Source organism: Neoarius graeffei, chromosome 3 (assembly GCF_027579695.1).
Source record: "Neoarius graeffei isolate fNeoGra1 chromosome 3, fNeoGra1.pri, whole genome shotgun sequence".
In the NCBI taxonomy this organism is placed as follows: Eukaryota; Metazoa; Chordata; class Actinopteri; order Siluriformes; family Ariidae; genus Neoarius; species Neoarius graeffei.
In genome coordinates, this window is record NC_083571.1 from 109,376,774 (window position 1) to 109,448,862 (window position 72,089).

General features: G+C 42.8%; 1 protein-coding gene across 1 annotated transcript; it reads right to left on the bottom strand.

The window, feature by feature from the left end:
• Window positions 1–11,545: 11,545 nt before the first annotated feature.
• Window positions 11,546–56,961, bottom strand: nfkbie (nuclear factor of kappa light polypeptide gene enhancer in B-cells inhibitor, epsilon). Its single transcript, XM_060916137.1, has 6 exons — window positions 56,325–56,961; window positions 43,951–44,053; window positions 30,977–31,187; window positions 23,845–23,933; window positions 21,965–22,213; window positions 11,546–12,289 (listed from the first exon to the last, which is right to left on the bottom strand). Exons 1-6 carry the CDS (start codon window positions 56,651–56,653, stop codon window positions 12,224–12,226), a joined length of 1,047 nt encoding a protein of 348 aa, XP_060772120.1. The 5' UTR covers window positions 56,654–56,961; the 3' UTR covers window positions 11,546–12,223.
• Between the last annotated feature and the right edge of the window lie 15,128 nt (window positions 56,962–72,089).

The window sequence follows — 72,089 nt, forward strand, 5'->3', positions numbered from 1 at the left end:
CCAAAAATATAGAATCTATTTAAAATGTTTATGCTGAGTATATTATATTGGAAAATATATTTTTCTGGATATGAATTAAACACAGCTACAATTTGGAAAACATTTTTAAACAAAAACACAGCCGAGAACATTTCACACTACAGACCTGGATTAAAAGTGAAGGGTTATCAAAATTGTCAATAAAACATTTCTCAGTCAAAATAAGTAAAATATAGGGAAAGTGTCATTGAATGAAATGTGTGGCACCCAGCTCTATGTTTGGCTCCCCAAGGTCCGTGCTTGTGCCTATTCCAGAACACTCTGCTGTTACTGCTGAGGTTCCTGACAAAGAGCTGCTTTCAATAATGATCAATTTTTAAACCACATGCCACAATTTTAAAATATAAAATGTTAAAATATAACCCCCCCAACACCACCATCATGTATATTGGACAGTAGGCTAATGGGCCAAAAGAACCTGTTATTTCACAGTTTGTGAACCTGCCAACAATCAGCCAGATCAGAGGCAAGAGTATGGGCAAAACTGATGTGTTTTTTCTTTTTTCTTTTAAAATCTGGAAATATCGTAATCGACCAGCCTCCCCTGTTTGAAAGACTACCAGTCGCCACTGCACTGGACCAACACAAAACTGGGTTATCCTAACACAGTGAAATGGGTTATGCACTGGGCTGGGTTACATTAACAAGACAAAGTTAATTTCATTATTCTGACCTTGCCTCACATTTGTAAATAGCATGCTTATGAAATCAACCTTCCTGCACTTGCATCTGTCACAACACCACATTCCTGACAGAAAGCTTCGCCTAACAAATGATGTAGCAGGAAGATGCAGGCATGCTGCGTAGTCCCATGCTAAAGTCAAATTGCTGAAACCAGGATCCATTGTTTGTCTCCAGCAGCCGGGGCTGGACATACCAGCTGGGGTGGAGCAGCCACCCAATGGATTTTTGCTGAAGTGCTGCTTCTTTCACAAGGACTTGGTAAAGCCTAAACCTCTGGAGTGCTTGTGGGTTAGCAGCATAACTTTTTGGCTCACTAGACCAGCACGCTGGTGGGTCAAAGGCCTAGTTAAAATGCAGCAGCCATGCTTCTAGAGCGCCCAGTCATTCAGGTTTAAGTCCAGGAAGGAGGACCCCCATAAATTTTTTTGGGGGGAGGGGGGGACTGAGACTTGGGAGGTGGACAGGGTGGCCTCCAGTCCAGAGCCAGCTCCAGAGCCATGCCAGAACCTGCGGCAGTAGCTGACAGGGCGGCCTACGCCCCACTGCCCGCTCCAGAGCCTGCACCAGAGGCCAACAGGGCGGCCTCTGCTCCACTGCTTGCTCCAGAGCCGGTGCCAGAGGTCAATGGGGCAGCTTCTGCTCCACTGCCCCTTCCAGAGCCTGCACCAGAGGTCGACTGGGCGGCCTCTACTCAACTGTCCCCTCCAGAGCCTGCGTCAGAGCCAGCACCAGAGGCTGACAGGGTGGTCTCCACTCCACTGCTAGGTCTGCTGCCTGGATTTGAAGATGTCGTTGCTCTGCTGCCAGGCTTCAACAGGGACGAGCTCTTCACTCTACCACCAGGCTTCAGGGAGGACGTCGTCACTCTGGTGCCCATGCCAAGATCCAAACCCATGTTCCAGTCCATGCCCATGCTAACTCCGGTGCCCATGCCAAGATCCAAGCCCATGTCCAAGTCCATGCCTGTGTTAACACCAGTACCTATGACAAGATCTAAGTCTGTGTCCATGCCAAGGTCAGAGTTTAAGCCAGAGTACATGCTTGAGTCCATGCTCATGTTCAAATTCAGGCCCATGTTCAAATTTATGTCCATGCTGATGCCAGGGCTCATCCCCATGCTCCAGCCCAGAGTCATGCCAGAGTCCATGCCCATGCTAATGCCTGAATCCATGCCCATATTTGAATTCTTGCCCATGCCAACACCAGGGTCCATGCCCATGCTCAAGCCCATGTCAATGCCTGAAACCATGGCTATGCCCAAGTCCTGTCTGGAGCCCAAGCCCAAGTCCATATCCTGTCTGGAGCCCGAGCCCATGTCCATGCCTGAGCCCAAGTCTATGTCTGAACTCACTTTCATGCCTGAATCCATACCCAAACCAGTGTCTATGCCTGAGCCACCACCCATCGTGCCCTGGTTCAAGGCCCAACCCAAGCCAAAGCCCCCACCTAAGCCCAGGTTCCGGTGCCATGTCTGCCCAGAGCCAGAGTGGAGCTCTGAGTGGACATTTTCTCATGGCAGGCTTTTTTCCCCAAGGCAGCCCAAAGAGGGCTTTGGAGCTCTTTTTTTTTTTTTTGGGGGGGGGGGGGGGTATGTCGTGCCTTTGCACGCTCTATCCTGGTGCTGCTCAAGCAGCTGCATGTGTCCACGTGCATGGAGCACGTTGCATGTGCCCTTGGGACAATTGAATCATTGCACACACCTGTTGCTGATTTGGAATGCTATTAGTGTGTGCTTAAAAGGATGCTGTCTGCACTAACAGTTTGCAAAGTGTTTACAGTGTTTCTATGTTCACGTTTGTTCCTTGCTATGTTTAAGGACTCTGTTTAATGACTGTGTGTTATGACTCTGCTTTCTGTTTATTTCATTTCAGTTTTGTTTTTCATTTCTCTGACCTTGCCTCACATTTGTAAATAGGATACCTGTTAAATAAACCTTCCTGCACTTACATTCATCTCAGTGCCACATTCCTGACACTTAATTGTATTTTGTAAATCTAAATGGAGTTTGAATTTGATGCCTGTAACACACTCAAAAAAGTTGGGACAGAGGTATTATTACCATTGTATCACCTTTCCTTTGAATGACACTTTTTAATTGTATGGGATCTGAGGATACTAATTGTTGCAGTAATGCAATTCAAATTCTTGTCCATTCTTGTTTGATACAAGACTTCAGCTGCTCAACAGTCCGTGGTCACTGTTGTCTAATTCTCCTTTTCATGACGCACCATACATTTTCAATAGGGGACAGATCTGGACTAGCAGCAGGCCAGTCAAGCACACTCACTCTGTGTCTACAAAATCCGTGCAGAATGAGGCCTGACATTGTCCTGCTGAAATATGCATGGATTTCTTGGGAAGAGACATCACCTTGATGAATATGTCTCTCTAAAATCCCAACATATGCCCTAAAATACATCAATGGTACCTTCACACACATGCAACTCACCAGTGCCGTGGGCACTGATGTCTTCACCATACCATCACAGGTGTTGGCTTTTGCACCTCTTTTCTGATAACAAACTGGATGGTCGTATTCATCCTTGGCACTGAGAACTTGATGTCTGGTTTTCCCGAAACAAACTGAAATGTAGACAGCACATGTTTCCACTGTCTTTCATGCCATCTGAGATGAGTTCAGGCCCTGAGAAATCGGTGGCATTACTGCATAGAATTGATGAATGGCTTCCTCCTTGTGTAGTACAGTTTCAAGTTGCATTTCTGGATGCAGTGGTAGACTGTGTTAAGTGACAACGGTTTTCCAAAATACTCCTGAACCCATGTAGCTATATTTGTCATGATGGTTTCTCAGGCAGTGCTGCCTGACGGCCTGATAGTCACACACACTCAACAGTGGTTTCTGACCTCGCCCTTTATGCACTGAGATGCTTTTGAGTTTCCTGGATCTTTTCACAATATAATGTAATGTAGATTTTGAAAGACTTAAAATCTTGCGTTGAGAAATGTTCTTTTTAAGTTGACTAACAATTCTCTCACAAATTTTGGCACAACATCCTTGCTTGCAAAGACTGAACCTTTGGTGCATGCTCCTTTTATACTCAATCACATTTCCAGTTAACCTGCTTATTGTAGAATCTTCCAAAATGGTGTTATTTGAATATCCTGTAAACTTTTCAGTCTTATTTTGCCTTTGTCCCAACTGTTTTTGAGTGTATTGCAGGCATCAAATTCTAACTTTGTTTATATTTACAAAATGCAATTCAGTTGGTCAATAAAACTACTGAAAATCTTTTCTTTGTACTTTTGTCGGTTAAATAAAGGTTCACGCGAGTTAACAAATCACAGATTTTTGTTTTGATTGCATTTTGAGAAATATCCCAACTTTTCTGGAAATGGGGTTAGTATTACCACTCAGTATTTTGGTTATATTGACTGCAGTGCTGGGTTAAATTTACCTCAGTTGAGTTATTATTGGGGGCGGCACAGTGGTGTAGTGGTTAGCACTGTCGTCTCACAGCAAGAAGGTTCTGGGTTCGAGCCCAGTGGCTAGCGAGGGCCTTTCTGTGTGGAGTTTGCATGTTCTCCTCGTGTCTGCGTGGGTTTCCTCTGGGTGCTCTGGTTTCCCCCACAGTCCAAAGACATGCAGGTTAGGTTAACTGGTGACTCTAAATTGACCGTAGGTGTGAATGTGAGTGTGAATGGTTGTCTGTGTCTATGTGTCAGCCCTGCGATGATCTGGCAACTTGTCCAGGGTGTACCCCGCCTTTCGCCCGTAGTCAGCTGGGATAGGCTCCAGCTTCCCTGCAGAACAGGATAAGCGGTTACAGATAATGGATGGATGGAGTTATTATTGGCCCCTCATGATAAAATATTTATTATACACCCTAATGATTTGACCAAAGATGTGCAAGAAATTCATTTTATTGTACCAGATATCTCATTCTCATCTCATTATCTTTAGCCGCTTTATCCTGTTCTCCAGGGTCGCAGGCAAGCTGGAGCCTATCCCAGCTGACTACGGGCGAAAGGCGGGGTACACCCTGGACAAGTCGCCAGGTCATCACAGGGCTGACACATAGACACAGACTACTGACACATATTCACACCTACTGTCAATTTAGAGTCACCAGTTAACCTAACCTGCATGTCTTTGGACTGTGGGGGAAACCGGAGCACCCGGAGGAAACCCACGCGGACACGGGGAGAACATGCAAACTCCGCACAGAAAGGCCCTCGCCGGCCACGGGGCTCGAACCCAGGACCTTCTTGCTGTGAGGCGACAGCGCTAACCACTACACCACCGTGCCGCCTGTACCAGATATTTTTTTTGTAAATTCGTGCACTATACGATATAAACAGTATATTAAAAACGGTATATAACATTATGAACAGTTTCAACTGTCAGTAAAACAGGCATGAATAGACATGGGAATTCTACTGTTCCATCCATTTTTTTTTAGTAAGTAACATTAGACCTGTGACTCAAACCCAGAATAGATTGCTTTGGACTAATATGACACTTTAAAAATAGACTTTGTATCATGATGATACACTAATACAGTGTTTAACAAGTTTAACTTGGCTCTGTTCAAGATTTCTTCTTCTTCTTCCAGCTGTTCCCGTTAGGGGGTCGCCACAGCAGATGACGTCCCTCCATCTCCTCCTGTCCTCAGTATCTTTTTCTGTCACACCGACCATCCTCATATCCTCCTTCACATCCATAAATCTCATCTTTGGTCTTCCTCTTTTCCTTCTACTTGGCAACTCCTCCAACTCCAGCATTCTTTTCCCAATATATACCCTGGACCTTTTCTCTCTACGTGTCCAAACGATCTCAAGCTTGTCTCTCTGACCTTGTCTCCAAGACATCCTCCATGTGCTGTCCCTCTAATGTTCTCGTTTCTAATCCTGTCCAACTTGTTCAAGGCTCTGTTCAAAGCTAAACATTATCAAACATAAACATTAACTTACTAATATATTAAATTAGTTAACGTACTGTAAGCTATTAACACAGTTAGCTAGTAAGCTGCAATAATAGTAATCGTTTTATGAAGGGGATGTATCTGTGTTGAATTAAAAAAAAGGGTTAAAATTAGATGCAAACTTTTATTTTACTCTGCCAGTTTGTTTTTTTCAGTGCATGTTGAAAACTGCTGCAGAGGACGGTTGGAAAAATAGTGCTTTTTTTTTTAAACTTGTTACATACAGTAGCTCAAATAATGAAACAACTGCGGTAAATTGACCCAGATGCTGAGTAGATTACGGTCACATATGGTGGAAGAGGAGCGGCACGGTGGTGTAGTGGTTAGCGCTGTCGCCTCACAGCAAGAAGGTCTGGGTTTGAGCCCCGTGGCCGGCGAGGGTCTTTCTGTGCGGAGTTTGCATGTTCTCCCCGTGTCCGCGTGGGTTTCCTCCGGGTGCTCCGGTTTCCCCCGCAGTCCAAAGACATGCAGGTTAGGTTAACTGGTGACTCTAAATTGACCGTAGGTGTGAATGTGAGTGTGAATGGTTGTCTGTGTCTATGTGTCAGCCCTGTGATGACCTGGCGACTTGTCCAGGGTGTACCCCGCCTTTCGCCCGTAGTCAGCTGGGATAGGCTCCAGCTTGCCTGCGACCCTGTAGAACAGGATAAAGCGGCTAGAGATAATGAGATGAGATGGTGGAAGAGGGGAGGGGCACTGTCTTTAACCACTAACCCTGGGTTTCACAAAACCCTCCAGAATAGATTGGAATAATCCCCCCAAAATTGTCAAAGAGCATCAAAACAGCAGGTGGGTTGAAAAAAAAAAACATCTTTTTGAGTGTAGTCTTGAAGTCTTTTTTACAGTCGTAATTTTCAAAGAATTTGGCTTTTCTAGAAAGAATAACCTTATAAGAACTGATACTTTACAATCACACTGGTGCAGTGAGAAAAATACCATCATGCTTCTGAATACACACACAATTTATATTACAATCTTTTTTCAGAATATATACAGTGGTGTGAACCCTTTAGAATTTTCTACATTTCTGCATAAATATGATCTAAAACATCATCAGAGTTTCACACAAGTCCTAAAAGTAGATAAAGAGAACCCAGTTAAACAAAGGAGACAAAAATATTATACTTGGTCATTTATTTATTGAGGAAAATGATCCAATATTACGTATCTCTGAGTGGCAAAAGTATGTGAACCTTTGCTTTCAGTATCTGGTGTGACCCCCTTGTGCAGCAATAACTGCAACTAAACGTTTGCGGTAACTGTTGATCAGTCCTGCACACCGACTTGGAGGAATTTTAGCCCGTTCCTCCGTACAGAACAGCATCAACTCTGGGATGTTGGTGGGTTTCCTCACATGAACTGCTCGCTTCAGGTCCTTCCACAACATTTCAATTGGATTAAGGTCAGGACTTTGACTTGGCCATTCCAAAACATTCACTTTATTCTTCTTTAACCATTTTTTGGTAGAATGATTTGTGTGCTTAGGGTCGTTGTCTTGCTGCATGACCCACCTTCTCTTGAGATTCAGTTCATGGACAGATGTCCTGACATTTTCCTTTAGAATTTGCCGGTATAATTCAGAATTCATTGTTCCATCAATGATGGCAAGCCGTCCTGGTCCAGATGCAGTGAAACAGGCCCAAACCATGATACTACCACCACCATGTTTCACAGATGGGATAAGGTTCTTATGCTGGAATGCAGTGTTTTCCTTTCTCCAAATATAACGCTTCTAATTTAAACCAAAAAGTTCTATTTTGGTCTCATCCGTCCACAAAACTTTTTTCCCCAATAGCCTTCTGACTTGCCGATGTGATCTTTAGCAAACTGCAGATGAGCAGCAATGTTCTTTTTGGAGAGCAGTGGCTTTCTCCTTGCAACCCTGCCATGCACACCATTGTTGTTCAGTGTTCTCCTGATGGTGGACTCATGAACATTAACTAATGTGAGAGAGGCCTTCAGTTGCTTAGAAGTTACCCTGGGGTCCTTTGTAACCTTGCCGACTATTACACGCCTTGTTCTTGGAGTGATCTTTGTTGGTCGACCACTCCTGGGGAGGGTAACAATGGTCTTGAATTTCCTCCATTTGTACACAATCTGTCTGACTGTGGATTGGTGGAGTCCAAACTCTTTTCCAGGCTGATGAGCATCAACAACGCTTTTTCTGAGGTCCTCAGAAATCTCCTTTGTTCGTGTCATGATATACTTCCACAAACATGTGTTGTGAAGATCAGACTTTGATAGCTCCCTGTTCTTTAAATAAAACAGGGTGCCCACTCACACCTGATCATCATCCCATTGATTGAAAACACCTGACTCTAATTTCACCTTCAAATTAACTGCTAATCCTAGAGGTTCACATACTTTTGCCACTCAGAGAGATGTAATATTGGATCATTTTCTTCAATAAATAAATGACCAAGTATAATATTTTTGTCTCATTTGTTTAACTGGGTTCTCTTTATCTACTTTTAGGACTTGTGTGAAAATCTGATGATGTTTTAGGTCATATTTATGCAGAAATATAGAAAATTCTAAAGGGTTCACAAACTTTCAAGCACCACTGTAGATATTTTGTGGCAAACCCAGTCCCATACTGTCACAGGTGGTCAGCTTTGCAAACCTTAATCAAATTTTTTATTTTTTATCTACAAATGAATGGTTAAAAAAAAAAAAAATCACTTGATACAGAAGGGATTTTCAAATGAAAACACTCATATATAACAAATTAGCTTTAGGTAATGCACGTTAATACAAAATCCTTTACTGCGTCATGTCAAAATGAACCATGTATAAAGTTCTAACTGTACATTTTGAAAGTTTGGATTAAATGACATTTAAAAAAAAAAAAGTTGATGTGAATATTAAACATGCTTTTGAAATCCTTGGTTAAACCATTAAAAATCCATGAACTATTTCCTGGTTAATTATTGTGAATTGGCCAGAAACAAAGGTTGCTCAAACCTTTTCCGAAGGCAATATTACGCGGTCATAAAAAAACCCCCCAAATTATGCAGAAAAACAAACAAACAAACCCAAAAACCTCTTGGCTGCACAAGCTTAAACGTAGATGTTCGATTCTTCTGCATATTAATTCACTCTCTAATAAATTTACATTTATATCACAAAATATTAAAATATATTAAATATTTGCAGGCAATGATTGGTGTGATGGATCAAATATTTATCCGAGATCATCCTTCCTCCCAGCGTTTTTACTGCGGACATTGATAATTGATTTAGCAACAAATTTTTGCTTTATAAAAAAAAAAAAGTGTGTATGCATCATCAGCAGTAGCAGATATACACTGAATCAAGTACAAAGCACACTTTACAGCAGTGGTGCAAAAATTACGCTGACGTTCAATAGCTCAAGAGTTTCCGCTAGGAACTGAATGTCAGCAGTTGCGCAGAGCGTTGAGCAAAAGCCCGAGACTCTCAGGTGATAAACTGAAAGATTAAGTTCGGGTTTTTTCCAACTGTTTACAGCAGGAGTTGGTTTTAATCTACATTTGGCATTGGCATGCAATTTTTTTTCCCAAATTTGAAGCCACATATTGCAAAACTAATCACTTGTGCAGGTAATATTGATTGTGATAATTCAGTGAAAAGTCAAATTTACACACCTTCGATGAAAACATGGTTGACGTTGGACACTTTTTTTTTAATTAAAAAAAAAAGTTTTGCCCCAAGTGGTTAATATTGCTTATGAAGAAGAGGAGGGAAGCAAGCATCTCAGCCAAGAACCTTTATGTAAATATGACAAATATTGAGGTTTTTCACCCACGTGACCAAGTCATGTGATGCATCGTTAGGCTGCCATTTTGGACGTCACGGCTCGAATCAGTTTGAATGCGAGGAAGGCGACAAACGAAAAACATAAAAGAAAAAGGAGCGAGATGCAGAAAACACCTTCACTATCCAGCGACGTAGGGCATTTACAGGGCGAACAGAGGGAGAGGTATTTGCAAAAATTGAGGTTAGCAGGCTTAGAGAACGACGTTTACCTGCTTCCACCAGGATTGTTCACTGACGTACGGAAGTACACGAAGCCCTCGTCTTTACCTGACTTCGGCCCACATGATCTGTATACCTATGTCGTTAAAAACCCATCGCCATACACAGGTATTGATCTGAAAGCGTATAAGAGTTTGGATGCCTACAAATATTTTGTGTCAGGCTGGGTAACATGCCTACATCAGCGGGTCGTCCCTGGAGCCGGTGGTCGCCATCTTATTACAGCTAAGGTTTGTTCACATTTTCATTTTCTTTCGGTCCTCAGGATAAACAAAATGTTATTAAATGTCATTGAAATAACTTCTTAGTCTGTAGAGACATGGCCCGTTATAAATTTGCTGTTACCAGGCAATGACCAAGAACTGTATTATTAGGGTCGGTGTCTGTGTTGTAGCAGTGTACTAGCAGCTAGCTGTTAGCACTAGCTAATGTCAACAACATACTAGCTAGTATGTTACTGTAGCAAAATTGAGGTTAGCAGGCTTAGAGAACGACGTTTACCTGCTTCCACCAGGATTGTTCACTGACGTACGGAAGTACACGAAGCCCTCGTCTTTACCTGACTTCGGCCCACATGATCTGTATACCTATGTCGTTAAAAACCTATCGCCATACATTCAGTCATACATACAGTCATTTGGATGACTGTTAAAACCTTTCAGTCTCAAGTTTTTCCTTTACTGTATTTACTAGTTTACTGTAATTATGATCCGGCAGCTATTTACACCGGATCCAGTGTAAATAGCTGCCAGAGCGAACTCCGGTTTGCTCCCCCTCAAATTAAGCAGCGTGCTCCGGCTTGCTCCCGGAGTGCTCTGGGAGCAAGCCGGAGCGCGCTGCTTAATTTGAGGGGGAGCAAGCCGGAGCGCGCTCCGGAACCTCGGCCGGAGCACTCCGGGAGCAAGCCGGAGCGCGCTGCTTAATTTGAGGGGGAGCAAGCCGGAGTGCGCTCCAGCAGCTATTTACACTGGATCCGGTGTAAATAGCTGCCGGATCATAATTACAGTAAACTAGTAAATCCAGTAAAGGAAAAACTTGAGACTGAAAGGTTTTAACAGTCATCCAAATGACTGAACGTAAACATTGCTACAGTAACATACTAGCTACTGTGTTGTTGACATTAGCTAGCTTGACCTTCAAAATGGCGGACACCGGGGCGTCACGTGACCCTGTGACGTCAGGTGAAATACCTCAATATCCCTGTTATTTTACAAGTTGTTTAATGATGTACACTACCGTTCAAAAGTTTGGGGTCACCCAGACAATTTTGTGTTTTCCATGAAAAGTCACACTTTTATTTCCCACCATAAGTTGTAAAATGAATAGAAAATATAGTCAAGACATTTTTCTGGCCATTTTGAGCATTTAATCGACCCCACAAATGTGATGCTCCAGAAACTCAATCTGCTCAAAGGAAGGTCAGTTTCATAGCTTCTCTAAAGAGCTCAACTGTTTTCAGCTGTGCTAACATGATTGTACAAGGGTTTTCTAATCATCCATTAGCCTTCTGAGGCAATGAGCAAACACATTGTACCATTAGAACACTGGAGTGAGAGTTGCTGGAAATGGGCCTCTATACACCTATGGAGATATTGCACCAAAAACCAGACATTTGCAGCTAGAATAGTCATTTACCACATTAGCAATGTATAGAGTGGATTTCTGATTAGTTTAAAGTGATCTTCATTGAAAAGAAGAGTGCTTTTCTTTCAAAAATAAGGACATTTCAAAGTGACCCCAAACTTTTGAACGGTAGTGTATTTAAAAGAAAACTGCAGCATCGTTATTAGATGTTTGCTTCATTAGCCTTGTAGCTCGTAATCTTGGCTGATAGCTAATGAACGAACTTGACGTAAATCTAATTTTCAGCAGAAGCAGGCTTTTATTAAAGTGAGTAAATCCACAATGTGTAGCCAGTGAAATTGTTATTGAGCAAAAAAATACTGTCATTTACAACAAACGCAAAGGCACATGTAACCACACTATGGTTCATTCCTGCTGGTTCACTATCAGTTATGTGCATAAGGAAAATTGGCGTTTAACATAGTTGATTCAGAAAATGAAAAAGCATTCGACAAAAAAAAAAAAAATTACATGAAGTCAGTTTAAAACTCAAAAGGAACATCTCCCCAAGCCGGAAAAGATGAGATGCTGTAAACCCTGATGTATTATTACTCCTCATCTGAACCTCCTTGTCCTATTATATGCAATATTGTCACTTTCATCACCTTACATTTATGTCCGTTTCCATACTTGAGGTATTTTACAGTTCAAGCAATATGTTCATACACATTTCAGCATGATAATATATATAAACACAGAGGATGTTTGTTTGATTATTACTACAGATCAGTTTGGAACAGATGTGGAACGAACTTCACCTCAATCTTGCGTATAAATTAAACAGCTCTAACATACGTCAACATTCAAAATAAACAAGGCTATAGAAAGTAAAGGCATTTAAAAAAAAAAAAAAAAAAAATAACTGAAGTCCCCAGAGTTCACAGACAGAGGGACGCTGAACAGAACGATTTTCACGCTCAGAATTTCAAGTTGACAGTTCTGCCCATGATCTGGATGTCATCGAAAGGCAGTAGTGCGAGGATCTGAAAGGCAAGAACAGACATTTTTACTGATACTGCGTCCATTTTTTTTCTTAAGGTGAAAATGAAACGTGTTCATCCAAGCTGCACATAAACAAACCTGACATTTTTATACAAGTGTTTTGCTGGGAAATACACCGCAAGTATTTCATCTCATCTCATCTCATTATCTCTAGCCGCTTTATCCTGTTCTACAGGGTCGCAGGCAAGCTGGAGCCTATCCCAGCTGACTACGGGCGAAAGGCGGGGTACACCCTGGACAAGTCGCCAGGTCATCACAGGGCTGACACATAGACACAGACAACCATTCACACTCACATTCACACCTACGGTCAATTTAGGTGGGGTTTACATTAGACCGTATCAGCGGATCATCAGATTAACGTTTTTAAAACGATTTGCGTGCACACAGCTACACGGATACGCTCGGCTCCGCAGGCATCCTGCGCTCCAAATCACTCCGCCCTGAACAGCGAGTGCCCTCTGGAGGGTGCGCACTCTGGCCCTGCGCAGCTCACAGAGCGCGCGAGTGAAGCGCACGAGCAGTGATTCGGGATAGCAGGAAGTGAAAGTCCGCGCCGTTTTTCAGCAGTCGCGTCACATGACCAACGTGGCATGACCAACGCCAGCGAATCAGGAAGGTGGATGTCACAGTGACGTTGTCCAATGACGACGTCAGCTAGAGCTCAGCACAGCGTATCCGCGTTCCTCAATGTTTACACAGCACCGGATCAGATACGTAATGGATTGAATACGTGGGCCCTGGCGGATTCAAGTTGTTCCGCCTGTGGAGTCGTTTCCCGATGTTTTAATGTGACCGGACAGTGCATCCACGACGAAAACGAGACGGATACGGTCTAATGTAAACACCACCTTAGAGTCACCAGTTAACCTAACCTGCATGTCTTTGGACTGTGGGGGAAACCGGAGCACCCGGAGGAAACCCACGCGGACACGGGGAGAACATGCAAACTCCGCACAGAAAGGCCCTCGCCGACCACGGGGCTCGAACCCGGACCTTCTTGCTGTGAGGAGACATCGCTAACCACTACACCACCGTGCCACCCCACCGCAAGTATTTATTTTTTTAAATACGAACTTCATTTGGGACATGGAGATCCAAAACCATGACAAATCTGTCACTCATGAGGAAATTGATAAATTGTTTCTATAAACTCAGGTACTTTGTGAATGTGTCTATATAAGAAAATGAAAATTACACATTGGGGCTTGAAGATATGAAGTTTATCTTCTTGTGTTGAAAACCCTCACATTTTTCATACAAAAAAACCAAAAACAAACCCACGTCGCTGAGCTGACGGAGATATTTCCTGTTATTTCACGCTGATGACGCCACTCGCAGTGTTTTCCTGCTGACTAGATGTGCATTATCCAAATGAACTGGTTTAAAATTAAAATTCTTTTGATTAACTTGCATTTTTTGGTAGAGATGTCTATAAAGAACATTGCATGGTGGCACAAAGACATGAAGTTTATCTTCGTGTTGAAAAGTATTTCACTCATTCGCTTCACTCACTCGTGATACATCCATTTACCACTCGAAGATAAACTTCATAAACTTCATATCTTTGTGCAACCGTGTTCTATAAATTTTTTAAAGATATATATATATATATATATATATATATATATATATATATATATATATATATATATATATATATATATATATTTGCGTGCACACACGCACACAAAATGAAAACTGAAAAACAAATATGGAACCCAGTCATAAATCTCTGGTAAGCAGAAATTTAAATTTCACCAACTTTGGGTTGATCTCGTCTTTCCTCTCGATTCATTTTAAAGATCTGCTTTTATTAGCTTAATAAATTTGGCTTCTCATTTACAGAACGCCCACCTTATGATAAAATAGGGTGTGTTTTAAATCAATCAATGATGTACCTTTGCACCATAACGAGAAGTCGATATTTGATGCACCCTGTGTCCGAAATCACTCCCTATAGTGAGTTCTCCATTCCGTAGCGCTGTCCGAATGTATAGAGTATTATTTACACCCTATATAGTGCACTCAAAGTATCCCACAATGCATCATGAAAAGTAGTATCCAACCGATGGTCACTAACCAAAGCAATATATCCCATCATGCATTGCGGTCACACTGAAAAAAAATCAAATCAAAAGCCTCAAATTTGATTTAATAAAAGGCAGCAGCAAAGAAGAAAGAAAGGATTCAGCCTTGATTTAAAAGAACTGAAAGCTGCAGGTACTTTGTGTTGATTAATGTGGGAAATACGATCAGTATAATCTGGATTTATCACAAAAATACTGTACATGCATGTATTTATTATTTTGAAAACTCACCAGCCGACTGATCTGGCACGTTTTAATTGTGCGACAGTAATGACGTAAATGCCAGCGGGTTGGACTGGTGTCCGAAAGTGTTTCCCCCCCCCCCTTCATTTTATCAATGAGCTCACTATACAGTAATTCACTATATAGTGAGTAGTGAACGAGTGAGCGATTTCAGACACTGGGATAATCTACCTACAGTCATGTAAAAAATAAAAATAAAGTACATCCCACAGAAATTGTAGACTTTCAGGAAGAAACCCAAAACTCACAGGTCTTATAAAACCACCATAATTTGCTTTTGTACTGCAAGTTCAATTTATAGACCGCCTTTCTCACACCCAAGGTAGGAATGGTGGGGAATTCCACCAAAAGGAGGAGGTCAGGATGTAATTCCAACGGCGTTGCTACCCACAGTCCCACCAAAATGCGCACGAAGAAATCCCACACCGCCTGCACAGCCGCCACCGGGCAACATCGCTTGGAACACCGCACCAAGCACAGAAGCACCGCCGCATATGCCACTTTTCCACTACCAACGCGGCTGAGTTGGGCTGAGCCGTGCCGTGCTGAGTTGGGCTGAGTTGAGCTGAGCGGGGCTGTTGGAGTTGCATTTCGACTACAACCGCGCTGAACCGTGCTGGCTGGAAGTGGGTGGACACATTGGGTGGAGTTAGCAAAAGTGGGTGGACGTCACGTGATGTCGTTAGGCAGCGCAAACAGTGACATCAGTGAACTTTTAAGCGGTAGTCTCACGACCCGGATAGTAAACAATAAACATGGAGGACATGGAGTCGTTAGTGTTGCTGGTCTTGGTGCTGTGGCTTGTTGTCACCAACAACGCCAACAGATACTGGCAAGAGCGTATAGATGAGGCGAGGCGCATAAGGCTTCAGAAATTCTCATAATTCGTAATTCTTCTTCTTCCGGGTTTACAGTGTTTACAGATCCCAGCGTGCTCGCGGGGTGTGTGGGCGTGTGAGGACACTCCTCCTCACCAATCAGTGCACAGGGGAGTGTCTCCTCATGCCCCTAGCCCCACTCGGCTCGGTTTGGCTCGCTTCAGCCCCACTCCAAAACCGTGCGAGTTTTGGGTGCTAAGCAGGGCTGAAGCGAGCCGAGTCGCGCCGCTCTGAGGTAGTCGAAACACGAGCCGTGTTGGGCTGAAGTGAGCTAAAGCGAGCTGAAAAAGGGTAGTGGAAAAGGGCCAATAGAGCGCTAGACAATTCTGATGTTAAAAAGAGTGACGAGCTCACTGCAGTCCACAGCGAGGAGCACCGGCATCACCCATGGCACAACAAGGCCTGAAGGGAACCGACGCCCAAAACTGGGTCTGGAGCTACACCACAACCGGCAGACAAAACGTTCAAAACAACAAAAAAAAAACCAAAAAGAAAAAGCTCCGGTGAGAAGTGGCAGGCAAAACGCGCACAGCGTACAGTCGTGGCCAAACATTGAGACGGACACAAATGTTGGTTTTCACAAAGTTTACTGCGCCAGTGTTTTTAGATCTTTCTGTCAGATGTTTCAAATGGTATACTGAAGTACAATTATAAGCATTTCATACATTTCAAAAGGCTTTTATTGACAAATACAGTCAATATTTACAGTGTTGACCCCTGACCCCCACCAAGAGTCCTGCAATTGGCCCTGGCATGGCTTCTGGGCCAAATCCTGACCGATGGCAACTCATTCTTGCATAAATCAGTGCTTGGAGTTTATCATAATTCTTGGGTTGTTTGTCTGTCCACTCGCTTTTTAAGGATTGACCACAGGTTCTCAATGGGATTAAGATCTGGGAAGTTTTCTGGCCATGGACCCAAAATTTCACTGTTTTGTTCCCCGAGCCACTTAATTATCACTTTTGCCTTGACACGGTGCTCCATCATGCTGGGAAAAAAAAAGCATTGTTCATCACCAAATTGCTCCTGGATTGTTGGGAGAAGTTGCTCTTGGAGGATGTTCTGATACCATTCTTTATTCATGGCAGTGTTCTTAGGCAAAATTGAGAGCGAGTCCACTCCCTTGGATGAGAAACAACTCCACACAGGAAGCGGCTCAGGATGCTTCACTGTTGGCATGGCACAGGACTCACGATGGTGCTCACCTTTTCTTCTCTGGACAATCATTTCTACAGATGTCCCAAACAGTCTGAAGGGGGCTTCATCAGAGAAAATAACTTTACCTCAGTCTTCTGCAGTTCAACCCCTGTACTTCCTGCAGAATGTCAGTCTGTCCTTGAGGTTTTTCTTGGAAAGAAGTGGCTTCTTTGCTGCCCTTCTTGACACCAGGCCATCCTCAAAGTCTTCGCCTCACTGTGCACGCAGATGCGTTCACACTGAGCAAGCTCTGCACTGGTGGTGACCCGATCCCGTAGCTGAATCCTCTTTTGGAGATGGTCCTAGCGCTTGCTAGACTTTCTTGGGTGCCCTGAAGCCTTCTTCACAGCAACTGAACCTCTTTCCTTAAAGTTCTTGATGAGCCAATAAATGGTCAATTTAGGTGCAGTCTTCAATCAAATCAAAGTCCTTCCCACGCCATGTGGCGCATAGGGCGGCACCAATCTCCATTTCCGTAGACCTCGGCCTCTCGCCTTGAGACAATATCAACAGCTAGTGTTACAGTGGGGGGGGGGGGGGGGGGCTAGTCCTCTGGTAACCATGAGAGTTTGACTCCCCACTTGCATCTGTATTGCCAGATGGCAGTAGGTACCATTTTTATGATGGTCTTTGGTATGACCCAACCGTGAGTAAAACTTGCGATCTCCCAATCGAGAGGTGGACGCACTAACCACTAGGCCAACTCGCGATTAGGTGCAATCTTACAAGCAGCAATCTCCTTGCCTGTGAATCCCTTTTGATGCAAAGCAATGATGACTGCACGCGTTTCCTTGGAGGTAACCACGGTTAACAGAAGACGACAACGATTTCAAGCACCACCCCCTTTTAAAGCAACCAGTCTGCTGTTCAAATTCAATCTGCACGACAGGGTGATCTCAGCTGCCTTGTCCACATCAACACTTTCTCCCGAGCTCACGAGATCGTCACTGAAACGATGTTAGCAGGTCGTTTTGTGGCTGGCTGAAATGCAGTGAAAATGGGGTTTTTGTGAAAACCAAAATATGTGTCACTCTCAAAACTTTTGGCCATGACTGTACACTCAACCGGAAACAGAAATGACTCGCTGGGTCCAACATTGGGTATTGGGTCCAACATTAATCTTATCTGAAACCAAGCAGTGATTCGGGTTCACTAGGGATTTAAAGCAGAAGGCGAGAAATGAGCAGATATTTTCAAATGACTCATACTTATAAAAAAGTAGAGCTCTTCAAGGAATTCAGATGATCGCTGTCGTGCTGCTGAGCTGTTCCAAAAGTGACCTCTTTCAGAATTTGAAGGAAACATTCAAAACAAAAAGCAAAACTAGTAACGATTTAGATTTGCATCATGCCAATTAGAAGAAGTAGCAGCACATCTGCCTTTTCATAGGCATTGCCCGGTAGAGGCCATGTGACTTAGCAGCTTTGGCATGAGGAAGTGAAAATCATCCTGAGTACAAATGATACCGAGACAATGGTAACTCAATATGCTAGTAACCAGCAGGCTGAAATCTCCGTACTCGGGTACTTCTACACAGGGACGTGCACAGGATTATAGAGAGGCAGGGGCTAAAAGTCAGAAAAAGGGCAGCAAGTGCATGTTTTTTTTCCCCGGTCCTTTCCAAAATATGGAAATGTAGAATTAAAATTAACGTACTAATAGGAAGGTAAGTACTTAGCCATGTGTCCTGTGTTGGTGAAAGTGATGTGCAATTGCCATTTCTTTTGTGTCAGCAAAATTGTCACTCACATTATCATCGGCGTGGAAGACATGCGAAGCGATAAAACACTGGTGCATTATTAGGCTTTTTTATTGTTAAAGATTTAACATTGAACAGTGAAACCTGAACTTTGAACAAATAAGTAAATAGCCTAATGGACAAAATGATAAAAATCAGTGCTTCCTCTCAAAGGTAGAAGCCTAACATTCCAGGGGCCTTAAAGTGCCATTCCACCATTGGATGTATTCTTTGGCATAAAATACAATATATTTTGACAACATATATAAATGGTATCACTAGATAGAGAAATCTTTTAGCTTCAAAAATATATCAAACATAATTTTTTGACAACGACAAGTATATTAATTTTGCGACCAAAGTCACCTACCCTTTAAATTTCCGCGCGTGATGTCATCGGCAGGTTCCCCTTCTTGTGTACCACGTGACGTGTGACGTGGCACATATCATCAGCAATGGCGGATAGAACGCGATAAAAATAATACCAATAAATCTAGCTAATACCAATAAATCTAGCTAACTGAAAGATTAACTCAATTTTTCGCAATTTTTTTGGCCCCCATATACGAGGAGAAATGACTCTCTCACTTTGGGGGTTTCCTGGTCTAAAAATAGACCAACACGTGATACACAAGAAGGGGAACCTGCCGATGACATCACGTTTCACTACCGTGCGGAAATTAAAAGGGTAGGTGACTTTGGTCGCAAAATTAATATACTTGTTGTCAAAAAATTGTGTTTGATATATCATTTTGAAGCTAAAAGATTTCTTGGTCTAGTCATGTTGTCATAAAATATATTGTATTTTATGCCAAAGAATACATCCAATGGTGGAATGGCACTTTAAAGCAGTAACCTTCTGGGGGCCATGTCCTTGTAGATATTAATGACCTCACTGTGATTTATGGGTATGTCTTTTTCAATCGAGAGGAGAAGGAGATCAGAGAGCCTCTCTTAGGCTTCTGGCCATACTGTGAAAATAGAAACTGACACATAACATTGTTTTTTTCTGAAACATAACCCACATTTGATTTGAGCACGTTGTGGAAGAGGTCGACGACTAGTTATATATACACAAGAGGAGAATGTAAGCTTCCCGACGATATAGGATACTTGCATGTACACCGAAGCACGGCCGAGGCAATCGATTGCGAACAGTAACCGGTCAGGTCACGTCAGTTAACAAGCAGATTATTAAACTACAGAGACTTAGGGTGTATTCAGACCAGGATAGTTCGATAGTTCACTTGCTTTGGTCCGAACCAAATGTTTTTTTTATTTTTTCATTTTGGTGCGGTTTGCTTTCACACTGTACATTTTAGTAAGCGGACCAAAACCCGTCAACAAAGCCACGCGCACAAAGCGTTAAGTTCAAAAGTAGTCATGGAGGCTTTCCGTGCTGTTATTCTTTTTAAATGTCAAAGCTATATGTTTTTTCCAGTTTTTACTGTTTTCTCAATTGTGCGATTACTATGCTGTTATACAAGTAATTTATCAACAACGATGACAAAGGGCAAGGCGGCTACGGAGGATAGCGCTGATGAGCGCACATCATGTTGTGACAGTTCTGGCTCTTCACGCAATAGATGAATTTCTTTTTTGCGTCGCTAGTACCGCCACTTTTTGAAAGAATGTCCCTGATTTTAATGTAGGTCTGACGGAGTTTCTTCACTTTTAGCAGACATTGTTCTGGGGAGCGCGTGAACCCCTTCTCCTTCATTTTCTCACTGAATACAGCAAACACGTCGGCATTTTTGTGTGTTCTCTCCAAAAGCTCAGATATGTGGACATCTGCCCAGATATCCACAAGGGTACGCGTTTCTTCCTCGGCCCACGTTTGCCCCCTACTCATTTTTTGTACTCGCCTACCACTGGTGACTGAACGACCCTTGACAACCGAAACAGTGTTTGCGCTTTGCGGTGGAGTGTCAAGACTCTGTTTCCCATAATGCTCGACAAACGACGGAAGCTCCCGAGGTACAAAAAAGCAAAACTGTCAGATTAGGTCCGATCTGCTTTCACACCTCCAAAAGATCCGCACCAGAGTTCCTTTGGTCCGGACCGAGTCCGACCTTGCAGCTCGGTCTCGGTCCGCTTGTTTGGTCCGGACCAGAGTTCGGTGGTTTGTATTCCGACCAGCCCAAAAGGTCCGGACCAAAGGAAATTTGGTTCGTTTGGTCCGGACCAAACAGCGTAGGTGTGAATACGCCCTCAAATTACTTGCACAAATGTCAGTAGCCCTACAAACGCCCAAATGTCACGTACATATAGTTTGAAAGGGCTAACTGTTAGACCATAACTCACATGTTCAAGCTGCCTCACTGTCGCGTCTCCTCTGTTATCATTCAGTACGTTTACATGCACATCCAAATCGAGCTACTGTCGGTAATCGAGCTAAGGGTCCCAGCAGGGGTGCCAGAGAAATCCAATCCTACATGCACACAAGGAAATCGAGCTATTGTGTGAGGCACATTGTGCACCCGAGCCACAGGTGGCGCTACACGCCCCATCGTGTTGGTACACTTCCGGTTGTCGTCATGAAGAAGAGGAGTGATTTCCACTTTACATTCACACCACATGTCATTGCCACCTGTTAGCTACAAACTGTCCTGCGCAGACCACTGTTTTGTAAGACAACTTATTTTGCACAATTGTATATTTTTCTAAAGTCCATTTTTTTGCGTACAATTTAACTTATGTCTTAATAAACACACAAAAAGTTCAATTGTTTTTTGTCTCCTTGTTCCTCCTGACCTCTTCTGCTGCTCGCTACTACTACTGTTGTCATGCCGACCGAGGCTGTTGTGTTTCCCGCTTGTGGTCTCGTCACTTCCAGAAGGGAAGTAAGTAGCTCGACTACGTAGCTCGATAGGTTTTACATGCACTGAGTAGCTCGGCTACAATCGCATAATCTAGGTCGTGTAGCTCGATTACGAGAAATCCAGTTCGTTTCGATTTCAGCCGAGCTAAGGTGTTTCCATGGCATTTAGAACTTCGATTCCAGTCGAGCTACGGCAGAAATTCGATTTTCTCTATGTGCATGTAAACGCACTGAGTGTGGCAGCGCGCGCAGCGGCTTCTTCCCCCTCACTCAGTCCGCGCACCCTCTCTCTGGCCGCACTCGAGCGGAGCAGCAACGGACAGAGAAGCGGCGGCTCAACGCACACAACGACCCCGTATTACAAGAAAATTGGTAGATTGCCGTGGAGTTTTTGTTTTAAACTTCTAACAGGACTGTATTATTTATTAGGCTATTAGGATTATTATTTTAAAAGGGCAACATTTAATTCGAGGCAGAAACGGCAGGGGCTCAAGCACCCCTAAAGCCCCATGTGTGCACGTGCCTGCTTCTACAGCACCCTGAGCGACTCAGCTGAATGCTCCTCACTTAAGTGGACTTGAATTATTTAATGCAAGTACAAAATGTATACAAAAGGGCTTTATCTGCGCCTATGGAGTTGTATCTAAGGTGGTTTGCTGTCTCGGTGTCTAAAATCAATAATTCCTTACGTCATCATTGCCGTCGGCGAGGTCCAACGCGGTCTCGTCCTCCATGTTGCGAATCATTTTGTCAGCTCCTGCCTGGCACAGGTGGCCGGTGATGGCGGTGTCTTGACGCCCGACTGCCAGATGGAGCGCTGTGCAACCATTTAGCATCGCAGCATCGACGTTGGCGCCTTTGGTTAGCAGCAGAGTCACGGCATCCACGTCATGCAGCTCCACGGCCATGTGTAACGCAGTTTTCCCACTCGTTCCCTCCTGAGGGCAGACATGTAGCAGGATCAGCAAGTGTCAAAAAGCAGCGTCAAAGCTTGAGACGTGAATATATGAGAGTTGTGACTATTTGTCAGATCGAAAGGGGGAAGAAAAAAAAAAAAAAAAAAAAAACTTAAATTGGGTAGACAACAATATAAAAAAAGGTAAGTAAAATCAGAGGTTTGATATTCTAATGCTTTCTAGAATATGCAACTGCACCGTTATCAGGGTTCTAACTCGGGCTTTTCAGCGTATCGGGTCGATACGCAATGTTTCCTTTGTGCTACGCCCACAATATTGCTGACACGCCTGTAAAAGATAAATATATTATTTATACGGACCGACCTTAAGCTGGTAAATAATATATTTATTTTTTCTTTACCAAATTCTAACAGAAAACGAGAGTGCCCGAAAGGGAAAACTGAACCGAGCCGCCATTTTGAATCCTCATTCACGGCTGTAATGCAAATGGCTTCCTCCTCGGTATACAAGTGCACTTCTATGGCAGGGAAAACACTACATTTTGCTGCCTATGTAGTCCCCTATTTATACAAATAGGAGTCATTCAGGATTCAGCCATGTTTTTGCTCAGCGTTAGCAACAGTTAGAGGTTTTTAGCTTTCTCCTGAAATGTTTAATTTTATTTCTTCTTCCTCAGGGTAGTAAAACTCGCTTTCGCTGTGAACACTGTCGTTGCCGCTATCCATGCTGTAAAATTAATGCTATTCTCCTGAAAAATCTCATCTCATCTCATTATCTCTAGCCGCTTTATCCTTCTACAGGGTCGCAGGCAAGCTGGAGCCTATCCCAGCTGACTACAGGCGAAAGGTGGGGTACACCCTGGACAAGTCGCCAGGTCATCACAGGGCTGACACAGACAACCATTCACACTCACATTCACACCTACGCTCAATTTAGAGTCACCAGTTAACCTAACCTGCATGTCTTTGGACTGTGGAGGAAACCGGAGCACCCGGAGGAAACCCACGCGGACACGGGGAGAACATGCAAACTCCACACAGAAAGGCCCTCGCCGGCCCCGGGGCTCGAACCCAGGACCTTCTTGCTGTGAGGCGACAGCGCTAACCACTACACCACCGTGCCGCCCTCTCCTGAAAAACGCGAAAATAAATGTTGAAAAAAATTGCTACTATGTTTGTTGTTGTGAATGAGCGAGTCGCCAGAGGTTCGTAACCGGGGTCCGTACCGTAGGATACGGACCCGCTCGCCAGCCAATCAGAGCGCAGGATTTGATGGAAACCAGACTGCGAAAAAAATAAAGTTGAATATTAATTATAATAAGTGCATGCAAGTGCCAGGAAATACACTAGAAGGCATCTCCGAGCATGTAGAACCCGCAAGCTTTCGGGGACCCAAGGCGGCCCCTGAACCCCCGGCCACTATGCTGATATTTTGGTCTAGTTAGAACCCTGTGTTATATGGGATGTAATAAATACCATCCTGTTTGAAAGAAGGCAAGCTGCAAGCAGATACTGTAATGTCAGACATCCAGCAATGAGATATGATCAGGTGCTGCAGCTTAGGGACAGCTTTGTATTTTTAAGGGATACTTCAATGAATAAGTTTATTATTATTATTACTACAACTACTATAACTCTGTAAAAGCTTCTCACCTGGAGGTTCAGATCCACGCCTTTCTTGATCAGCAATTTCATGATTCGGTGATGTTTGTGCAGTGTGGCAACATGTAGGCAAGTCAGACCTGGTTGGGGGAGGGAAAAAAAAAAAAAAAAAAATTAAGAAAACTGAAAACGTCCATCATGAAATCTTGCACAAAAATTTGTGGTATAACTGGCTGAAATTTGTTAAAATATCCCAGAGACGCAGCGACACCTCAATAAGACAGTTTATTTTTATATAAACCAAGATTAATACCCAAAAATCTTAAAGGGGAACTGAAGTCATTTTAAAACCTGCTTTAATTCTAATTAATGTTTTATTCAATTACATTTTCATTTTATTAACCTTATATCGTGACTCGTATTGGCATATTACATCACACTTATCAGCCTTTTCAGGTTTTTAGCCACGCTGAATGTAGTTCGTTTGGTCCACGGCAGGCGTCGCTTATCCGCGCGGTCTTCACGAGACTTGTGCGAGACTTCAAACGTGAAAACTGTTAAACTTTTTTACACAGCGGCCAGATCGCCATATCATTCCAATTTAGATTCATTTCGAGCTTTGCCAGCTTCATCAGTGACTGAGATTATTCCATACGACTTCGAACCAACGTGGAGTAGAGAAGAGTTGGAAAGACGACAGGATAAGGACTAGTCCGTCGCGCTGGTATTTACGTTGTTCCTGTCGCACAATTAAAACGTGCCAGATCAGGCAACTGGTGGGTTTTCAAAATAATAAATACATGCTTGTATTTTTGTCATAAATCCATATTATACTGAGCGCATTTCCCACACAATCCTCACTAAGGTTTCGGACAGCACTACAAAACGGCGTCCACACTTCCGGCTTGATTACGTCAGCATTCGAAAGAGGGCGCGGGCGTCTTTTGACAACGTTGGCAGACGTCGGTCACTTTGATTTCCGCCGTACGTTTTACTTCCGTCCTACGATGTCTCGTCCAGGTCTCAACGAATCTCGTTTACGGCCATCGCTTTGACATATGGACTGATATATTACAGAGCATATTTCAAACACTTCTAACTTGCTATAGCGGCAAGGCAAGGCAAGTTTATTTATACAGCACATTTCATACACAATGGCAGTTCAATGTGCTTTACAGAAGCAAAAACAAAAACAGTAAACAATAGAGAAATAAAATTACATAAAATAATTTTATTTTTAATCTAAAACAATTAAAAGAATTAAAAGAAAATAATAAGAATTAAACAATAGTAGAAATAAAATAATAAAATGCCAAAAAGAAAAAAGGAGAAAAAGAAAAAGAAACCAGCGGAATAAAATAGAATAAAATTAAAGTAAATTTAAAACATGCAGAGAAAGTAAAGATTATAAAAATGTAAAAATATTAATTATTTAACAGAAAGCATCTGAAAACAGCTTGGTCTTTAACCTAGATTTGAAGCTGCCAACAGCAGGAGCATTTTTAATGTCCTCTAATGTCCGCGGCGTGTCCCGAAATGTTTTACAATTTATCTAAAAGAACCACAAAAGTACTTTTAGTGTGCAATTGTTATGAACATGGGACAAGCGGGTCTCTCTTGTCATGTCCGTTATAACACTCAAACAGTTGCTTCCTCACAAGCCTGACTCCCCCCCCCCCCCCCCTTTAAGTTTATAAGAAACAGCTCGTTAGGTTACTGAGAAACCGCAACGTGCAAACGCCTTTATCCTGATGACTTCCCTGTGGCAGAAAACTTACTAACCATTACAAAGCACTGACACCTGAGACTTCCCGTAAAGGTTAGAAAAACCAAGTCCTAACGGAAAGCAAAAAAAAAAAATACAATGATTACACGTCTGTATCAAATAACACGTTTAAAAGTCATTTTGAGGCGTGTCTGCAGGCTGTTACTATAGAAACGAGCACATTAATGTAGAATAACGCAAGCCTGTGATTTGAATTATTGCCAGAACTATAGGCCGTTTTCTAGAACTGCAGTTCTATCAACAACTAACTAATCAGGTTAGAGGATTCAACAATGCTGGATCAGAACATCTATGACGTCAATTTAAAAAAAATAAAATAAAAAAAATGATTAAATGCTTGCGTTCATCACTAAACTTTAACTTCAGTAAAAGGAAAGAAGTGTCAAAGCGGACGTTAATTCCAAAACCTTTACAGACTTCCCTCTTCCATTACTGCAGAGTTTCTGTTCGCTAAAGGCCAAAATAAACAGATTCCTCCCTCATCACAACGCCAGCACTTAATGTCCTCCTTTCAGTGCAAGTTGCACTGATCGACCAAAAACCTGAAAGCAAGCAGGCAGCATTAAATAAAACCTTTATATATAAGGATATCGGATTGTGCGGTCATGCTGCTTAGAGGGAAGTGACTCAGCCCTTATCTACCCCCCCAACACGCACGTCAGTTTATCAGGTACATCCATCACATGGATGGATCACTTTTAAGTGTTAAAAAAGAAATTAATAAATAAAATCAATAACTGAAGCTCGTCTGTCGCTCTGTGAAGTTTAACCATTAAAGGAAACCGCGCTCTATTGGGCCACTAATGAGCGGAACCATATTATTTACGAGTCGGACCTTTTTTCAGAACAGCAGCAATGATGACACGGCAGTGTGTTATGATGTCAGAACTGTTATTGGGATTTTTAACAGATAAGAAAAAAGGAAAAAAAACACTAGCTCATAACGATAAGACACTGAAACTGAAAGGACAGACACTTGGGATGCTTAAAGAAAAAGAGCTCTTCTTTCTCCAAGTCGAAATGGGCAACAAACCTTTCAGAGCAACAGACTCTAAAGTGGCCTGCATTGCAGGTGGACCTCACTAGGTGGCCAATAAGCAAGCGAAAATCAGTGAAAGTATACACTAAAGCTAAATTATACGCATGCGAGAGCATGAGTTACAATGATTTTATCACGGGTTAGGGGGTTTTAGGCGTTCCGCTTAGTGTCATATCTAAAAGTGATAAAACCACGGTGACCAAGACCGCTACAAAATTCATGTGATAAAATCCAAATGTTCACTCGAAATTTCATTAGTCGTAATATTCACCATCAGTAATTCGTCTGCCATAAAATATAGCCTGTTAATAGTAACCTCTGGTTGCCAGGCAACACAACAAGCAGAAATTAGGGTATTCAAATGGACAGGACAAAATCATCTCATTATCTGTAGCCGCTTTATCCTGTTCTACAGGGTCGCAGGCAAGCTGGAGCCTATCCCAGCTGACTACGGGCGAAAGGCGGGGTACACCCTGGACAAGTCACCAGGTCATCACAGGGCTGACACATAGACACAGACAACCATTCACACTCACATTCACACCTACGCTCAATTTAGAGTCACCAGTTAACCTAACCTGCATGTCTTTGGACTGTGGGGGAAACCGGAGCACCCGGAGGAAACCCACGCGGACACGGGGAGAACATGCAAACTCCGCACAGAAAGGCCCTCGCCGGCCACGGGGCTCGAACCCGGACCTTCTTGCTGTGAGGCGACAGTGCTAACCACTACACCACCGTGCCACCCCGACAGAACAAAATAATAATAATAATAATAATAATAATAATACATTATTATTCTATCCACATTCACTGGATAGGAGTAATCGCGTGCTCTGATTGGCTACTCTAAATTCTAGGCTATCAGCTCATATACCATGAGTAGAGAAAAACAAAATGGCGGCGCGTGTTGCTGAACCAACAGAGGACTCGAAAACAAAACCCCAAAAAATACAAACGCAACAAAATGATGGAATAAAAAGTATTTGATGTTAAGAAAGTAGCTTTTGTATTATCGTATTTTTCACAAATTGCTCCTGTCGTTTCGCCGGTTTGTTTACATTCTAAGCGGAAATGATTGTCGGACGTTTTGTATAAAAGTTTTTATTTATCGAATTTGCAAAAAAAAAAAAAAAAAAAAAAAAAGTTATTTATATATATATATATATATATATATATATATATATATATATATATATATATATATGTGTATAGAATAACAGGGATCCCAGCAGTAATTGAAAAAAAAAATACAGGAATGTAAGAAACTATCAGCAGGGGTCAAGGGAGCTGCAAGCCCCCTGAAGCTGTTGAGATTTTAACATTTAAAGATGCTATAGAACACATTTTTTACATAGATTTAACATAGAAAAGCAACAGAATTTAACAATAATGTGTATCTATTTGATGCCATGTTTTGTAATCAATGACATAAGTGGCAAAAAAAAAAAATTGTTATTTATAAAAATTAGATGAAAATGTAGCTTTGAAGAATACACTTCTAACCCGGACACTGTTCCGCTATCTCTTTTATGGACGATATCTTTTTTCCACGACATATTGAATGAAGTTCAACGCGTTAGAAACAAAAGCACGAACGGAGTTAAAACACATTTTCTAGCAAATGGGCGCAGCCGTATTGTTTTCTCGTTCTATCGCGTACAGTCTTGCGGTATTTACATCAATTTAACTTCCGAGTGTTCCCGAATGTCAACGAGAACAAACGAAGCTGACAAAAACATCGCTAAACAAGCAAACCAAATCAGAACGTATTCTGCTGGTCATTTTACTTAAACATATTTTTAACGGATATACAAGAGATTTAAAAAAAAACAAAAACAAAAAACCCACCACCACTTTGGCTAGAAAAATAGCGGAATTCCGCTAAATAGCGGACGTCTGGGATCCCTGGAATAAAAAGGTTATTCCACTCAATCAGCTCATGTACGACTCGATTTCATGGAATAACCAACATTAATCACTGCATTGATACAGAATTCAGGTTTTGTAATATCATGGATTTGAACAAAGCTCAGTCAGTCAGATGTTAGAACCAGCGCCGTCCATTTTCATTAAAAAAAAAAAAAAAAACAAAAACGACATTTTGGACTCCTTGCTTTGGAAATAGAAATCGAACAGCTCTCTGCTCCACTAGCTTTAGCAGTACACAGTTAAGGAAGGTCTTTCTTATTTTATTTCATTCAGCTGAACTTTATCACCTGCTCTGACTGACTACTTCAGTTAACTGTAATGGACTAGTGAGTGCTCAGAGCTGCCTCCTGATCCTCCCGTTTGATGAACTGTACAGCAAGTGCTCGGTGAGCGCAAACGATACTGCGTCTCCTTCCCGACAACAACCACCCATTAATCAGACCAGAAGTGTCACCACTGACAATAAACACACTTCTCTATTCGTAAGAATGATTGTGGTCAACTCCGTTGCCACAGGACCCTTATGATTAGGCTTATTTCAGTTGACACACTATATTGCACAGAAAAAGCTGTTACAAAAGACAGGTCGGGGAGCTCTAGGCAGTCACTTGGACAAAAATATAACTGCTGATGAAACAGTTTCTAGATAATTTCTCATTATATATATATATATATATATATATATATATATATATATATATATATATATATATATATATATACACATATATATACACACATATATATATACACACACACACACACACACACACACTGCTGAGCGTAAATGAGTCCACCCCCTTTGAAAAGTAACATTTTAAACAATATCTCAATGAACACAAACAATTTCCAAAATGTTGACAAGACAAAGTTTAATATAACATCTGTTTAACTTATAACGTGAAAGTAAGGTTAATAATATAACTGAGATTACACATTTTTCAGTTTTACTCAAATTAGGGTGGTGCAAAAATGAGTACACCCCACAACAAAAACTACTACATCTAGTACTTTGTGTGGCCTCCATGATTTTTAATGACAGCACCAAGTCTTCTAGGCATGGAATGAACAAGTTGGCGACATTTTGCAACATCAATCTTTTTCCATTCTTCAACAACGACCTCTTTTAGTGACTGGATGCTGGATGGAGAGTGATGCTCAACTCGTCTTTTCAGAATTCCCCATAGGTGTTCGATTGGGTTCAGATCAGGAGACATACCTGGCCACTGAATCACTTTCACCCTGTTCTTCTTCAGAAATCCAACAGTGGCCTTAGATGTGTGTTTAGTCATGTTGGAAAAGTGCACAGTGACCAAGGGCACGGAGTGATGGTAGCATCTTCTCTTTCAGTATAGAGCAATACATCTGTGAATTCATGATGCCATCAATGAAATGCAGCTCCCCGACACCAGCAGCACTCATGCAGCCCCACATAAGGGCACTGCCACCACCATGTTTCACTGTAGGCACCAGGCATTTTTCTTTGTATTCCTCACCTTTGCAACACCATACAGTTTTGAAGCCATCAGTTCCAAAAACATTTATCTTGGTCTCATCACTCCAGAGTATAGAGTCCCAGTAGTCTTCATCTTTGTCAGCATGGGCCCTGGCAAACTCTAGGCGGGATTTTTTTGTGCCTGGGCTTTAGGAGAGGCTTCTTTCGTGGACGGCATCCATGCATGCCATTCCTCTGCAGTGTACGCCGTATTGTGTCACGGGAAATAGTCACCCCAGTTTGGCTTTCTACTTCTTTAGATAACTGCAGTGAACTTGCATGCCAATTTTCTTCAACCCTTCTCATCAGAAGACGCTCCTGTCGAGGTGTTAACTTCTGTGGACGACCTGGACGTCTCTGTGAGATGGTTGCAGTTCCATCGTTCTTAAATTTTTGCACCACTTTTGCTACAGTATTCTGACTGATAAGTAAAGCTTTGCTGATCTTCTTGTAGCCTTCACCTTTGTGGTGTAAAGAAATTATTTTCTTTGGGGTATTCTGAAGAGACAAGTTGAGCATCACTCTCCATCCAGCATCCAGTCACTAAAAGAGGTCATTGTTGAAGAATGGAAAAAGATTGATGTTGCAAAATGTCGCCAACTTGTTCATTCCATGCCTAGAAGACTCGGTGCTGTCATTAAAAATCATGGAGGCCAGACAAAGTACTAGATGTAGTAGTTTTTGTTGTGGGGTGTACTCATTTTTGCACCATCCTAATTTGAGTAAAACTGAAAAAATGTGTAATCTAAGTTTATATTATTAACTTTACTTTCACGTTATAAGTTAAACAGATGTTATATTAAACTTTGTCTTGTCAACATTTTGGAAATTGTTTGTGTTCATTGAGATATTGTTTAAAATGTTACTTTTCAAAGGGGGTGGACTCATTTACGCTCAGCACTGTATTAACTCCAGTACACTGCAGGATTACCTCTCCAGTTCTGGGTCTCGAACACAGGGGTGAGCTTGGACAGCGAAGCGTGATGCATCATCTCATTAGCACACTCGAGCCTGTTGTGTTCGCAGGCCACGTGGAGCGGTGTGTTTCCATCCTGGTCCTGGAGCTCGAGACATGCACCGGTCGCCACAAGAGCCTTCACCACGGGCACCTGGTTCAGGTAGATGGCTAGGTGCAGTGGTGACTGAGGGAGAAGATCAGGCAGAAAAATCAGTTCAGCAACACTGCATTCACTTTAGTGACAAGGTCAATGCTATTTACAGGGATGAGAGTGGGTGGTCACCAAAAAAGCAGAAAACAAGATGGCGCCCGAAGCCGGGGGTCTGGGAGGGATACCCCCCCAGGAAAATTTTGAAAAATAAGGCCTTACAATCCACTTTTCCTGCAATCTGAGCTGTAGTAGATAAAAAATCTGTCGTCTTTTTTATATATTTACATGAAAATATGTTTCAAATCAATAGGAGTATTGGTTTGAATTCAAAATTAAAAAAAAAAAAAAAAAAAAAAAAAAAAACATTCTACATTCAAGGGTATGGTTATAATTTGTGATCAACAAAAATGACAAACTAAATTCACATTAAACGTAAGTTTTATTAATTATCAAAATGTTCATATATTAAATAAAATTTCTTAGGGAGAAAAGGTCAGTCACCCTATGTCCTCATTAGTTGCATATGATTTCAAAGTCTTTTGAAATATTTAAGTTTTCAAAACTGTCAGCATTAATTCAGATTTACTGACTATCCATCATATCCATGTTCAATGTATTAAATCAAACGAATGCTAAGTTTATGGGATAATGTCTATGTACATTTTATACAATTATTTATAGTTCACAGTCACTTCTCATTTTCATTTAATCATTTCGACGACTTCTTCAGCCTTTTGGCCAAAGACAAGAGCTTGTCAGTCCTCTCTGTTTTTTATACCAGCATCGATTTCACGTACCTTCGCTTCGTCTCGCTTGTCAATTGTATTCGGCATTTTGAGTAAAAAAGCCGATACGAAAGAGGAACGTATTTTTGAAGCGCAGCGACGATGAACATGTGCAAGTTTTGATAAAATAGAACAGATGCGGGTACTTTTGTAAGAACTGTTATGATTGGCTTTTGTCCTCTCCCACACTCTTGTAAGAACTGTTATGATTGGCTATCATGCTCTCGCCAGCGATGTTTTGGCCAATTACATTGTAGATAACACGTATTCTACCGCGAGACTAAAGATGGCGAAAATGTAAACATGTAACATCGTCGTACGCTTGAGTATCACGAAGGAACATACCCCAACCGCCCTCAATGAAAAAAAAAAAAAAAAAAAAAAAAAAAACCCATTTGGCATAATATCGATTTTTGCTCAGAAAAAGTGGAAATCTAGCCTAGTAAACTAGACCCAACCGCCTAGCGGCCAAAAATATTTTTTGCCTAGTGAATGGGTCTAGCCTCGCACCATATAAACAAACACCCCGGGCATCAAATCGTGTCCCGCCAATCACAACGCAAGGTTTTTGTTTGGATTCTTTGGGCGGACTTTTGCAGGAGTGACGACAAAGCTGCGCGACGCTGGAGAAAGCACAACAGGAAAGATGGCTATCGCTAGTGAACAGCACGCGTTTGACTCCGCTTTGGAATCAGTTTTAGAAGAATTAGACTTGGAGTTTTCGTTGAAACATGAGCAGGAAGAGGCTCTCCGCTCATTCCTTTTCAAGAAGGACGTTTTCGCTGTTTTGCCGACCGGCTATGGCAAAAGTCTGATCTACCAGCTGGCTCCGCTCGTAGCCAAAAGGATGGGGCTAGTTTGTGCAGTACGAAGAATTAATAAAACAGATTTGAAACATTACTTTTTGATTGTTTCTTATTTTCCCGTTATTTTAAATTTAAGGGAAATTATTTCACCAAACACCACTAAATAAAAACTCTCAAAAACAGTTTAAGCAAACCCTTGAAAAACACTTGAAAAAAATGTGTGGTACAGACTCCAAACTTGTGGTCATTATCTCCAAACTTCTTAATATCTAGAACCTGTTCATTAATTAATACGCATTTTGAAAAATTATTTAATTTCAAGGCCTCCCCCACTGCTTTCTGTCACTCTGACTATGTCACAGTCACTGTTGCGCTGATTGGTCAGAGCGTTGGCCTATACGCACAGAGACAGTTTGAAAGACAGCGGTTTGTTCCTCCTACCCGCTTCGGAAATGTCTACGGATCGAGGCCAGACTAAATATTCACATTTAGTCTGGCTTGCCAGGCTAGCGGAAATCCGCCGAAAACTCTCATCCCTGTATTTATTTAACAAGAGCCAAATGTTACGAACCAAAATCTTTTTACTTTGATAGAACATGAGATATAGGTTATTGGTGCTGCAATAAATATCAATCAACGCTCGTATACTTTTATCGCAGAATTTACTACTCACAGTAATCGATAGTTTTTTCTCACACAAATTTAACAACTGGTGAACTTGCAGGACAAAAAGTTCACATCACTGACCGACCATTTTCCTCTCAAGATTTTTTTTTTTGATGCTAGCGACATTTCAAAAACAACCTGCAATAATTCGGTGACATCCCAGGACATGCATTTTAAATTGTAATATGAAATTGAAACATGATTCCAAGATGGCGACGCGGCAGGAGCATGCAGAGGCCTCTCCGGATCCAAAATGGTGCTTTGTGTCATTTTGTTCCTTTGCCCAACCTCGTACAGCACAAGGACATCAGATCAATTGGTGTTTAAATGATGTTTAATGTACCGCAATGGTCCTGGAGAAACGCTTTGTTTTAACTGTGTACTGTACCAACTGTATATGGCTGAAGGCTCAGGGGGGGAGAAAAAAAAAAAAAAAAAAGAGCTGCATGGAAGGCTCGAACTATCACCACCGCCACGTGCCCAACATGTGGGTGTACCTTCAAAGCCTGGATTGGCCTCGGTCACCTCTGGACCCACAACCGGCACCCACCAAATTGAAGTCATGGTCACCTTCAACCCCGAAGGACAATCATCAGCATCAGGCTGAAATGACCGTCCATCCGTTATCTCTAGCTGCTTATCCTGTCCTACAGAGTCGCACGCGAGCCGGAGCCTATCCCAGCTGACTATGGGCGAGAGGCGGGGTACACGCTGGACAAGTTGCCAGGTCATCGCAGGGCTGACACAGACACACCGACACCTACGGTCAATTTAAAGCCACCAATTAGAACCTGCATGTCTTTGGACTGTTGGGGAAACCCACGCAGACACGGGGAGAACATGCAAACTCCACACAGAAAGGCCCTCGCCAGCCACTGGGCTTGAACCCAGGACCTTCTTGCTGTGAGGCGACAGTGCTAACCACTACACCACCGTGCCGCCCCCTGAAATGACCATATTTATTTAAAAAAAAAAAAAACCTTGAAGATATTTTGCCACAGCATCTTTATTTTAAATGCTTTCGACTATTACATCGTTTTCATATAGTTATTCCTTCATAATGGACCCAAACCAGCCTCGGATGTCTCACAGGGCGACCGTGAAGAAAACGTAAGGTACATCTTGTTCAAAGCTTCTACACGACACGTAGATGAGGAAAAAGTCCGAGATGGATTTCAAAGGGATCCCCAACAGCGACCCTAAGGAGGTTTCGATGCACAGCAAGCTAAACGGGTAGCAGTCATATGCTTCAATGGACTGAATCCTGGGAAGAACCCTTTAAAGATCCAAAATAGAAGACGACGTGGTCGTTTTAGCAGCGTGACTTCATTTAGATGCCCCTCGATTTGCAAAGCTGGCAAAACCAGAACCAAAAAAAAGTCAAAAGGGGTTAAACGGCAAACTCCTCCACAAACTGCAAAGTTTGCATGTGCCAGCTTCTTTATTTCTCCACCAGGCAGATGAAGAGACAATGAACGCAAAACATGTTTATTCTGATCCAAACACCTTTTACACAATTACAGCGGCACATACTGAATCACCGTCATGTGAAAATATCAATAGTGAACATGGACTTGCACCTTAAGTGCAATGATTTCCAAATTATACGGCATAGCGTTAAGCTCTAAAAATGAACCGAGGCAACAAGACCCGATACAAATTTATAATCCATCATTTTTAGCCTTTCATGAAATGATCGGATTAGTATTTTCAAGCGATGGGCTGATAATTTTTCTAATATTTTTAACAGTTATTCCATGAAATTAAGTCGTACGCGAGCTGATAGCTGATGAGGCGCATAGCTCCGAGTTACTTAAGTATGGAATCAATTTTGTGCCAAAAATGTTCATACAATACTTTTGAAATATCAAACAAAAACGATAAATCAAAATTAAAAAAAATATCAATTTTTTTTTTAGACTGGCAAACAAATTATTCGTGTAATTATGCAAAATATTAGTCTATTACTCTTCAGAAACCTTTTGTTTTTGTTCCGCGTCTTTCTCTTTGTCGTAATTTATTTTGGTTGCGATTCCAGCTTTCTTGTTTGCGCTCCCTGACTTTTTGCTTGCAGTTTTGGCACAAACTTCACGTGTGGGCGGGCTGTCCAGGAATGCATTCCCATTGGCTAACTTGTGTTTGACCAACAGCTACGCTCAGCCATTCCCTACTCGGATTCTGGCGGACTGTTTGACGAGTGACCGATCCATTGACGGTAAACAAGGATCGAGTGGACTTCAGTGGCGACTATGATATTAAATTAATTCAACAAAGTGTAAGTACGGGACAAATGTGTTGCAGTAGTGTACATTATGCAGGTGTTTCGTGGCAAGTCAAATGTTAGCCTTAGCTCCACTACCCAATAGCTGTCTTGCTAACGTTAAACACACCTGCATAATGTGTACTACTGCAACACATTTGTCCCGCACTTACACTTTGTTGAATTAATTCAATATCATAGTCGCCACTGAAGTCCACTCGATCCTTGTTTACCGTCAATGGATCGGTCACTCGTCAAACAGTCCGCCAGAATCCGAGTAGGGAATGGCTGAGTGTAGCTGTCAGTCAAACACAAGTTAGCCAATGGGAATGCATTCCTGGACAGCCCGCCCACACGTGAAGTTTGTGCCAAAACTGCAAGCAAAAAGTCAGGGAGCGCAAACGAGAAAGCTGGAATCACAACCAAAATAAATTACGTCAAACAAAACCGAGAAAGACGCGGAACAAAAATAAAAGGTTTCTGAAGAGTAATAGACTGATATTTTGCACGATTACACGAATAATTTGTTTGCCAGTCTAAAAAAAAATTGACCTTTTTAAATTTTTTTTATTTTGATTTATCGTTTTTGTTTGATATTTCAAAAGTATTGTATGAACATTTAGGCACAAAATTGATTCCATACTTATAAGCCATGTACGATGAGACTGAGTGGAAGCAAATTCGATAAAAATTTAAAAACTTTATACTAAACAGACAATCATTTCCACTGAACAAACTGGCAAAATGACAACGGTAATTTGTGAAAAATGCTATATAATCCTTGAAATATAATCTAAAAAAAAAAAAAAGTTCTTACCATCAAATACTTTTATTCCATATTTCGTTGCTTTTTTGGAGTTTTGTTTTCAAGTAGTTTTTATTTCATCCTCGGTTGGTTCAGCAGCACGTGCCACCATTTTGTTTTTCTCTACTCATGGTATATGAGCGGTTATCTTAGTAATAGAGTAGCCAATCAGAGTGTGCGATGGCTCAGATCCAGTGAATGTGGATAGAATTAAACAAACAAACAAACAAAAAAACCCACAAAAAAAAGTTAGTCAAGTTGTCATCATTATCATACGCATTTTAACGTGTTGTCTGTCACACTATGAACAAAGCACATTAATTATTCTGTCCAATGATTCCTGGATTTGATCATTCTGTTCAGAGTTTGAGAGAAAAAAATTAAAAAAATATATAAATATATAAATATATATAAAAAAATTGCATATCCTTTAAATGTGTAATATTGTAAAAAGGGGAAAATTTGATGATACTTATATACTGTACATATATTATTATTCTTCCCCGTGTGGCAGGAGTGTTGTAAAGAGACCTAATTAAAGGGGATCTTGTAGATGATGATGTGAAACCCACATCTGCTCAATACTCGCATCATATAGTAACTCCTCCACGGTCTTTAGACAGCAGCAGTGCACTATGTAAATAGTGAACGAACCCAGAGAGCAGCACTTCACTGCTTACTCACTTTAAGAGTGCACACTTGTCGTGCTGAGGAGTTACTGACTAATCTGGCCAAAACCCCAACTCTATTGCGTGGATTTCGGTAAGCTTGGTGCACTACTACGTTTCCATTAGTCACATGTTGAAGTGCTGACAGTGACAGATTTGCTTCTCACTTAATTCGCCTCGTTTTGAGACGCCGCAGTGCAGCACTGATACTCCAGAGCTCTTGAACGGTTTCAGGTGCTGCATGATCGCACAATTCAGCCAGATATTAAAATGCAAATCATGTTCTTTTACCCCCAAATACAATCAATCGACATGGGGTATCTGATGCCTGTACCGGAGCTGTCAAGCAAAGGCCATTAGCTGCTTACCATCACTACAGATTCTAACTTGTGGATTTATATGCACGCTAATATTCCACTACTATGGTCATGTGGACCGTATATTCCATTTGGATAGTCCTTATTCTGAATTTAGCATTTTACAGCTGAATGTAAGCAAAATACACTACCGTTCAAAAGTTTGGGGTCACCCAGACAATTTTGTGTTTTCCATGAAAAGTCACACTTTTATTTCCCACCATAAGTTGTAAAATGAATAGAAAATTATAGTCGAGACATTTTTCTGGCCATTTTGAGCATTTAATCGACCCCACAAATGTGATGCTCCAGAAACTCAATCTGCTCAAAGGAAGGTCAGTTTTATAGCTTCTCTAAAGAGCTCAACTGTTTTCAGCTGTGCTAACATGATTGTACAAGGGTTTTCTAATCATCCATTAGCCTTCTGAGGCAATGAGCAAACACATTGTACCATTAGAACACTGGAGTGAGAGTTGCTGGAAATGGGCCTCCAAAAACCAGACATTTGCAGCTAGAATAGTCATTTACCACATTAGCAATGTATAGAGTGGATTTCTGATTAGTTTAAAGTGATCTTCATTGAAAAGAACAGTGCTTTTCTTTCAAAAATAAGGACATTTCAAAGTGACCCCAAACTTTTGAACGGTAGTGTACTCATTTGCCGTATAAACAGCTTAGTAAGAATATTGTTCTTGTTTTTTTTTTTTTCCTGAATAAGGACAAGAGTGTTCGGCGAGCACAATATTCCCCCGCTGGCAACTATATCTATGCTATAAGTGCTTAATGAATTTGCCAATCAAGAGCCATAACTCTAGTAAAATCCGAGTGAATTGAAAAAATTGCAATATGCGCATTACCGACAAAGAATCCGGTCAAGTTTCGTGAAATTCCTCCAGAAATCCTGAGAGGAGTTGATTTCAGAAAGCGAGTGCCCTTCCCAGGACGGATGGATAGATGGATGGACAGACAGACTTTGCCACGACATAATCCCCGTTTGGGCCTTTCGGCCAGCGGGGGATAAAATCTGACCTGCGCAAAGTATTCCAACGTCGTGAGTTTGTCAAGTTTCAATATAAAAATTAAAATGAAATTTACGTCTATTGCTTTCCACACATTCATTTTTATTTTTTAACTTCATTTCTTTAACCTGGCGACTTGTCCAGGGTGTACCCCGCCTTTCGCCCGTAGTCAGCTGGGATAGGCTCCAGCTTGCCTGCGACCCTGTAGAAGGATAAAGCGGCTAGAGATAATGAGATGATGAGACTTCATTTCTTTACTCCAGTAGTTCTTATTCCCTTTCTCCATCAGCCCACATATCTCTAAAAATGTTCAGTACAGTGGATTTCACACCTCACCCCCTTTAACCTCAGCCTTAACCTTATTACAGCAACCTCGGTTTCTTTGTAATATGCTCCTGTTGCAAACGCATTACACCGTTACCTCTGCTGCCAACGTTAGCATATACACAGAGGATATTACACGGTGGTATGACGACATGAAGTTTGAGTGGTGAATGTATACACTACCGTTCAAAAGTTTGGGGTCACTCTGAAATGTCCTTATTTTTGAAAGAAAAGCACTGTTCTTTTCAATGAAGATCACTTTAAACTAATCAGAAATCCACTCTATACATTGCTAATGTGGTAAATGACTATTCTAGCTGCAAATGTCTGGTTTTTGGTGCAATATCTCCATAGGTGTATAGAGGCCCATTTCCATTACTATTGCCGCTTTTCCACTACCAACGCGGCTGAGTTGGGCTGAGCCATGCGGTGCTGAGTTGGGCTGAGTTGAGCTGAGCGGGGCTGTTGGAGTTGCATTTCGACTACAACCGCGCTGAACCGTGCTGGCTGGAAGTGGGTGGACACATTGGGTGGAGTTAGCGAAAGTAGGTGGACATCACGTGATGTCGTTAGGCGGCGCAAACAGTGACATCAGTGATCTTTTAAGCGGTAGTCTCACGACCCGGATAGTAAACAATAAACATGGAGGACATGGAGTCGTTAGTGTTGCTGGTCTTGGTGCTGTGGCTTGTTGTCACCGACAACGCCAACAGATACTGGCAAGAGCGTATAGATGAGGCGAGGCGCATAAGGCTTCAGAAATTCTCGTAATTCTTCTTCTTCTGGGTTTACGGTGTTTACAGATCCCAGCGTGCTCGTGGGGCGTGTGTGGGCATGTGAGGACACTCCTCCTCACCAATCAGTGCACAGGGGAGTGTCTCCTCACGCCCCTAGCCCCACTCGGCTCGGTTTGGCTCGCTTCAGCCCCACTCCAAAACCGTGCGAGTTTTGGGTGCTAAGCAGGGCTGAAGCGAGCAGAGTCGTGCTGCTCTGAGGTAGTCGAAACGCGAGCCGTGTCGGGCTGAAGTGAGCTGAAAAAGGGTAGTGGAAAAGGGCCATATCACTCCAGTGTTCTAATGGTACAATGTGTTTGCTCATTGCCTCAGAAGGCTAATGGATGATTAGAAAACCCTTGTACAATCATGTTAGCACAGCTGAAAACAGTTGAGCTCTTTAGAGAAGCTATAAAACTGACCTTCCTTTGAGCAGATTGAGTTTCTGGAGCATCACATTTGTGGGGTCGATTAAATGCTCAAAATGGCCAGAAAAATGTCTTGACTATATTTTCTATTCAGTTTACAACTTGTGGTGGGAAATAAAAGTGTGACTTTTCATGGAAAACACAAAATTGTCTGGGTGACCCCAAACTTTTGAACGGTAGTGTACATCACGAGTGAGCAAAGCAAACAGGTGAGATCCTTCAACGCGAGAAGATAAACTTCACATCTTCGCACTACCGTGTAATGTCCTTCATATTATATGAGCACATCCACAAGAAAAAAGGCAAGTTAAATCAAAATTTGAATTTTGAACCAGTTTACCATTTTGACAAACACGCATCCAGTTAGCAGGAAAACACTACGAGTGACGTCATCGGAGTGAAATTATTATACAGACAGGACACTTTTTCAACGGAAGAAAAACACGTGTTCTATTCCCTTCGAGCGGGTTTCATTCATGTGGTTTGACAGCATGCAATATTATTAGCATATAGCTTATCCTGCATGTATTACATCACTCCACCCAATGGAGAACGAGCGACGAATATGGTTTATGATATTGTATGGCTGTCAAGACAACATGATGTTGTCTGGAGAACGCACACTGCCCATGAACCCATGTTTCAGTTTTCTGAAAGGATTAAAGATTCGTTTCGTTTTAAATGTTTGCCGAAAACGAACCACATCACGGCCTACAAAAACTCGACGTCCGACCTGCAGAAGCATATCGACGTATATAAACGTTTCATTCCAAGAGAAAGCTTGCAACGAAGTAGTCTGTGTTTTTAGAGCTAGCGATAACGTTGCAATAGCTACGCAGTCTGGTTAGTCACATGACTTTCTATGGATTTGCCCGCCAAGTTGCCGCAGCCTTGTCCGCGGCTAACGTTTACACATAGCTAGTTAACTTGGACACTGTTAGTTAGTTAGCCTGTAAAAACGGAGTTACGCTAACATGAATAACGTTAACTTATCTTAAGTCCTTTCAGAAATATATGTTTTAGCGTAATCTTGCCAAATAAACAGAATGTAGAAGTCTTTCTTTTCTAGTACCGTTAGCTACCCAATATGATTTCGAGCTTGAAAAGAGAGTTTGCTCGGATGTCAGGTGGAGGTTCAGCTCTACAGGTTCTACAAGCTAGTCAGAAAATCCAGTAAGCTGCTTTAGAGGCATTCGGTATTGTCAGCGTTGTGGCAATAATACAACGATGCGTTGACAGAAAATGTACTTTATTAAAAGTATTTTTAAAAGCAAGTACTTTGACTTGAGTAAATATTTGACCGTACAACTTTCACTTGTATCGGAGTCACATTAACCAGTGGGAGCTGTACTTTGACTTCAGTAATGAACTTGGGTACTTTGTCCACCTCTGGTCACGGCTGTAGTTCTCAGTGTCCCAGATGGAACTTGTATTAAAAAAAAAAAAATACGAGTGGTGTATTTTCCAGTAAAACGCTTGTGCTTATATTATATGCACAGCTTTATCATACACAACAGCTATCAAACATACAGAACAACACGGCATTGCTGACCAGAACGAAAATCTAATCCATCTCATTTTGGCTATGATGCAGAGCGTGCAGCCGTGCCAGGTTGTGTTTTGTTTGGCTCGGCTCACCTTTCCTCACAGCCAAACCATAACACTCTTATTAGCTCATAATCATTTTATTGTCCCTTTCCCCGTTTAGCTAATACACCTTGTTCATTGGAGCTCACAAACTAGCAACATTATTATTTCATACATGTTTAAAAAAAAAAGTTCAGCTAATGCTCACTTACGTATCCCCCCCGCTTGCTTATATCAGAATACAAGCCATCGAAAGAATAGGACGCTTATTATGAATGTTGATTTCAACAAATAATGAACCCTGAAACAAGGAAGTAAAGAGCAGTGTCTCTCCCCAGGGATTTCAAATAGCATCCTGGTAAACTGTCATTTTGAAATAGCATTCTCTCATCTCATTATCTGTAGCCGCTTTATCCTGTTCTACAGGGTCGCAGGCAAGCTGGAGCCTATCCCAGCTGACTACGGGCGAAAGGCGGGGTACACCCTGGACAAGTCGCCAGGTCATCACAGGGCTGACACATAGACACAGACAACCATTCACACTCACATTCACACCTACGGTCAATTTAGAGTCACCAGTTAACCTAACCTGCATGTCTTTGGACTGTGGGGGAAACCGGAGCACCCGGAGGAAACCCACGCGGACACGGGGAGAACATGCAAACTCCGCACAGAAAGGCCCTCGCTGGCCACGGGGCTCGAACCCGGACCTTCTTGCTGCGAGGCGACAGCGCTAACCACTACACCACCGTGCCGCCTGAAATAGCATTTTGCTTCTTGAAATGGCGTCAAAATCCACACTATGCTTTCGTAAATGCATTGTCAATGTGTGACAGACGTGAAAACAGTATACACGGTATAGAACCCCAAGCTGAAGCTCAGTCGCAGTTGTGATTTGTAATTGCTGAGAAAAATGTTATAAATCCATGCTACAAGTTTCGTAAGTACATTCAGTCGGTAAACAGGAAGTTGATGTGCGACAGACCTGAAAACGGTATACACGGTGTAGAACCCCAAGCTTGTAGTTGCTCGGTACCAAATATCAAGCAGTTGTGATTTGTAGTTGCTGAGAAAAAGGATGTTTCGGACGGACGGAAATACAGAGACGCGGACAGAGGTACGGTAAACCAGTATCCCCCCCCCCTTCGGGGCAGGGGGTATTATAATAATTAGTGCTGTCAAAAACGTCGCGTTATTAACGCGTTAACTTGACTCAATTTTAACGGCGATAATTTTTTTATCGCGAGATTAACGCTCTGTGACATGATGTAGGTTTTTCATAAGCTTTTGAAACTGCCAGGAACTTGGAACAGAGACTTTGCTTAGAAAAACGATAGCAGCTAGACTGTAATGCCACGCCCTGCACAGCCAGAGTCCTCTGCCCTCCCCCGAAGAGCCATGGTGCTCGGCTTAAGTTTCGTTTTCCCATCGGCGGCTCCAGCCCGACTTTGCAGTGGCTGTGACAAGACGCGTTGTGCTCTGCAATTAAAAAAAAAAAGTTGGTACAACCAGTGTTCGAACTATGCCGATATTTTCGGGGGGGGGGGGGGGGGGGGGGGGGGGGGTGTGTGTCCCTTTTTTCCCCTGGGGGGTGGGGGGTGCTTGCGCTTATCTCAGAGCGCGGATCTCCATCGCGCGCTCACTTCGGATATGCAAATGCTTCCCGTTACACACGATTGCTATGTCAAACATTTTGCCAATATTTTAGAGACCCCCCAACATTTCCCAAATCATGTTTTCAAGGGATCTCATGTCTGTTTCAGGGCATCTCGGATCCCCCGAGTACCCCTGTAGTTCGAACGGTGAGCAAGCCCATTCACTTTTTTATGCTGATAAGAGAATTACAATGGTTTTTCATGTGACAAAAATGTGCGATTAAATTGCGATTAATCGCGAGTTAACTATGACAGTCGCGACATTAATCGCGATTAAGTATTTTAATCGCTTGACAGCACTAATAATAATACAAACATATTTTAACCACTGCAACTCATAGCACACACTTGGTATCCTCCTTCACAAATTTTACCCAACTTGGGAAAAATTTTTCACTGATGAGGGAAGAAAAATCTCTGCAATGGAAAATATGATCGAGGTCATATTTTTGAATAAAATATGGAAATGTGTGAAACCCCTGAATCTGATGACATGTTTCTAGCTTAAAGTGGAGTTTCCCCTAACAGCAGAAGTGACAAGCATTAAAATCCTGAAAAGCACTGCATGGTGTTTAACGCTGGATGGCTGCGTTACTGAATGCAAAGTGTAGGTGACCAAAAGGTCAAACCCTATGATGGAGCAGGTGGATGTAGGAAGTGCTACCTGATATAGATCGTTCTGGATGTCCAGGATCTCTCTGGGGAACAGATTTATGAGCTGGTGGGTGAATGTTTCCATCTCATGGATTATAGCCAAATGGAGAAACCTGGAGAGGAACGATGAAGAAAAAAAAAAAAAAAAAAGGATGAGGTTAAATAATGCAATTTGACATTTTCAGGTGCGTAAAGAGGGAGACCACATCCACCAACAATGGAAAGTGTTTCACAATCTGTGATGCAGAACAATACAGAGTAAACAGAAAGAAAAGAAAAATACTAAGAAAATGCTTCACACCCATGCGAGAGGGAGTTGTGCAACACTGGGACTTTTCTACACACCACAGTCAAATCAGGGCACTCGGTACAGCGCGGGCTGTATCCGGTTCTTGGAAAACCAGACTTTAAAATTAGAACAAGTTTTAGCAAAGGAGTTGGATTAGAGCCACGGGTTCAGGTGAAAAGTCGCTGAACCCATTCAGAATGAAAAGGAAGAAACCAAACACGATGATCAGGGGGTTAAAGAGCACAGGAAACAGTACACAACCACAGATACGGGACTCTTTAACAGAAGCCTTCTGAGCTGCCTTTTAAAAGCATGTTTAAGCCAAGAATGGCTTTCACATTTTTCTTGTACGTATGTAAATTTGTAAGCCAAAGACATTACCAAAACGGGAATAAGGGTTGTGTTACCCTTAAAGACGATCATGGCTGGTTGGAGATTGTCACCAAGACCTCAAAGCTGCCATTAGAAGCCACTTCCACATCACTAAATTACTATTCTCTCCCTGGTGAAAGCCTTTTATTTAAATCAAACCACAAACGTATAAGCCTGGAGTTCACTAGATACTTTTGGAAATGGAATGTATATTCAGATGAGATAAAAAAAAAAAAAAGAACTTTTTTTTTGGGGGGGGGGGGGGGGGGGGGGGACCCACAAGGTGCATTGTGGGGACTCTAAACCCCCAATACCAAGTATGGTGGAGGACCAGTTATGTTGTGGTGCTGTTAGGATACATGGCATCACGAACTCCATTAAAAGAAGAAGAAGAAGCTGCTTTTGTCACACATGCACTCAAGCACACACTGAAATTTGTCCTCTGCATTCAACCCATCTGAAGCAGTAAACACACACATACACACGTGAGCAACACATACTACAGCACCCAGGGAGCAGTTGGGGTTTAGGTGCTTTGCTCAAGGGCACTTCAGACCAACCTCAGGCCATGGCTGCCCCATGTTAACCTAACCTGCAGGTCTTTGAACTGTCGGGGAAACTGGAGCACCCGGAGGACATGCAAACTCCACACGTGCCCCTTTTCCACCAAAGCAGTTCCAGGGCTGGTTCGGGGCCAGTACTTAGTTTGGAACCGGGTTTTCTGTTTCCACTGACAAAGAACTGGCTCTGGGGCCAGAGGAAAGAACCGCTTACGTCAGCGGGGCGGGGGGGGGGGGGCGGAGTTGTTAAGACCAACAATAATAAGACCGCGAAAGATCGCCATTTTTAAGCGACGAGAAGCACCAGCTGTACAAATGCGAAGTCATCCATTATTGTTGTTGCTGCTGCTGCTTCTTCGGTGTTGTTTTTGCTTCGATATTTGCGCCAAGGTTTATGTAAACGTAGCGACGTAACTTCCATATACAGCGACGTAATGACGTATACAGCGACGTAATGACGTGGCTCCGCTTAGCACCATGAGCCATGGAAAAGCAAACTGGTTCTCAGCTGGCTCGCAAGTTGAACGAGTTGTGAACCAGCACTGGCTCCGAACCAGCCCTGGAACTGATTTGGTGGAAAAGGGGTAACGGAAAGGCCCCCGTCGGCCGCTGGACTCAAACCCAGAACCTTCTCACCGAAATGCAACAGTGCTGACCACTACACCACCATGCCACCCTAATGATCCAAAAACACATCCAAACGGCTCCGTGACCATACAATCAAGCATTTCCTCATGACCATTCCCGTCCCCTGACCTCAACCCTGTTGAAAATCCATGGAAGGAGATGAAGAGCTACTGCAGTGTCATTGCTGTAGGCAGTTGCAAAGCATACTAAATTATTTTATTTTAACCAGGTTTGTCCCATTGAGATCACGATCTCTTTTACAAGGGAGACCTGGCCAAGAATGGCAGTACATGAAGTTCCATCACATCGCCACATCAACACAAACACAATTACATCGTCACATCAAAACAGACAAAACCTGAAATTCAAAATCAAAACTAGTAAATTTACAAGGTTTAGTCAGATATTTGCTCTCCAATAAAACATTTGCACTCCTGAAGCCTGGATGTAATGGAATTCATCATGGATTTGAATGCATTCAGAGATACCAGACTTGGCCTGATGTAAAGACTCTCGTCTCTGCGAGCCTACCACACAGATTTAATACTTGTCATTTTTAGGGCTTACCTAACAACGTGTGTTTTCTTTCTCTCTCTCCCCCCCCCCCCCCAATCTGTCCCTCTGAGTTACATGTTGGTCCTGGGATTGAGATGCTGGCCTCTTCTGCCCCTCGGACCTGCTTGATCCATCCTGGTGCCCTGTGTCTGGCCGGAGTTTTATCGCACCGCTCCTGTGAAGGACGGCCCCATGAGGACAGTTGAGGGTTATACCTGGAGGACGCTCCGGACTCTTACAGTAATGCTTTTATGGCTGAGGACTACAGTTGTCTTGCTAACTTTAGGACTGCAGTTATCATGAACAGTTTTGCACTCAAGTTTCCATCAATGAAGAGCTATAACATCAACGAAACTGTCCTCATGTTAAAACTGTTAATGTTATAGTCAGGCTATCTGTTGTTGCCCAAATGAGGATGGGTTCCCTTTTGAGTCTGGTTCCTCTCGAGGTTTCTTCCTCATGTCGTCTGAGGGAGTTTTTCCTTGCCACCGTCGCCACAGGCTTGCTCATTGGGGATAGATTAGGGATAAAATTAGCTCGTGTTTTAAGTCGTTCAAATTCTGTAAAGATGCTTTGCGACAATGTTTATTGTTAAAAGCGCTATAGAAATAAACTTGACTTTGAAGTTTGAGCTCTGCCTGCAGACTATTCCATGTACTTAGAGCAGAAAATCTAAAAGCTTTCTTTCCCATTTCTGTTCTCACCTTAGGAACAGTAAAATGAAACAAGTCCTGAGAGCGAAGACCGTAGGCCCTATTATTCAAGATTAAAAGTGATAAGATGGAGTCATCTCAAGAATAGCCTTGTAAATTAGCACATACCAATGGCCGAGCCTACGCACATATAAAGATGGCCAGTTTACTTTGCTGTATAAGACACAGTGATGAGTTAGAGCGCTACACTTTGTAATAAACCTAAGAGCACCATGATACACACTGTCCAGTTTGTGGAGGCATTGAGCAGAGGCATTCATATATAAACATCACCGTAATCAATAAATACAGGAGTGCTAATGAGTGTGACACTGTTTTGTCCAAAAATCTGCATTTTCTATAACTTTTTTTTTCCTTTGAATAAATTTATTTCAAAAAAAAAAAAAGTCATATTTCAAATGTAATATGAAGCTCAAGAACCACAAAGATCATCGTTCAGAATCATCTTTACCAATCCAATTTTTAAGGGTGCCAATAATTCTGGAAAACAGCACATGCCTAATGCCCCTTTTCCACCAAAGCAGTTCCAGGGCTGGTTCGGGGCCAGTGCTTAGTTTGGAACCAGGTTTTCTGTTTCCACTGACAAAGAACTGGCTCTGGGGCCAGAAAACCCAGTTCCAGGCTAGCACCAACTCTCTGCTGGGCTAGAGGAAAGAACTGCTTACGTCAGCGGAGGGGCGGAGTTGTTAAGACCAACAAGACCGCGAAAGATCGCCATTTTTAAGTGACGAGAAGCAGCAGCTGTACAAACGCGAAGTCATCCATTATTGTTATTATTGTTGTTGCTGCTGCTTCTTCCGTGTTGTTTTTGCTTCGATATTCGCACCAAGGTTTATGCAAACGTAGCGACGTAACTGACATACACAGCGACGTAATGACGTCGCTTCCCTTAGCACCGCGAGCTATGGAAAAGCAAACTGGTTCTCAGCTGGCTCGCAAGTTGAACGAGCTGTGAACCAGCACCAGCACTGGCCCCGAACTAGCCTGGGAAATCCCATGCTGCTTTGCACAATCGTTCCGATCTGAAAAGACAGCATGGAAACTATGGTCTAAAGGCTCGCCTGAGTTAGGGAGCCAATCAGAGAGTGGGGAGGGGTGGAAAGACGGTGACGCGTACTACTCGACAAACGGAAGCTTGTAGTTTATTTGGGACTGTTTACGGATCACATTTAACATGGCGGCGAGCGATACGAACCAAACTTTCGATCAAGCTTTAGACACTGTTCTGAATAGTTTAGAGCGAAAGTTTGTTTTAAAAGAACAGCGTTTGGCGTTACAGTCTTTCTTCGCCTCTTCGTCGCTCCAACTACGTCACCGGGTACAACTGCCATGATTGGCCATGGGCTACGTATACGCCAAATGATAGACGTTCGCAACGTCCAATAAACGGCCGTTGACAATCGTAAACCACACCTCCCCTACGAGAAATTCAATAGGCGGATTCCAGACCATATTTCACTTGTGATATGGTCTGGTGTTAACCAGACTAGCCCCGAACCAGCCCGGAACTGATTTGGTGGAAAAGGGGTACAAGAGTGACCCAAAAAAAAAAAAAAAAAGAACCCACAACAATGCTTTCACCATACTTTATTATATACATATACAGTAATGGTAAAATGATTTTTTTTTAAATAATAAGTCAGCATTATGCAAGTACCATTACTAAATTTTCATATGATATGAAAATTTTGTAACACCACATGCCTCATAGCTTTTGATAACGATACATGACTTTTACCATATTAGTCAGTTTGTTCACAGATACCAAGCAGTTCAAAACACATTGACGTACTTTAGAGTCTTGTCTCTGTTCCTTACCACAGCTCCAGTATCAAACAGGAAGTGCTGCTCTAAAAAAAACCCAAAATAATTCATACACCAGGTTGCCAGACAAATGAAACCTGCATCAATGAAAAATGATTTCACTTTCATTGAGATAAGAAATATGGGGAAGAACCAATGGGATTTTTTTCTTTCAGAGGTATTTTGCTAAGGGCCCAGAAGTGAAAGTCCGCTCCAGAAGTGAGAAATCTCTCCTCCTGGATTGGACCTGTGGGGATTTCATGAAGTGTCACAGCCCTGAATAACGTGTAAGGAATGAAGCTGAGATGTTTCCTCTTGGCAGAGCTATAAAGAAGTCAAATAGGTTTGTTCTGACTGCAAACAGATCTTTACGCGAGTTCTGACTGACCCGGCTTAACACCTGATAGACCGTAATCGGAGGTTTCCAATTCAGAAACTTTCAAAGAACTCGTAGACAAGGACCACAAGGTTCCCGTTTCACTGTACAATACTAAGAACGTTGACTCATGGGTTCATTTCTCATCTAGACTGTAGTTTTGTTTATGAGAGAACGGAGAACAGTGGCAGACCACAGCTCGATTATTTATACATCCACACACAAGCCAGATAACGTGCAGGATATTACACCTGTTTTATAACATCACTTCACTGGAATTAATTTCGGTCACCCAGCCACTTTAGCAGCGACGTACTTCGAAATGCCCGACAGGCCGTGCTCCGAATCGGGTTTTGGGATCATGGTGTGAATTTTTAGCAACATTGTCGAGTTGTTTTATCGTTGCACTGACAAATTTTACAGTCAAGTATGCGTGTGTGTGGATACTGCAGTCCTCCGAGCCCTTAAACAAAAGCTCTTTTTGTGGCACGGAGGTATCAGAATGTGTTTCCAGCAGAGCGCTGGGGAAATTCCACTGCCAATGCGTACTTCTGCTTTTTTGCACAGATGCACCACAGACAAGCGAGACAGGGTTTCTAGACTTGTGTGTGTGTGTGTGTGTGTGTGTGTGTGTGTGTGTGTGTGTGAGATTACAATGCTAGATCAGTGAACTTCAACGCAATCACACATGATCGTGAATCACTAGACATTTCACTAGACCATGAAACTACACCGATGGACAATCGTGCCGTTATCAGAGAATATCTGTTACCACAAAACTCAAAGCTTTTAACCTTTATCTTTTACATAAAAACACACATTCACAATAGGCACGGGCCGATATTTCTTTGGGAGTATCGCGTCTTTGTGTGCCATGGTTTTTAAAAAAAAAAAAAAAAAGTACATTTTTATCCAGTAGATGACTTGACGGAACTGGCTTTTCTTTACGGTTCACAAATCCGTCTGGCATCAGAAAGCCTTTATCTCAGAAATGCAAATGTTGCCTATCGCACAGAAGTTGCAAAGCAAGACGTTCAGTTAACCACAAGTCACTGCATTGACGTCAGCTGTTAAAGTATACTTATTGGCAGTTATGATATAGGAAGCAGTATTGAAGTCAAAGGGTAATTTTTAGCAACAACAAAAAAAAAAAAAATCCCACAAGTAGGCCAGTTCTCACACCCTGCTGCCAGTTGCGCCATGCCAAGCCATGATTAGCTTTCATGAGATCACAACAACTGAAACAGCTCAAAACCCATCCACCACTTTCAGACAAACCTGGGTCTGTTCCTTTTAGTGCACAAATGAGAAAATACATTCATTCAAGATGAGACCATTGTGGGTGACAGAGTGTGATTATTATTATTTTTTAAATGGGCTGCTTTACAAACACGTGACCAAAACTTCGACTCTTGGTGGCTGCACCTTCTTAAAAACATCATCCAAGGTATTTTGAAAGCAGGGCTGACGGCAAACAATCGATTAATCGTTGGTCGACCAAAAAAATTATTAGCCGACCAAAATTCCATTGGTCGATTGGTCGCAGGGAAAAAAGCCGCGTCTTGTCAAAGGGCTGAAGGGCTTTTAATTTGACGGGCATGATAAAGGAAGTCGTGACACTAATTTACTGTTGGTGATTTTTTTAACACGGGCAGACAGCATGTCTGGAAGGAGCTCTAAAATATGGGATCATTTCGAAAAGAACAAAGATGACCCAAAGAGGGTTACGTGCAGAATTTGCAAAAAAACATTCGCCTTTCATTCTTCCACGACGAACATGCTTTACCACCTCAACCATGTAACTAGCCTAGCTAGCCTACCCCTTGCAACCTGAAGTTTGATTGCAATACGTAGGCCTACTGGTTACTGGTAAAGCTAAATTATCCAGCTCACTGTTTTACAATCTCTCTACAGGCGCGTTTCAGATTTGTCGATTGCCGGTTGTTAATTATTATCTCATCTCATCTCATCTCATTATCTCTAGCCGCTTTATCCTTCTACAGGGTCGCAGGCAAGCTGGAGCCTATCCCAGCTGACTACGGGCGAAAGGCGGGGTACACCCTGGACAAGTCGCCAGGTCATCACAGGGCTGACACATAGACACAGACAACCATTCACACTCACATTCACACCTACGGTCAATTTAGAGTCACCAGTTAACCTAACCTGCATGTCTTTGGACTGTGGGGGAAACCGGAGCACCCGGAGGAAACCCACGCGGACACGGGGAGAACATGCAAACTCCGCACAGAAAGGCCCTCGCCGGACCCGGGGTTCGAACCCAGGACCTTCTTGCTGTGAGGCGACAGCGCTAACCACTACACCACCGTGCCGCCTAATTATTATCTAATTTTAATAATTTTAATTTTAATATCTTCATTTTCAAAAGAAACGAAAATATATTTTATTAGTTTAAGGCTGTATTTTGTTTTATTTTGTTACAATCATCTTTCATGAACAATGTGTGTGTGGCACGTGTTTTAAATAAATATTCATCAGAATGTTCAGAGTCCGTCAGTCTTTCTGATTATTTTTGTGACACATTCAAACATTTTGTTAGTTATACATCCCTGTACGTCCCCTATTTCAGGCAATCAGACAACATAACCATTTTAAAATGCCTGCATGGCTGAAAATTGCATGAAGGTTACCCCCGCCGTTAGTGGTAAATGCGCATAGATACGGCAGCCCCGCATTACAGGTAAAGCCTCACAGATGTGTATGCCGGTAAAAATGGGCAGGTTTTTTTTTTTCTTGGGGGGGGGGGGGGGGGCGCGATTAGTCGAAGTGAATGCACGACCACTGGTCGACCAAGAAAATCCTTGGTCGGGGACACTCCTATTTGAAAGTAAAAAAAAAAGTTCTCCTGTGGCGTCTAGCCCAGGGCAGCAGAGTAAAACGTGCTCGATCGGTGTTAACAACGTCTTGCAAAAGTGGCATGTTGGTATAATAAACTACGGGCGAGCCTTGTGTGGCCAATCCGACGCATGGTATAATCGTACCGCTTGGTCATTTCTATTTTGGAACGAGGATAAAAGTGTCTTTTTAATAACAGGGTTCATTGTGACCTTAGTAATGAGTCATTCAAGACAACTGTGACCTGTCAATACCAGTCCTAGAGACCTACTTCCATGCAGGTTCTCTGGGATTAAAGCATGCCAGCATTGACTGGGACAATAAAGTTTGTTTGGAATTAAAACACGCAGCCGTGTCGGCCCTTTGTGATCAGATACACGGAGTATAAATGGGTCAGGAACCCAAGAAAAAAATTATTTATTTTTTTTTAGTAGAAAGGGTCAGTGTGGTTCCAGGTTTTTCAATTCAACCACACAAGACTAAGGGGTCATCCATAATTTATCATTATCACGAGCGTACAAACCGTACACAGGGGGGAGGGGGTTAATGACCAGGCGTACACTTTTTAAAAATGAAAAAAATGATGATCCCTCAATCGGCGTTGCCAGCTAGCTCTACACGCTTTCTTTCTCTGATACAACAACAATGGCTGACCCAGATTTTGACCACATTTACAAATTTGTGAATAGCAGAAATACCGCTATTCACAAGACTCCTTCAAACGAGTATGAGCAGTTTTTAAACGTTTATTGTTTCCTGCATTCATCTGAGAAGCAGCAGGAGGCAGTTAGGGCAGGACAGGCTGCTTGGAAAGAATCAAAAACAAACGTTTCAAATGGCCCTTTTCCACTACCTTTTTTCAGCTCACTTCAGCCCGACTCGCGTTTCGACTACCTTAGAGCAGCACGACTCAGCTCGCTTCAGCCCTGCTTAGCACCCAAAACTCGCATGGTTTTGGAGTGAGGCTGAAGCGAGCCAAACCGAGCCGACTGGGGCTAGGGGCGTGAGCAGACACTCCCCTGTGCACTGATTGGTGAGGAGGAGTGTCCTCACATGCCCACACACGCCCCGCGAGCACGCTGGGATCTGTAAACACCGTAAACCCGGAAGAAGAAGAATTACGAATTACGAGAATTTCTGAAGCCTTATGCGCCTCGCCTCATCTATACGCTCTTGCCAGTATCTGTTGCCGTTGTCGGTGACAACAAGCCACAGCACCAAGACCAGCAACACTAACGACTCCATGTCCTCCATGTTTATTGTTTACTATCCGGGTCGTGAGACTACCGTTTAAAAGCTCACTGATGTCACTGTTTGCGCCGCCTAACGACATCACGTGACGTCCACCCACTTTCGCTAACTCCACCCAATGTGTCCACCCACTTCCAGCCAGCACGGTTCAGCGCGGTTGTAGTCGAAATGCAACTCCAACAGCCCCACTCAGCTCGACTCAGCCCAACTCAGCACGGCACGGCTCAGCCCAACTCAGCCGCGTTAGTAGTGGAAAAGCAGCAAAAGCCAAAAGGCAACAGCTCCCCTTAAAAAGACAGTCCCTAATTTTCAAAAATCAGACCCTCCAGGATTTCGCGATGTCGCGATTTGCAACTTCAACGCAAATTCAACCAATCCCTGTGAATTCAGGGCGGTGTTGCAATTATATCCAATCACCGCAACTTTCCCGCAAATTTGACCAATCGTTGGCGTCGTCTTGAGGTGACGTCGACAAACTACCTTCCGCCTTACTTCCAGTGTTGCCAGATTGGGCGGTTTCCGCCCAGTTGGGGGGTTTCAAGTGCATTTTGGCGGGTTTTGAACATATTTTGGGCTGGAAAACGTCAGCAGTATCTGGCAACACTGCGTGTGCGAGTCAGTGTTTATGTAGGCTTAAATTCTGTTACTGAAAGTGTGTTATGTTTACAGTGAAGGACTGTGTGCACTTTTTTTTTTTTTACTTAATACAAGATGCCAACATTTTTGCCAAAATGGTATTTTATTTTCCATTGTTTAGGCAGCTTCAGCATCATACTGTGAGATTCTGTTCAAATTGTTTTTTTTCTTCTATGAAGCCTGAGCCATTTATTTTATTAGTTTATAACTGTTTAATTTAGTCTTCAGGAGAGACTGCCTGCACACAGTACTAGTATTAACAGTTTTTTTCTTACATGAAAGCTGAGGCATTTATATTATATTTGAAGGTAACTTCATGTTGTGCTGTGAGGTTCTCTGCACTTTAACTTTTGAACCAACAGGTGCATTTGGATAAGTAAAGCCTATTTTTCTGCATTTTTGTAGTCCTGGTAATCTTTTATATTGGTAAAAGTTGTTTATAGGACCATTTCTGAGTGTCATTGGTTTTTTTTAATCAATAGTTTTTCAGTAATAACTTAATATTTAACACATCACTCAATTTTAATCACAAAAAGAGAAAATCGCAACAATTTCTCGCAACTTTCACTTCCTCCCGCAATGTAATCGCAACAAAAACCTAAAAAAAACCAAACAAACAAACAAAAAAAACACCGCAACTTTCATCGCAATTTTTGGAAAAAAGCTCCGCAACATCAGACATTTTAGCCCGCAACAATCACAAAAAAGGCCTGCGGAATCCTGGGGGGACTGAAAAATGAATCGCCTGCTTTCTATGAAAACTTCTGGACCCGTCTTGTGTCTTTTCTTCTCTTGTGAATCTTTGTATTGTCCTGTCATCCGATTTTAATAAAAAGTAATACAAGACATGGTTTTATTTTGAATTCCTATTCCACGTAGATCCATCATTTTTTTGTCCGCTAATGTACACTTTTTTGGGGGGGGGGGGGGGGAGGGGGGGGTTGCTCAAAAGTCTACTCTTTGTAGACTCATGATAATGATGAAAATTCTGGATAACCCCTAAGCGATTCAACAGGTCAAATCAGACGGCCTTCCACTTGGTAGAAGTTGGTGGTTTAGTGGGTTTAGTTTAAACCGCCGTTTCTGAATCGTGGTCCTGGAATACCACTGCGCTGTACGTTTTGATAGTTTCCCCTTTCTCGACGTAATCAGCTCAGAATTTCAATCAATCAATCAATCAATCAAAAGGAGGAGATGTGAGCAAGGAAAATACAGCAATGACCTAAACCTGCATTAATTACATAATTAATTGCATAAAACCTGCTTTGCTTGTTGTCAGATTGTGTATTGCAACCAAGAAGGACTGGAAGTTTCTGACTGCATACGTTAGTTCAACCTCGAAGCCTTCTGCATCCGTGTGGTTTCTGATCCTGTCTGACACACAGTTACCTCGAATGATATGTCAAAGTTCATCCATCGAATAACTTTAGGTGATATACATATTCAGTATTTCAAACCAAAAAGTACAGTACGTGCATGTGTGCATGAGCGAGAGAGGGAGGATCAGCTGACTGTTGTGCTCAGAAGCTTCCCTTGTTACATGCACCAAATACTGTTTGGGAAATCTAAAGTGAAATTTGAAACTTTCCCCCCTTTTCAAAAAATAAACCACTGTCAGGAAAAAAAAAAAAAAAAAAAGTACATCGTTGTACTTTTAGGGGTACACCGGCTTCTCATTGGATCAGTTCCCTTTAAGATACTTCTATATCACTGCTTGGGAACATGTGTACCTTTATGGCCCTGAAAAGAAGAAGAACCTTTGTTTGTCACAAGCATGGTGAGATTCATCCTCCGCATTTAACCCATCTGAAGCAGTGAACACACACACACACACACACACACACACAGAGCAGTGGGCAGCCACGCTACAGCGCCCAGGGAGCAGTCACGGGTTAAGTACCTTGCTCAAGAGCACTTCAGCCCAAGGCCGCCCCATGTTAACCTTTGAACCGTGGAAGAAATCCACGCCGGCCACTGGGCTCGAACCCAGAACCTTCCTGCTGTGAGGCGACAGCTTGGGACCATGTATACCTTTACGGCCCTAAAAAAGTCGGTACCTTGAGGTCCAATAACGCGTCTTAAGGGGTGCATGGGGTATCGAAATGGACCCCTACTGTACTAATATTTATATTGGTCAGTTGAAGATCTAGACAGAGCCAAGAAAAGGGATGCGTTTTTGTATCTTCTACTCCATAAAATATTTGTCTTCTTGTAGAAAAAATAAAAACATATGACCTTTCGGGACATGTTAGGTGGTGATTTCTTTAGGAATGTAACCTGCAGAAACAACAAGGTTATGAGAGAGAGAGAGAGAGAGAGAGAGAGAGAGAGAGAGGAAGAACCTACGTGTCTCCATCTTCTGTGATGGTGGTCAGGAGGTTCCCTTCCTCCTGGCTGTACTCCTCTGTGTCGTGGCTGGGCTCGGTTCGAGTCCCCGAGACGCTGCATTTCCCCAGAAGGTCGCTCAGACTGTCTGTGGTCAAAGATGAAGAGCCGTAAGAAGAGTCCAGACGCTCATCTGTGCTCAGTTTGTCCTGGTCCGGTACCGAGCTCGTGGTGCTGCACCGATCATCTCTGCTCAACGACTTGAACGATTCGATTCCGGAATCGGCTCGGTTCTCCTCCAGCAAATCAAACTTGTTCTTGTCCTCCCCGTCTCCTCCTCTTCTCTCCATGATGGACACTCTGGGGATCTGTTCACTCACACTGCGGGTTAGTTCGTGTCCCCGGACCGGATCGGAACCACACCGAGCTGAGTTTCAGCCCAAAACACTGCAGAGGCGAAAAGGAAAGAAAACACAAACAGTTCGCTTTAGCTGCTTGTCTCCACCGCTGCTGCTTTTCATCACACCTCCACGCTGTGTTTCCCCTGAAACCGGAAGTACGACTCCATGGAGAGCAGCAGAACCCGCTCATAACCGGGCCAGCGCGAGGAAAGAACAACAAACCCGCAGCGCTCCGACTGCACACTGCCGAACCGGCCTGACTGCGCAGAAGCTGTGAAGTGAGGGCGGGGCTAATCTGAACATTTATCCGGAAGACGTGGTCACGTGATTGGAGTGTTGAACTCCTTCCTCCCCCCTCTCTCTCTCCACAGTCAGAGGCGGTTCTAGAGTCTGTTGTGGCCCCAAGCAAAAATTTCCAGGGGGCCCTTCTGACCAGTGTGTTCATCACCAATATGTTATACACTACCGTTCAAAAGTTTGGGGTCACCCAGACAATTTTGTGTTTTCCATGAAAAGTCACACTTTTATTTCCCACCATAAGTTGTAAAATGAATAGAAAATATAGTCAAGACATTTTTCTGGCCATTTTGAGCATTTAATCGACCCCACAAATGTGATGCTCCAGAAACTCAATCTGCTCAAAGGAAGGTCAGTTTTATAGCTTTCTCTTGGAATGAAACGTTTATATACGGCCAAGTTTACATTAGACCGTATCCAGGGACGTCACTAGGTTTGAGAGACAGGGGTAGCTTAGCACCCAGAGGAGAAAAGGTATTGTGCGCGCGCAGCGCGCGCCGAACATTTTTCAGAGCACCTACTAAGGCTGTCAATCAATTCATTATTTCAAGAGCATCACACCTTGGGGACACACTTCCCACCATTTCTATTCTATTTTAAAATTGCTTTCATCATTTAATTGCTTGCTGAAGCAACTTCACCAGACTCCCTTTCTTAAAAAATCTTCGTATATCCATCTAGCCAAAGGATAGACAGACAGATAATCTTTTCCCATGCCAAAACTAATGCTAGTAGGCTACAACCCACACAGCTTAGTAAGTTTGTTCACCATGCTAACGTGCCAGATTTACAGTTGAAATAGAAAAGCTACAATATCGCCTTTCCTCACTACCCATTGCTCAATATAGCCTAGGTAAAGTTAAGCAAATGCGAACCACTGACATTAAATTACAATCTCACCGTGTGTGTCTGCAAATGAAAGCATAGAATTCTGACTCTCTGCAAACCCAACTCAATGGAAGCCCGCACCGCGCCTGCTGCAGAATGCCCGCGTAGTTTTTTAAGTCCTACTAGCCTACCACTCGACGTGACGCTTGACACAGAGCCAATGAGGAGGAATCATAACGATATTAATAATATTGCATTAAACAATAAATAAGCAAGCAGAAACTGTTGTTCGGATTAACTTGCGTTCTTGATGGCTCATGTTCAGTGCTTTACTGCCTTTGTTTTTTTTTTTTGGGAAAAAAAATAAAAATATAAATAATTTAAAAAAGGGCAAAAAATATAGGGTGGCTTTGCCATAAGATAGGGTGGCTGGAGCTACCCTAAAATGGGTCTGGCGACGTCTATGACCATATCTGTCTCGTTTTCTTCGCAGATGCACTGTCCGTTTACATTAAAACGTCTGGAAACGCCGGGAAACGGGAATCCGCCAGCGTCCACGTATTCAATCTAGATCGTATCTGGTCCGGTGCTGTGTAAACATTGAGATACGCGGATACGCTGTGCTGAGCTCTAGCTGGCGTCGTCATTGGACAATGTCACTGTGACATCCACCTTCCTGATTCGCTGGCGTTGGTCATGTGACGCGACTGCTGAAAAACGGCGCGGACTTCTGCCTTGTATCACCTTTCATTAAAGAGTATAAAAGTATTTGCAAATACTGATGCAAATACTGCCCATTGTGTAGTTATGATTGTCTTTAGGCTTGCCATCCTTCCACTTGCAAGTGGTAAGTGATATGCACTGAGATCACACACACAGCGGCTCAGTCCCGAATCACTGCTCGTGCACTACACTCGCGCGCTCTGTGAGCTGCGCAGGGCCGGAGTGCGCACCCTCCAGAGGGCACTCGCTGTTCAGGGCGGAGTGATTTGGAGCGCAGGATGCCTGCGGAGCCGAGCATATCCGTGTATTGGTGTTGCTGTGTGCACACTAATCGTTTTAAAAACGTTAATCTGATGATCCGCTGATACGGTCTAATGTAAACTTGGCCTACGTCAATATGCTTCTGCAGGTCGGACGTCGAGTTTTTGTAGGCCGTGATGTGGTTCGTTTTCGGCAAACATTTAAAACGAAACAAATCTTTAATCCTTTCAGAAAACTGAAACATGGGTTCATGGGGGCATGCATTCTCCAGACAACATCATGTTGTCTTGACAGCCATACAATATCATAAACCATATTCGTCGCTCGTTCTCCATTGGGTGGAGTGATGTAATACACGCAGGATAAGCTATACGCTAACAATATTGCATGCTGTCAAGCCACATGAATGAAACCCACTCGAAGGGAATAGAACACGTTTTTCTTCCGTTGAAAAAGTGTCCTGTCTGTATAATAATTTCCGATATTTCACTCCAATGACGTCACTCTTAGTGTTTTCCTGCTAACTGGATGCGTGTTTGTCAAAATGGTAAACTGGTTCAAAATTCAAATTTTGATTTAACTTGCCTTTTTTCTTGTGGATGTGCTCATATAATATGAAGGAAATTACACGGTAGTGCGAAGATGTGAAGTTTATCTTCTCGCGTTGAAGGATCTCACCTGTTCGCTTTGCTCACTCGTGATGTACACTACCGTTCAAAAGTTTGGGGTCACCCAGACAATTTTGTGTTTTCCATGAAAAGTCACACTTTTATTTACCACCATAAGTTGCAAAATGAATAGAAAATATAGTCAAGACATTTTTCTGGCCATTTTGAGCATTTAATCGACCCCACAAATGTGATGCTCCAGAAACCCAATCTGCTCAAAGGAAGGTCAGTTTTATAGCTTCTCTAAAGAGCTAAACCGTTTTCAGCTGTGCTAACATGATTGTACAAGGGTTTTCTAATCATCCATTAGCCTTCTGAGGCAATGAGCAAACACATTGTACCATTAGAACACTGGAGTGAGAGTTGCTGGAAATGGGCCTCTATACACCTATGGAGATATTGCACCAAAAACCAGACATTTGCAGCTAGAATAGTCATTTACCACATTAGCAATGTATAGAGTGGATTTCTGATTAGTTTAAAGTGATCTTCATTGAAAAGAACAGTGCTTTTCTTTCAAAAATAAGGACATTTCAAAGTGACCCAAAACTTTTGAATGCTAGTGTAAATAATCCGACAAAAACGAAAAATGTATGAAACCAAAGTTTTTTAAATTCCAAATGTGAAAATACAATGGTAAAGAACAATAAAAACAATAAAAAACAAAATAAATAAGCCCTTGGGCCCCAACTGTCACCTCGTAAAGCTGACTGAGAAAATGCCAAGATGTGCAAAGCTGTCATCTAAGCAAAAGGTGCCTACTTTGAAGAATCTAAAATATACAGAGGTGATTCTAGAGTCTGTTGTGGCCCCAAGCAAAAATTTCCAGGGGGCCCTTCTGACCAGTGTGTTCATCACCAATATGTTATAAATAATCCGACACCAACGAAAAAAGAGGTAACCCTAGGTCTTCCTTTCCTGGGGCGTAAAAGCCAACGGCTTTCAGTTTACAGCTGTAAACTAAAACCTGCACAGGATAAGTTCATCAGAGTTACCAGCCTCAGAAACTGCAAGTTAACAGCACCCCAGATAAGAGACCACCTAAATGCTTCACGGAGTTCAAGTAACAAACACATCTCAACAGCAACTGTTCAGAGAAGACTGTGTGAATCTGGACTTTATGGTCGAATTGCTGCAAAGAAGCCACTTCTAAGGAAGAACAACAAGAGAATAGCTTGGGCCAAGGAACACAAGGAATGGACATTAGACCAGTGGAAATCTGTCCTTTGGTCTGATGAGTCCAAATTTGAGATTTTTGGTTCCAATCGCCATGTCTTTGTAAGACGCAGAAAAGGTGAGCGGATGGTTCCTACATGTGTGGTTACCACAGTGAAGTATGGAGGAGGAAGTGTGATGGTATGGGTGTGCTTTGCTGGTGACACTGTTGGCGATTTATTCAAAATCGAAGGCACACTTAACCAGCATGGCTACCACAGCATTCTGCAGTGAGATGCCATCCCATCTGGTTTGCGCTTAGTGGGCCCATCATTTGTCTTTCAACAGGACAATGACCCAAAACACACCTCTAGGCTATGTAAGGGCTATTTGACCAAGAAAGAGGGTGATGGAGTGCTTCGTCAGATGACGTGGCCTCCACAATCACCTGATCTAAACCCAATTGAGATGGTTTGGGATGAGTTGGACCGCAGAGTGAAGGCAAAGCAGCCAACGAGTGCTCAGCACCTCTGGGAACTCCTTCAAGACTGTTGGAAAACCATTTCGAGTGATTACCTCATGAAGCTGATTGAGAGAATGTCAAGAGTGTGCAAAGCTGTAATCAAAGCAAAAGGTGCCTACTTTGAAGAATCTAAAATCTAAAACATATTTTGGTTTGATTAACATTTTAAAGTTTACTAAATGATTCCTTATGTGTTGCTGCATAGTCTGGATGACTTCAGTATTCATTTACAATGTGGGAAAAAAAATCAAATTTGAAGGTGTTTCCAAACTTTTGACTGGTACTGTACATAAAGACATATTAATAGAAAGAAAGCACAACTTGTGAAATTTCCTCTCTGCATTTAACCCATCTGAAGCAGTGAACACACACAAACACAAAGCAATGGGCAGCCACACCAGAGCACCTGGGGAGCTTGGTGCCTCGCTCAAGGGTACCTCAGCCCAAGGCCTTCCCATATTAACCTAACCGCATGTCTTTGGACTGTCAGGGAAACCGGAGCACCTGGATGAAACCTACACAGACATGGGGAGAACATGCAAACCCCACACAGAAAGGCCCTCATCAGCTGCTGGGTTCAAACCCAGAACCTTCTTGCTGTGAGGCAGCCGTGCTAACCACTACACCACCGTGCCACCCATATTACTACACATTTTAACCATAAAACCATACAGTCAAGCCCGAAATTATTCATACCCCTGGCAAATTTTGACTTAAAGTTACTTTTATTCAACCAGCAAGTTTTTTTCTTGATTGGAAATGACACAGGCGTCTCCCAGAACATAATAATAATAATAAGAAGAAACATGTCTGTGAAGATTCTCAGTCATCAGATATTTATCCTCTCATGGATCAGAATCAGAATCAGAATCTGATTCTGATCCATGAGAGGATAAATATCTGATACTCCTTATTAGTCAGACAGAACTGAGGAAGCCTTTCGGATGAGAGGTGAAACGTTTTCAAGAATCTTCAAGCAAGTCCAGTTGCCCTTTTCTACCACCCACAATAATAAGAAACCTTTATATGTCACATGCACACTTTTAAGCACAGTGAAATTCATCCTCTGCATTTAACCCATCTGAAGCAGTGAACACACACAGAGCAGTGGGCAGCCACACCAGAGCACCCAGGGAGCAGTCAGGGGTTAGGCACCTTGCTCAAGGGCACCTCAGCCCAAGCCCGCCCCACGTCAACCTCTATGGGGGAAAACCGGAGCACCCGGAGGAAACCCACGCAGACAACATGCAAACTCCACACAGAAAGGCCCTCGCCGGCTACAAACCCAGAACCTTCTTGCTGTGAGGCAACCGTGCTAACCACTACACCACCATGCCACCCATAAAGACATATTAATACTACACATTTTAACCATAAAACCATATACACACACTACCGGTCAAAAGTTTTAGAACGCCCCAAATTTTCCAGTTTTTTATTGGAAACCATTCAGTTTAATGTCTCATTGCACTCTGAAATGAAAGCATAGTACAAATAAGCAATTGGAGTTAAAAAAGAAATCATGGAATCAATTTATAGACCAAAATGTATTCTAAACTTTTGACTCATCAAAGTAGCCACCTTTGGCAGATATAACAGCTGAACACACTCGTGGCATTCTTTCTACAATAGAAATCAAATATTCTTCAGAAAGTTCTTCCCAAATCTGTTGCAGAAGTTCCCATAAATGTATGGCACTTGTAGGTTGCTTTGCTGTCACTGTTCTGTCCGGTTCATCCCAAACCAGCTCGATGGGGTTTAAGTCTGGAGAACATGGAGTGTGCTGGCCACTCCATGTTCTCAAGCTTACCATCTTGTTCTTTTTTCCTGAGGTAGTTCTGACTTATGTTTTGGGTCATTATCTCATTGCAGGATGGACCCCTGACCAACTAGGTGCATGCCAGAGGGTATTGCATGGCTCTGCAGAATGCTGTGGTAGCCGTTTTGGTTCAGGGTGCCTCTCACTCTGTACAAGTCACCGACCCTGGATCCAGCAAAACAGCCCCAGACCATCACACGCCCTCCTCCATGTTTGACAGTTGATGTCACACACTATGGAACCATCCTTTCACCTACTCGACGGCATACAAAGATCCTGCGTGATGAACCGAAGATTTCAAATTTTGATTCATCAGTCCATAATACCTTCTTCCAGTCTTCAGTAGTCCAATGGCAGTGTTTCATGGCCCAGGAAAGCCTCCTTGTCTTATTCTGACGTCTTAGCAATGGCTTTCTTGCTGCAACTCATCCTGTCAAACGTGCAGCTCGAAGTCTTCTCTTCACAGTTGAAACTGAGACTTGCTTACTACAACCACTATTAAGCTGTGCTTGAAGCTGTTGTCCTGTGAACCGCCTATCACGCAAGCTGTTAACTCTCAGAAATTTGTCATCCGATTCAGTTGTGGCTTTGGGTCTGCCAGACCTCTTCCTGTCAGAGTTTCCCCCAGTTTCTGAGTGCCTTTTGATGGTGAAGAAAACTGTACTCACTGACACCTTGACTTTCTTGGCAATTTCTCTGTAGGAAAGACCTACATTTTTAAGTGTTATGATGGTCTGTCTCTCTTCCATTGTTAATTGCCTTTTTCTCGCCATTTTTGTAGCAACACACTACTTTCTGCAGTACAATACTGTTCAACTGATGCTCACGAGGGTATGGTACCACAGTGTGTTCCAACACTGCTTTTACGCAGACAGAGAGGGTTATAAGCAATCAAGAAAAGTTGGAACACCGGTAGGAATTAGTAGCACCAGCTTTCAAGGCTTGATCAACCTTCATTGCTGCAGAACAGTTTTATATTGTTAACCCATTGCATATTCCCTGAAAGAGGCCTTTTTGTATAATTCTGAAATGTACATTATTTTTCAGTTTTGGGTAACCTTACCTTTTTTTTTTTTTACCTCTGACAGTTCAGCACCTACCTTTGTACCATTTCAAGCTATTCATTGGAGTTGAATGACTTGAATTGCAATACTGTAAATAACTGGAAAAATTGGGGTGTTCTAAAACTTTTGACCAGTAGTGTATATACACACACACTTTAATTGTCTTTCATATAAAATTGGCGATATATATACACACATACACACCATACAGTGGTATGCAAAAGTCTGGGCACCCCTGGTCAAAATTGCTGTTACTGTGAACTGTTGTTGGCTCCTTCAATCTTGAAAGATCATGGTGATCTGCGCCAGGGGTCATCCAACAGTTGTCAAGTTGCAGCGCCTAGTATGACTGTATAGGCCGATGCGTGAGCTGCACAGTCTGCTACAGTTGCTGCAGGTGAAGTTGCTTGGTCAGGTGTCTGTTGGTGCCGACTGCAGTCTCCGCTGTTGTTGGAGCCTCCTCTCCCCCCACCGGGCCTCTCTCCTTTGCTCGGCTTCCCCAACGACAGCCTTGGTGGTGGACTGCCAGCCGGCGCAGTCTGAGGCCGCTGTCTCCAGGTCTTCGGGGTTGAAGCCGCCTGCCCTCAGGTCGCGCTTGCACACGTCCTTGTAGCGTAGTGCGGGTCGTCCTGTGGGTCTGGAGCCTGTGGCCAGCTCACCATACAGCACGTCCTTTGGGATGCGGCCGTCGTCCATGCAGTTGACGTGGCCTAGCCAGCACAGGCGTCTCTGGGTCAACATGGCAAACATGCTGGGCATCCCTGCCTTGGCCAGGACATCGGTGTTGGTGACACAGTCCTGCCAGGTGATGCCCAGAAGTCTTCTGAGACAGCGCATGTGGAAGGCATTCAATCTGCGTTCTTGGCGGGAGTAGAGGGTCCATGCTTTGCTTCCATAGAGGAGAGTGCTCAGCATGCAGGCCTGATACACTCTCATTTTGGTGCTGGTCGTGAACATGGTGTTAAGCAAGTTGAAGATGAAATGAGCTCCAAAAGGCATAAAGTTAAAGATGACTCATTCCCTTTATATTTTAAGCAAAAGCAATTTTTTTTATTTTCATCTTTTACATTTTCAAAATGACAAATGAACCCCAAAACACTTTAAATCTAGAATCACTTCCATCTTTCAATACTTTTAAAAACCTTTTAATGTCAACTCTGACTGAACAGTGTAATTGTTTTTAACTAGGTGCCCTTTAAGTTGTGTGTCTGTATTAGCTTGTTATTTGTCATATTAAGTGTAATGTCTTGTTTGTGTTTTAGTATGTATAGTATGGGATTTGTGGTGTAGTATGTAACTTTGTCTTGTTTTTTATGTATTTTGAAACTTTTTGCCGCCAGTCTTGGCCAGGACTCCCTGGGAGAAGAGTTATCATAACTCAGTGGGACTTTTCCTGGTTAAATAAAGGTTAAATAAAAAAAAAAGGGCCCGAAGCAAAGGTTTGGGCACCCTGCATGGTTAGTACCTAGTAACACCCCCTTTGGCAAGTATCATAGCTTGTAAAAACTTTTTGTAGCCAGCTACTAATCTTTCAGTTCTTACCTGGGGGATTTTCACGCATTCGTCCTTGCAAAAGGCTTCCAGTTCTACAAGTTTCCTGGGCTGTCTTGCATGCACTTCTCTTTTGAGATCTATCCACAGATTTTCAATGATCTTTAGGTCAGGGGACTGTGAGGGCCAGGGCAAAACCTTCAGCTTGTGCCTCTTGAGGGATTCCATTGTAGATTTTGAGGTGTGTTTTGGATCATCATCTTATTGTAAGACCCATCCTCTTTTTAACTTCAACTCTTTTTACAGATGGTATGATGTTTGCTTCCAGAATTTGCCGGTATTTATTTGAATCCATGCTTCCCTCGACCAGTGAAATGTGCCCTGTGCCACTGGCTGCAACACAACCCCAAAGCATGATCGATCCACACCCATGCTTCAGAGTTGGAGAGGTGTTCTTTTCCTGGAATTTGGCACCCTTTTTTCTCCAAACATACCTTTGCACATTGTGGCCAAAAAGTTCTATTTTGATTTCATCAGTCCACAGGACTTGTTTCCAAAATGCATCAGGCTTATTTAGATGTTCATTTGCAAACTTCAGATGCTGAATTTTGCGGCTAGGATGCAGGAACGGTTTTCTTCTGATGACTCTCCCATGAAGGTCATATTTGTTCAGGTGTCGCTGCATAGTAGAACAATGCACCACCACTCCAGGGTCTGCTAAATCTTTCTGAAGGTCTTTTGCAGTCAAACAGGGGTTTTTATTTGCCTCTCTAGCAATCCAACGAGCAGTTCTTTCAGAAAGTTTTCTTCATCTTCCAGACCTCACCTTGATCTCCACTGTTTCTGTTAACTGCCATTTCTTAATAACATTACAATCTGAGGAAACGGCTACCTGAAAACACTTTGCTACATTCTTGTAGCATTCTCCTGCTTTGTGAGCATCAATTATTTTATTATTCAGAATGCAAGGGGGTGGCACGGTGGTGTAGTGGTTAGCGCTGTCGCCTCACAGCAAGAAGGTTCTGGGTTCGAGCCCCGTGGCCAGTGAGGGCCTTTCTGTGTGGAGTTTGCATGTTCTCCCCGTGTTCGCGAAGGTTTCCTCCAGGTGCTCTGGTTTCTCCCACAGTCCAAAGACATGCAGGTTAGGTTAACTGGTGACTCTAAATTGACTGTGAGTGTGAATGGTTGTCTGTGTCTATGTGTCAGCCCTGTGATGACCTGGTGACTTGTCCAGGGTGTACCCTGCCTTTCACCCGTAGTCAGTTGGGATAGGCTCCAGCTTGCCTGCGACCCTGTAGAACAGGATAAAGCGGCTAGAGATAATGAGATGCAAGGGAGTTGCTTAGAGGAGCCCATGGCTGTTGATTTTAGGGACAAGTTTGAGGAGTCAGAGAATTTATACAGCTTTGAAATCTGCATCATCTGACCTTTCCTAACGAAGAATTTGAACAAGCCACAGCTCAATAAGCTAATTAAGGTCTGGAATCTTGGTAAAAGTTACCTGAGAACTCAAATGTATTGGGGTGCCCAAACTTTCACATGGTGTTCCTTTTCTTTTTTCACTCTCCAATTGTACAAAACAAAAATAAAACACAAATCTTGCAGAAAGCGCTGAAAAGAAATGTGTCGTCTTTACCTTTATGCCTTTTGGTGATCAGTTCATCTTCTGCTCACTTAACTATTCACAGTAACAGACATTTTCAGTAAGGGTGCCCATACTTTTGCATGCCACTGTATATAGTCAATTTTATGTGAAAGACAATTAAAGTATATATACATACATACTGGTGGCACGGTGGTGCAGTGGTTAGCACTGTCGCCTCACAGCAAGAAGGTCCTGGGTTTGAGCCCAGTGGCCGATGGGTGTGTGTGTGTGGGGGGTTTCCTCTGGGTGCTCTGATTTCCCCTACAGTCCAAAGGCATGCACGTTAGGCTAATTGGTGGCTCTAAATTGACTGTAGGTATGAATGTGAATGGTTGTTTGTCTCTGTATCAGCCCTGTGATAACCTGGTGACTTGTCCAGGGTGTACCCTGCCTCTTGCCCATAGTCAGCTGGGATAGGCCCCTGTGGGTGTGTATATATATATATATATATATACACACACTTTTATTTTGTCATTTTTAATATTGCCAAGTTTATGTGAAAGATAATTAGTTCAAAGACATGCGGTTAGGTTAATATGGGACGGCCTTCGACTGAGGTGCCCTTGAGCAAGGGACCTAACTCCCAACTGCTCCCCGGGCGCTGTTAGCATGGCTGCCCACTGCTCTGGGTTTGTGTGTGTGCTCCTTGCTCACGTGTGTGTACACGTGTGTGTTCACTGCTGCTTCAGATGGGTTAAATGCAGAGAGGAATTTCACAAGTGTGTGATGAATAAAGTTGTGCTTTCTTTGTTGCTTTCTTTCTTTCTTAAAGTGTGTGTGTGTGTATATATATATATATATATATATATATATATATATATATATATATATATATATATATATCTTAGTGCTGTCAAAAATGTTGCGTTATTATCGCGTTAACTTGTCTCAATTTTAACGGCGATAATTTTTTTATCGCGAGATTAACGCTCTGTGACATGATGTAGGTTTTTCATAAGCTTTTGAAACTGCCAGGAACTTGGAACAGAGACTTTGCTTAGAAAAACGATAGCAGCTAGACTGTAATGCCACGCCCCGCACAGCCAGAGTCCTCTGCCCTCCTCCCCCAAAGAACCAGCGCGCTAGCCCTGCGCCTCGGGACGAAGAGCCATGGTGCTCGGCTAGGTTTCGTTTTCCCATCGGCGGCTCCAGCCCGACTTTGCAGTGGCTGTGACAAGATGTGTTATGCTCTGCAATAAAAAAAAAAAACATTGGTACAACCAGTGTTCGAACTATGCCAATATTTTCGGGGGGTCCCTTTTTTTCCCTGGGGGGTGCTTGCGCTTGTCTCAGAGCGCGGATCTCCATCGCGCGGATCTCCACTGTTGGCACACTTCCTTTCTACTAGTTTGTGTCCCCAACCTGGCAGCAGCAGTCGTTGTCATATCGGTTTATTTTATCTTTGATGTAAACACAACACTTCGGATATGCAAATGCTTCCCGTTACACACGATTGCTATGTCAATAAACATCATTTTGCCAATATTTTAGAGACCATCCAACATTTCCCAAATCATGTTTTCAAGGGGGGCGGCACGGTGGTGTAGTGGTTAGCGCTGTTGCCTCACAGCAAGAAGGTCCGGGTTCGAGCCCCGTGGCCGGCGAGGGCCTTTCTGTGTGGAGTTTGCATGTTCTCCCCGTGTCCGCGTGGGTTTCCTCCGGGTGCTCCGGTTTCCCCCACAGTCCAAAGACATGCAGGTTAGGTTAACTGGTGACTCTAAATTGACCGTAGGTGTGAATGTGAGTGTGAATGGTTGTCTGTGTCTATGTGTCAGCCCTGTGATGACCTGGCGACTTGTCCAGGGTGTACCCCGCCTTTCGCCCGTAGTCAGCTGGGATAGGCTCCAGCTTGCCTGCGACCCTGTAGAACAGGATAAAGCGGCTAGAGATAATGAGATGAGATGTTTTCAAGGGATCTCATGTCTGTTTCAGGGGATCTCGGATCCCCTGAGTACCCCCGTAGTTCGAACGGTGAGCAAGCCCATTCACTTTTTTATGCTGATAAGAGAATTACAATGGTTTTTCATGTGACAAAAATGCGCGATTAAATTGCGATTAATCGCGAGTTAACTATGACAGTCGCGACATTAATCGCGATTAAATATTTTAATCCCTTGACAGCACTAATATATATATATCATTCATCTCATTATCTCTAGCCGCTTTATCCTTCTACAGGGTCGCAGGCAAGCTGGAGCCTATCCCAGCTGACTACGGGCGAAAGGCGGGGTACACCCTGGACAAGTCGCCAGGTCATCACAGGGCTGACACATAGACAGACAACCATTCACACTCACATTCACACCTACGGTCAATTTAGAGTCACCAGTTAGCCTAACCTGCATGTCTTTGGACTGTGGGGGAAACCGGAGCACCCGGAGGAAACACACGGGGAGAACATGCAAACTCCACACAGAAAGGCCCTCGCCGGCCACGGGGCTCGAACCCAGGACCTTCTTGCTGTGAGGCGACAGCGCTAACCACTACACCACCGTGCGGCCCTCTATCTATCTATCTATCTATCTATCTATCTATATATATATACTTTAATTGTCTTTCACATAAAATTGGCAGTTTTTTTGCTCCAAAGAGATGCCTTCATACCCTTTTGTTATGACGTAATTTAGTGTTCAGTTTTAGTAATCGTCAATTAAGATTATTATCGACATAAATCCAATGCTATGACAATTCCAATTTTTTTTTGCATTGATCTAAAACTGTTATATTATTTGACATGGAGGTTCTCTCTAACAAAACAATGCCTAAGATGCTGTAGAAAGGGACCCCAGATTTAGGACATGACTAGTCTATATTATATAAAGGTATTTTATTCCTATTTCCTAACTATATGAGTCGGGTTATTAATAGATGATCAGGGTGGATGTTTACAGAGTCTGTGAATGCCACGCTGTGTGTGTGTGTGTGTGTGGGGGGGATTTCCCAGTTGGAAAGGACAGTGTGTGTCCATTAATGGTCATGAGGCACTTCCTGGATATTACCCCTACTGTTCAGTGGTTTCTGTTTGATTAAAAATAAATAAATAAATAAATAAAAAACACTGAACAGTGGGCTGAAAAAATATTTGCAGTTCTATTTTTAAATGATTTTTGTAGAAATTCAATATGAAACTTGGGCCTCTGTTGTACAGTTGAATGAAGTTTCCTCGATGACCGGTAGGAGGCGCTGTAGCATCAGTTCAGATGCTCTTCACAGTGTTTTCGGCCTTCATGTCACTCATAACAAGTTTGTTTGTGTTCTAGAAATTGAATCATGGGCCAGGACAGGCTTTTGTTGTTGTTTGGTGCACATCTCGGTGGGCATTTGTGGAAAAAAAATACACTAAACTACAACAAAAACATTTTATGCTCATGTTTGAGAATAAAAGATAGAATTAGATCCATAAGAAGACTGTCATATGTACACTCAAACACAGTGAAATTCCTGCTCTGCATTTAACCCATCTGAAACAGTGAACACACAAGTGAGCAATGAGCGCTTGTACACACACACACACACACACACACACACACAAACACACACACATATACCCAGAGCAATGGGCAGTGATGCCCAGGGAGCAGTTGAGGGTTAGGTGCCTTGCTCAACACTGTCAAAAATAGGAGTACAGTAGGAATCCGTTTCTGTCCCCCAAGGTACAATCTACAATAATGTACCTCCTAGGGCTCATTATTGGACTTCAAAGTGTACCTCCAAGGTGTACCGTGAGTTGGCCTAGTGGTTAGCATATCTGCCTTTCGATCAGAATATCACGAGTTCTACTCTTGGTTGGGTCATACCAAAGACCAGCATAAAAATGGTACCTACTATTGTCTAGTAAGGCACACTGCAATACAGATGTGAGTGGGGAGTCAAACTCTTGCAGTTACCAGAGGACTAGCCCCCCACTGTAACCCTAGCTATGTGAGAGGCTGAGGGAAATGGAGATTGGTGCCACCACATGGCATGGGAAGGACTTTGACTTTTGAGGGATCATTATTGGATTTCAAAGTGTACCTTTTTAGGGTCAAAAAGGTACATACATATTCCCAAGCAGTATATAAAGAGTACAGATAAGTACCTTAGATGGTACTGCCCCAGTACCCCTAAAGGTACAATGATGTATTTTGATTTCTGAGAGTGAAGGTCACTTCAGCCATGATATAGAGGAAGGGGAAAGTGCTATTCATTCACTCAACATCTCTCACTTTTTTTTTTCTGCTCCTAAGAATCGAACCGGCATTCCTTTGGGTCCAAGGCAGGTTCACTAACTTTAAAGCCATTCCTGCTCCCGTAATAAGTTCATAATAAAACGATAGCCTACAGCATTTTCATGGCACTTTGGTGTAGTGGTTAGCACTGCTGCCTCACAGCAAGAAGGTTCCAGGTTTGAACCTCACAGCCGATGGGGGCCTTTCTGTGTGGAGTTTGCATGTTCTCCCCGTGTCTGTGTGGGTTTCTTCTGGGTGCTCCGGCTTCCCCCACAGTTCAAAGACATGCAGATTAGGTAAAATACTCAGCCACTGGGTTTGTACAAGACAGTGCATACTTAGTGCCGATCCCAAGCCGAGATAGATTTGAAGGCCCAGTGTGAGCTAAACTGGTTATTAACCTGATTCATTGCAGGTGTTGGTTGTTTTCAAAAAGTGTGCTGCCAGTTAACGGTCACTGATATGTGAAATGTCTTGAGTGATACATAAAGATGAAGGCATGCAAGATTGTATTGCTGTAAATCTCAAACCATATTTTGGTCTCTTGTGTTAGCGAAGATCCACATCCAGCTTCCAACATTTGAGTACTTTCTTTTTATTATTTAGATCTTTATTTGCTTTGTCAAAACTGGGTTAAAACTCAACCATAACTATAGAAGCTGCTGTTACTGTTACATCTACAGTGGTGCTTGAAAGTTTGTGA

Bases quoted from the DNA above. Each gene is read 5' to 3' on its own strand.
- nfkbie (XM_060916137.1), bottom strand. From the start codon at position 56,653: ATGGAGAGAAGAGGAGGAGACGGGGAGGACAAGAACAAGTTTGATTTG. The intron at 22,214-23,844 runs GTGAGAAGCTTT...GTCTGCCCTCAG, and splicing joins GCGTGGATCTGAACCTCCAG to GAGGGAACGAGTGGGAAAAC. The intron at 12,290-21,964 runs GTAAGGAATTAT...CTTGCCTTTCAG, and splicing joins TCGCCGACGGCAATGATGAC to ATCCTCGCACTACTGCCTTT.